The sequence below is a fragment of the Aricia agestis genome, chromosome 1, assembly GCF_905147365.1.
Source record: "Aricia agestis chromosome 1, ilAriAges1.1, whole genome shotgun sequence".
NCBI classification, from domain to species: Eukaryota; Metazoa; Arthropoda; class Insecta; order Lepidoptera; family Lycaenidae; genus Aricia; species Aricia agestis.
Genome location: NC_056406.1, coordinates 14039669 through 14111757, shown reverse-complemented (window position 1 = coordinate 14111757; position 72089 = coordinate 14039669). Strand labels below are relative to the sequence as shown.

At 36.7% G+C, this 72089-nt stretch overlaps 3 protein-coding genes and 1 pseudogene across 3 annotated transcripts in view; 2 read left to right on the top strand and 2 right to left on the bottom strand.

Annotated features, from left to right (window-relative positions):
* Window positions 1-16405: 16405 nt before the first annotated feature.
* On the bottom strand, window positions 16406-34784 carry LOC121734069 (annotated as a pseudogene).
* Window positions 34785-35649: 865 nt separating this feature from the next.
* LOC121731953 (probable G-protein coupled receptor 158) lies at window positions 35650-46700 on the top strand. The gene is made up of 10 exons (XM_042121669.1): window positions 35650-35811; window positions 36339-36857; window positions 36942-37181; window positions 41528-41596; window positions 42221-42388; window positions 42876-43085; window positions 43373-43576; window positions 44358-44555; window positions 45060-45080; window positions 46017-46700. Exons 1-10 carry the CDS (start codon window positions 35650-35652, stop codon window positions 46164-46166), a joined length of 1941 nt encoding a protein of 646 aa, XP_041977603.1. The 3' UTR covers window positions 46167-46700.
* A 2925-nt stretch (window positions 46701-49625) lies between these two features.
* On the bottom strand, window positions 49626-55112 carry LOC121731947 (myrosinase 1-like). Its single transcript, XM_042121658.1, has 6 exons — window positions 55078-55112; window positions 54716-54834; window positions 54002-54633; window positions 53576-53881; window positions 52760-52998; window positions 49626-49838 (listed from the first exon to the last, which is right to left on the bottom strand). Exons 1-6 carry the CDS (start codon window positions 55110-55112, stop codon window positions 49718-49720), a joined length of 1452 nt encoding a protein of 483 aa, XP_041977592.1. The 3' UTR covers window positions 49626-49717.
* A 9895-nt stretch (window positions 55113-65007) lies between these two features.
* The window catches only part of LOC121734079 (cytosolic carboxypeptidase 6), a 7332-nt gene continuing 250 nt past the window's right edge, over window positions 65008-72089 (top strand). The window contains exons 1-11 of the mRNA XM_042124492.1: window positions 65008-65087; window positions 65273-65520; window positions 65782-65849; window positions 66352-66565; window positions 67143-67311; window positions 67396-67463; window positions 67671-67829; window positions 67926-68017; window positions 68505-68716; window positions 68946-69090; window positions 71331-71509. Coding sequence (XP_041980426.1) covers window positions 65039-65087; window positions 65273-65520; window positions 65782-65849; window positions 66352-66565; window positions 67143-67311; window positions 67396-67463; window positions 67671-67829; window positions 67926-68017; window positions 68505-68716; window positions 68946-69090; window positions 71331-71509 — 1603 coding nt within the window. The 5' untranslated portion in view covers window positions 65008-65038. The remainder of the gene's footprint in view (window positions 65088-65272; window positions 65521-65781; window positions 65850-66351; window positions 66566-67142; window positions 67312-67395; window positions 67464-67670; window positions 67830-67925; window positions 68018-68504; window positions 68717-68945; window positions 69091-71330; window positions 71510-72089) is intronic.

Below are 72089 nucleotides of genomic sequence, written 5' to 3'. Positions count from 1 at the left end.
TATATGGGCACTTGACGTCAATTAATAATTGTGGTCTCCGCTTAGGCCGAGTGTCGCTGCGGTTTGTCTATTATTTCGCCAGATACCTATTATGACCACAAAAGAAACAGGGATTGAACTCTACTGATACTTAGCGGTATCATTTGGTCGAAAACATGGACGTTAAAAAGCGTGAATTTATGGTAAGTTATTACTGTATTTTAAAGCCGAATAGAAAATTAAAATAGTATGAAGTATCAATATATTATGTATAAACATATTTATAATTAACGACTCGTTTTGTAGGCTTCACGTGTCATACGTATACGGTATAATGTGTTAAGTTAATATTTAGGTTTATGGTTGATACACATTAAATGGATCACGTGATGTTGTATTGTGATCAATTAAAATACTATTATGATACATTTGATCGTAAACATTTACTTATATGGCCTATAAAATATATTTTTATAGGAAGCTCTTTATTTTATCGAAAGTTTGTGTTTCCTAGCTATCCCCTTGAAACCCTTAACGCTTCACACAAATACAAAATATGTACAGACTACAACGTGCTTCTTAAATCGTGAAACTCGTGTCGGAAACTGCAGGAAAGTCGAAAACAAGACGTGAGCCACCTACAGTCTACACTAACAATATTTGTTTGCATATTTTTAACTCAATTAGGTTTTTATCAACCCTACCTTTTGACAATCTACTGGATCAAATAAAAATTGAAGTATATTTTTTTTAGGTTTTGACCATGGTGCGCTAATCTACGTACCAGCTATAGGGAGTGTAACTAATTACATGCTTGAGCATTAATTATGGCCCACCGAAGCAGCAACAGGTGACCCGTAAGGGTGATAATTACCTTGTCAAATTATGGAATTTATTGTAACATAAAATATATCATTATGGTTTCGGAAAATAGAATAAACGGTATTCTTCGTAAGTAGCACAACACGCCCGCCAAACTGCCTTTTTCAGATCTTCTAGACGATATTATGATGTTTTCTAGTCCAAAGATGAAGAATGATCTATAAAAATATACTTCTTTGCCTTACCTGCTAAGAAGGTACTGAACTCTCGTGTTTTATAAAGTAAGTAAATTAAAACTTAGTAATTAGCTGCCTATCACCTGACAATAGATAATGTCAGCTTGCAAAGTTTCAGATTGTGGCGATATAACTAAAGTTTGTCTGATAGATAAATATAGATTATCGTGTTGGGCGGGTGGCCGGTATCACATCCATAATACCTAATCAATGCGAGCAATAATATATTCAATGTGAACAACAATTAAATATATTTTTTTATTCGTGTCCGTACTTTAACAAACTAAGTAGGTTCTTCTTCGTTTTGTACGCAAATTCAAAATTTCTCTCTAGAGGTTCTTACAGGGAAATTTTGTGTCTTCAGTTCCAATAGTCCGTTTGTTTGTCTTACAGGATAACACAAACAAACGAACTATTGGAACTGATAAAAATAAACATTGTATCAAATGAGTTGTCACCTGTTTGTCTATTGTTATCGTAAGTCGAAACTATACGTGATAGACAATGCAAAGGAAAGGGCATTTCGTACCCACTAATGTAGCACTATGAGACATATACCAAATGAAAGGGCTTGAAAAGTTAAACATTTTATTGTATGACGAAAAATCTCTAAACCATGGGAGAAAAAAGTTAACAAGGTAGAAGGTAAGAAAAAATAGCAAAAACACCCTGTAATATTGCATCAATTTATAGTATTGCTGGTTAGGAATCATTCTGGAAAGTAATTGTATATGGCTTGAGGAAAGTGTTGTATTTTAGTATATTATATTGCTTCATATTTTAAAGAAATGTATTAGAAAACAATAAAACCTTTCCTGGATTTTACCGAATATTATCCTGGAGAAATTGTTTAAATAATTAGCAATACTAGCGAATGGTGCAATAATACAGGGTATGTTGTTTTTCCTAAGAAAAAAAAAACATCCTTTATTATTGCAGCATTCGCTAGTATTGCTAATTATTTAAACAATTTCTCCTAAGTCGAAATAGAAATGAAAATAAATTCAGCATTTTATAGTTTTTTCATACATTTCTTCAAAATATTAAGCAATAAATTAAATATAACACTTTCCTTGGGTTGCCATATATTATTACTTGTCAGAAATAATTCCTTACTAGCAACACTACAAATTAATTCAATAATACAGGCTGGTTTTTGTGATTTTTAACCGACTTCCAAAAAGGAGGAGGTTAAACGTTCGGCTGTGGATATTTTTTTTATGTACGTTCAACGATTACTCCGCCGTTTGTGAACCGATTTTCAAAAATTTTCTTTTGTTGTGTAGGGAATTGTTCCGAATTGGTACCATGTTCTTAAAAGTGGTGGTCTGATGATGGGAACCATGAAGAATCTAGGGGACTCCTTGAAAATCAAATGGCAACATATGGTTATTTTTGTTTTTTGTGATGTATCTTGATCATATGCTACCAAAAAGTAAGATTTTGCACCATGGTATACCTACCATGGTTTCGAAGATGCTGAAGAGAACTCCTGAATCCTTTTATGTTTGGGAGTTTCAGTGTTGATTAAAGGATCAAAAGCATATGCTACTATGCTGACTACATTAATCATCATCATCATCACTACACCATGCATCATCACGTCATTATGACCTTATTATTAGTACTTTTCATAGTCTTATAGATCGAAACTGATGTTTTTGATCATTATTATGGTAGTTTGTCTATTGATTTTAATATTATTTTGGTTTGTTAAAGTATGATACTACCTATTATTCGAATTTGATGTTATGGCTACCAAGGTTGAAATTTGATCGCGGGGTTCATGAGGTATGTAGTGACAATGATGAAAGGGATGTTGATAAAGTAAAAACGCAAAAACTGTGTAGAAAACCTATAGAATAACTAAAAAGAGTAAAATTATTATTTTTAAACAAAACATTTAAACCAACTCTCAAGGTAAAAAAAGTAGTACTTTTCTAAAATTGAAAGTATTAAATAATTCTTATTCTGTACTCAGTATATCTATTCTCAATCCTCATAATTTTGAAGTCGGTATCAGTCCTATAAGTTGCAGTTAAATTCTGTCATAGACCTGGCGATTAGGTTAGCTGGTGCATGGTACCGACTTCAAATTAATGAAGACTGAGAACAGAAATACTGAGTAGGTACAGAATAAGAATTATTATACTTTTTAGTCCATTTTAGAAAATACCTTGGAAGTCGGTTTTAATTTTTTGTTTAAAAATAATAATTTCTTACCTTCTACCGTTATCGTTAACTTTTTTCTCCCATGGCTTGGGGATTTTACGTGATACAATAAAATTTACAACTTTGTAAGGCCTTTCATTGTGTGGATGTGCTGTAGCACATCCTTTCCATCCTATCCATCCCATCCCATCCAACCAAGCAGTACCTAAGCTGTAGCTTAGGTACGGCTTCCATGCAGAAATGCCCCTTGTTCTTTACGTTATTGCGTTGATATTATGTCGCCAATTTTCGATAACGCATCTCCTAGAAAACAATATTTCTGTTACTAAGGTGTACTCGAGGAATCGAGACTTAAATATTCTAAATACAGTGCGAGCATTTTTCATTTAGCGCCTAGACTAAAAAGGTCCGCTAGCGCCATGTTTCGCCGAGTACAGTATAGGTATGTTACACCTGTCTATATCAGGCCGATTTAAAGCTTTGTGGGAAAAGTGCTGATTTTTTGTGATTTCAAAACAGGTTACTAATAATTATATTCTTTACTTTGTAGATGTACTCAGGTATATCACAATATTAAGTATACCTCAAATACACGACGAGTAATGCCTATGATATTATATACAAGGAATACCAATGCGACGTGCGATTGTGAAAATGATTTTTCTGAGATTGAAATGAATATCTTAAGTGAGACTTTGTTATGTGAAGAATGCTCGTATGCTCAATGGAGCGGCACCGGCCCCGGCCTCTATCTCCACTGAATGGTTCACCAGCTATTATAAATAGCCTATATCATGTGTGGCCGTGTACACAATTTGTGTCCAGAGTAGTTCAGCCTTTATAATCATTATTAGGGCTCAAGTGTAAGCAATGGTGCTTTAATTTCAAACCTCGATGGTTATTACTATTTACTACCCCAGTGGCACCATGTAGAGCTAAAATAAATGTGTTCAAAAGTGGACCCTCGTGGTTCTGCAGATTTTTGCTTTTTACGTAGAGTACGTCCGCCGTCTCGTCTCGTGAGTAAAGAATGCTGTATGCACTTTAAAAGTTAAAACAGTATGTCGAACTATGTAAACGCTTCGCCGAGTTTGCATAAATTAAAGACTTTTCCACCGCAGCATGTTGCTCCGATTGCGCAGCTCTGTTTTATTCTTGTCTTTATTCGGTTAATTGTTTTTGGTATCAGATTAGATTTGATATCGTGAAATAGGTAATAGTTAGTGGTAATTCTTTGTTTTATATCCGCAATGTAATTATTATTCACGGCACACAGTACACACGCGATTGTTCACTCAACCGAAATATTAGTTCGCGTAGTCAATTAGCTCCTTTGATATCGTTAGGGGGTTGGTACATTTTAAATGGATGTGCGCCCAAAAACACATTTTTTTAAATATGAATGACATTTGTAATGTTTTGTATTTGTCGTCTGTTTAAGTTTAACAAGTCTCGTGTTAAGCTGTGCTGCTCAAGGTAACATCGCTTGTTTATATGAGCCGCTTCTGAATTTATGCGATGCTTCAAATCCAGTAAACAGAGCGCTCAGTGAACATACATCATAGTTTCTGGCAGGGAGATTGTTTATAATAAATAAATCAGCCGTTATTGATGCGTGCGCTTAAAATCTGAAATTAAAAAAAAAAACGATATCACTTGCGCTATTTGTAAACTGCGGTACCTAACGCGACTCCGCGAATTTCAGCTACATTAGCACTTAGCAGGGACGTGCTCACTAATAATGTTTGACGCTTTGATAAAATTCAATAAACTAATTAACAGGTATCGCTCCGAGCGAGACGCGATGACATCACAAAATAAATCTGGGGGCACGGCAGTGCCCCCGCCAAGTCAAGCAAAAAAGCGGCACGGCCGTACCATACTTTTCTCGAACCAATTCAGGCTCTTTTTGACCCCCTATAGCTTCGTTGTCGATAAACCAACAAGCTTGAATTTTCAGTTGCTAAGCAAGCATTGTATAAACACGGTATATTTAAAATTTTATTCAATTTGAACGAGTAGTTTAAGATCTGTAACTTGTTAAAGTTTCTTAATTTTGTCACTGACTGACTGACTGACTGACTGACCGACCAAAAGTCTAAGGCACTTCTAGCAGACATAGAACCTTCAAACTTAAAATATAATATGTGTTTAGTGTCTAAATCAAGGAAAAATTCAAATATTTCAAAATTTCTGGCCAGTTTTCTAGATACACTAACTTCGTAAATAACTTTGTAATCCCATATTATATCCCGTATAGGATTACAAAGTTACATTTGCGGTTTATGAATTATTGTACCCGTACCATCAATATCTCCGGTTTATCGTCATAATTAAGGGAAAACCTAATAAACATTTCATAATACTGTCCAGTTTTCTTCTTCTTTCTCTAACTTCGTGAATAACTTTGTAATCCCATATACATGTATAAGGTTACAAAGTTACATTAAGGCGCAGACAGCTGCCAATTTGACATCTTTGTGCAGTTTTCTAGACGTATGTATTTCATTGATTGGCACAAAAAAAATATATGTGATTTTTGATTATATTTGGAAAAACTTGTCCGATTTAAATAATAAAATAATGTACTCCTACTGGATGAAAAAAAATACCAAAGTCACATCTTTCGGGAACTTTAAACAGTTCTAACTAAAGTAATAATACAATCTATGCTTTAAAAATTTGTTTATTTGATACCTTTTACAAAAATCCAAAGATTGCCCGATTTAATTTTCGGCTCTGACATCTAGATTTCCCACAATATTTATTTTTCCTCTAACAAACGAAAAATATATCCACGCTTCTGAGTGAACATTTTACATCTCTCTCTCTCGCATGAAAACCGACAGTGTTCGCTGAGGCGCGGTGCTATGTGGACGTGTGACGGATTTCGCTCTGCCGATATTGTGATTTTAGTGTAATTGAAGCGTTTAGTTCTTAAAATTTGTATATAGGTATTTCTCATTGTTTTATAGTATATTAAGTTTATTCTGTAAATATTTTTCTGTAAATATTTGAAATTATATTGCGCGTCTGTAAAAATGGGTGACTAGAAAAAGAAAAGACGTCCAGCAAAAAAGCGACAGCTTCGTGAAAGCCACAAATACATGATGGAAGTAAAAGTAAGTTCAATTTTATCTACTTTCTAGTTGCGTACGTCTTTATTAAAAAAAAAAACGAACAATTACGACCCCGAATCAAAATATGTCGTCACTCTCAATGTGTTTTAGGATAGCCAGGATCGTTGTGTCAAATAAAACATAAAAAAACTGTATTACGATTGATTACGATTTACGAAAATCCTCTAAGATTCGAACCATAGACCTTGGAAATTGACATAATAATGTTATCACAATCGTTGTGATAACATTATATCAATTTCCAATCGGCCTATGGTTCGAATCTTAGAGGATTTTCGTAAATCGTAATACAGTTTTTTATGTTTTATTTTATCACTGATAATAATTTTGCTTTGTATCTGAACATTTATGTTGGAGTTTTGCACTCCAAAATAAATGTTCAAAAAGTTAAAAAATCACCACTCATAAAGTTGATTATTTCGTTCGCCTAAATAAGTTTTAGCGTCGCGCGTCGGGGATCGTTCTGATAAATCAATATTCAATCGGTCTATGGATCGAGTTTCAGAGAATTTTCGTAATACTTTTTATGGTTTTTTTTTATCACTATTAGCACAGAATAAATAATAGTACAAGTACTATAATTAGGTACTATAAGTTCATTTTGCTTTGAATCTGAAGTTTTATTTTTATTTCAGGCGGCGGAAAACCATGGATAGTGCAATTATTGATAACCCAAACGAATCACCAAATGCCAATTCAGATCCAGCGGCAGGTAGTATGTTGGAAAGGTAATATAAGTTTATTTATCTACTTATTATAAGTTGTAACCAAACGTCCTTCACGACTACGAAACACAGCGCAAGGGCTGTTTCACGCCGGTTTTCCTGTGAGTCCGTGGTATTTCTCTGGTCGAGTCGGCCCATTCGTGCCAAAGCATGGCTCATTCATTGTATTTTTTATGATCCAGTTTATCTATTACAAGCTATTTTAGCCTTTTTATGATATTATTATGATTTAATTTTTTTCCAGTCGACCGAAAACGATGGAATTAGATAATAACACAGTGGAAAATGTAGCAAATGCCGATCGCAATATAGCGACGGGTAGTATTTTTAAAAGGCAAGTATATTTTTACAATTACGATAGGCTAGGTAAATATAGATATAATAAGTTTATTACTATTTGAGCGCGATGCGATTGCGCGATTCTTTCAGCTCTATTCAAGGACATGCTCCGTAAGGGCCGGGACACAAAATCACGGCACGACGACGCGACGCGACGTCGCTCGTACGGCGCCGGACCATGTTTTTGTGCCCGGCCCTAATAGGGTGCGGCTTCACTGCGGAGTAGGGGTGAGCGTTATTTCACGTCACTATAGTTACAATAACTAGCTACATACAGTAACCGAATAACTAGTTTCGAGTCGTATTTATATAGTAGAGTAGTGATTTTTGTAACGTTTTTATTGCATTGGGTGGTATGAAGTACCGTCGAGCGATCGTCGCGTTGTTTCGTTTGGAGTCGCAGCTAGCGCCCGCCGCCCACTGCACCGGTCGACCTAGCGAGCGACAGCGAGTTTGCTATAGTCCGCGCGGAACTAGTTGGCCGCGCCGCCGGTATGTGAGCATACCGGCGGCGCGGCCAACTAGTTCCGCGCAGATTACCTAGCAAAAATATTAATTAGTTTATATCAATACTAATATTATAATTGGGAAGAGTTTGTTTGTTTGTTTGAACGCGCTAATCTCAGGAACTACTGGTCCGATTTGAAAAAAGGCTATAGGCTATAGGCCCGCGCGCGCGCCTCATCCCGGCGTCACCCCCTTTCATTCCCCCGCGCCGCGAGTGACCTTTCTGCAACGATTTTAAATGGGATAAAATATTGTCATTTAAAAAAAAATAACACCCATTTTTTTGGTTAAATGGGCTCTCCTAATGATACCTAAGCCCTGCGGGGCTAAAATGGTAATATTTAGCAATTCCTCTCAATCAATTCAGCAAATGAATTGTCAAAACTGACAAATGTCAAATCAGTGCAAAAATACAAAAATGAATTGCAAGCAGAGTTGCATTTTGCGATATTAGAGAAATGAATCATATTATGATTCGTCTCATGATTCAACAAAGCGACCATTTTAGCCCCGCTGGAATAATTGGGCAGGAAGGTTTAATTGAGAATGTTACTAGGTATGCCAAATTGCTTGAAATTTTGTCACAGTAAAGCCTGTATGTATACAAATACACTAGTTTTTGTTGCAGTCAAAAATACCTTGTAGTTTTGATTTTATAGGCATTCAAAGTTTCGAAAAATATCGATTCCCGCTAACAGTCCCGCGACCGCTTGTGACGTCATATCACAATTTTCCCGCGCGGGTCCTATACAATAAACGTGATTTTTTGCTCTATCTCAATAACGGCAACAGGTAGGCACTTGAAATTTTCACCGAGGCCTTAATTATATGTGTACTTTAATAATTAATAATAATATTATATTATGTTACTAATCGGACTCCCTTATGAATACACATACCGTTATAGTGCAAAATAGGCCAAAATTTGTGATTTTTGTATAGGAGCCCCCCTTAATTTTTTATTTTATTATAATATTATTATTGATTATTAAAGTACATATATAATTAAGGCCTTGATGAAAATTTCAAGTGCCTACCTGTTGCAGTTATTGAGATAGAGAAAAAAATCACGTTTATTGTATGGGGCCCGCGCGGCGAAATTGTGATATGACGTCACACCGTTACCGGGCGCCCGCGTCGTACAGTTACAACTTGTTTCGTCGGTTAAAAATCACATAACGACCCACCCCTACTGCGGAGTGCAGCGTATTAACGTAATAAATTTTTTAGTATACCTTTTTAATGAAATTAGAAGGCAAACGAGCAAAAGGCTTTTTTAAATATTGAGTTCTGTATAATTTTATCCTAATTCCCATTTCCCAATAATCGAAAAGTTTAGTAACATAATATAATATTATTATTAATTATTAAAGTACATATATAATTAAGGCCTTGATGAAAATTTCAAGTGCCTACCTGTTGCAGTTATTGAGATAGAGCAAAAAATCACGTTTATTGTATGGGGCCCGCGCGGCGAAATTGTGATATGACGTCACACCGTTACGCCCGGTAACGGTGTGACGTCATATCACAATTTCGACCCACCCCTACTGCGGAGTGCAGCGTATTAGCCTAATAAAATTTTTAGTATACCTTTTTAATGAAATTAGAAGGCAAACGAGCAAAAGGCTTTTTTAAATATTGAGTTCTGTATAATTTTATCCTAATTCCTATTTCCCAATAATCGAAAAGTTAATCATTTTAATTTATGAAATTTTGTGGTGATCCAGTTTTTAAACTGTTGTTAAATGTCGATGTCTCAAAGTATAAACTTACTTACAGGCTGGAAGAAAAAAGTACCCATGACACTGGACTATGTAGTTTGGAGGCTGAATGTGATGCTGAAAAGCTTATTGTTGAAACTGCACTTCCTCAGAAGAAACCTGATGTCGGAAGAAGAATTATAAGTGTTTCATATTTTTATAAGAGGTTGCAAGAAATTTCTCATCATGGTCCTTTTGGATGTGCTTTAACTGACATAGAACTAGTAGGTGAAAAGCAAGATGGCCTCAATTCAAAATTCACATTTCTATGCATACTTTGCAATCTAATGTTGATAATTGACAGTGACTCAAATGAAGACCATTACATGCCTATCAATAATAATAAGGCAATATTCGTAACCTGAAATATGGAGCTGCCCTTGCACCTTATAAAACCAGGAGTGATTTTTGTCTATATTTAATTTGCCCTGTTTATCTATTTTCCAAAATGTAACTTTTTGTTGTGTTATAGCAGCGTCTACTCCAATGTTATATGCTGTGATGGGACATTTAATTTCTAAAATAGTTTTTTCATCGCAAATTCCATCGGGCGTTGCTCCTAAAAATGGCAAGTCTGTATCTATAAATAGCCCGCAAGGCTTTACTTTAATTCCTTCTTGTAATTCTAAATCTGTTATTGCTTGTTTTTAATTTTCTTGGCCATGTTTGATAGAAGAAAGGAAGCTTATTTTTTTTTTAATATAAAATGTCTTTTACTAGGTTAGCACTTGCAGTGTTGGGTCTTCTTTTTATCACCCGGCCAAAGTTTTCTAATAATTTTCTAATAACTTCATCATGATCACGCTTTGGGTCAAATTTGTTCTTTGATGGGATATTTCGTATCAGTTTGTAAATTTTTAGCCTATTACAGAAGTTCCGAAGTAGGTGATTTCGGCATTCAATTTTCTCGACACAGGGTTTGTACGTGTTCCTTGTTGAGAGTTCACTGTAAAAGTAGCAGCGCTGAAAGACCTAATTTTTTTTTCTTTTGTATGGGGAAACTCGTGACACTTGCCCTTGCTCATACAAAAGAAAAAAAAATCGTCTTTCAGAGCTGCTACTTTCACAGTGAACTCTCTACAAGGAACACGTACACACCCTAAAGTAATACATAGCTGGGCATTAACTCGTTAATCCGTTAATCGTTAATTAACGAAGTTAACATTTTGATTAACGGATTAACTTTTAAAAATATTAACGGACTGATTAACTTCCGTTAATATTCAGAAGTCCGTTAATCGTTAATCCAATGCCTACTATTTACCGCATGGCACCGCGGCGCCGCGCAAAAACAGGTTCAGACGAAACAAAAATAATACTAGATATACATTTTCAGGCGCATGCGAGTGAGAAGATATTTGTTTCGTTTTATCATTTCATTATGTTGATAAAGAAGAGTGCAGTATAATTTAGTTACCTAACTAAATTATACTGCACTCTTCTTTATCAACATGCAAATGATTTATAATAACAATAAACTATATCTATAATAATTATTGTATTGTAATTTCTACCTAGAATACAATAATTATAGAAGTATTTGTTTTGTCCCTAACCTGTTAACTTCCAAAACCTTAAACCAACAGGTTTTGTATGTACACTAACGCAATGATATAAGTTACAACAAGGCCATATTACACATATTAACGGATTAACGATTAACGTCAACTTGCGCTAATTCGTCCGCAGTGTAACGCTTTAACGTTTAACGAAGCTAACATTTTTTTTAACGGATTAACGATTAACGAAGTTAACTATTTGATTAACGGTGCCCAGCTATGTATGTATATATATATATATATATATATATATATATATATATATATATATATATATATATATATATATATATATATATATAAAGTGCGTTTGTTGAATAAATAATAGTAAATTATTATAACCTGAGACTGACGGCGACCATTAAGTTTGTGCGACGGGATAGCGATCAACGTTGCCATGGTGACATACCTATTTACGGCCGTTCCCAATATTTGATCTATCTCTGGTTTTGCCCTACTAGAGATAGGAATAGCTCACAATTGACAAAATATGTCTCTAATGTCTAATGTGAGCTATTCATATCTCTAGTAGGGCAAAACCAGAGATAGATCATATATTGGGAACGGCCGTTAGTCACTTAATTAAAATAATAATATTATCGTAACTATAATATTATGGCAAAGCAACGTTTGCCGGGACAATAAAAAACGATTCCTGAATTTTGTTTTATTTCTTGCTGTACTTATGTAATTGTAATTTTAATGTAAATTGTAATGTTACAGAAAAAATGTTTATGAAAAAAATTGAATGTTTTTACGCAGTTGGGTTTTGTCATTATTTTATAATATAATAGGTATATTATAAAAGAATAACTGTGTTTTATTTACCATAAGTAAGCCTTACACGCTACGGTCTACCGGGGACGGGAGAGATCCACCTGTACAGCACGCAGGTATTCCTGCACAGGTATACTGGTATGTGTGTGGGACCTGGTCGCCTGCGCAGGTCCAAAAAACTGCACAGGTATATTCCCAAACACATTCCGGTCTACCTGCGTAACGTGTATGGCTTACATTACTACCACAATAGACATAACGAATCAGTATAATATCGACTTCAAACTTTTAAAGATTCCCGCGTATCCTCGAGGACAAACGTGCATTTTTTGTAAGGTTCAAGCATTTATGCACTTTAGTTTAATGATTATAAAGTTTATTTTCAAGTGCGTTAATATTACCTCTCCGCTGTGCTCCGTTCTATCTGCATTCTGCACTAATCTTCCGCACTCTTATAGTTCGCTCACGGAAGTATAGTACATAGTATTTATTTATTACGCGCCATCTATTGAAATCTCTATGCGACAGCTCAATATTAATCAAACCTATCTTTTAGAAGTTCCCGGTTTAGCCGCTAGCAAAGCTGGCGCTGTCTTATCGGACAATTAGGGGGCGTGGCTTAGAAATGCGAATCCTCAAGGTCATTGGCAGTTGTCAGCGTCTTAATGGCAATTTATGAATCATTGTACCGGTACCATCAATATTTTCGTACATATATTCGAAGGAGTAATAGTTGTAGATAGGTATCTATATATATGAAGCACTAGCTTTTGCCCGCGGCTTCGCTCGCGTGGAATTCAAAAATCGCGTAAAATACGAATATTCTTGTAAATCTCCTTTGGAAACCTGACGTTTTTCCAAGACCAAAAGTAGCCTATGTTCAATTCATTCTTTCAACTAAGTCTACATCAAAAATCAAATCATGAAAACACAATGTATCTTACAATTTATACATAATTATTATATTATTAGATTGTTTAGTCTATTGCGCTCCATGCGATTGATGTAGTGCTGTGTGATACTGTATAGTATAATTATACTAAACATTAAACAATCTAATCATGCGATGTCCAAGTCGATTTATTTATTTAAAATGTAAAAGATTTTTAATATTGATATGATAATAACTTACGTCCTAACTTGAGACAGAAGGCCCCTTAGGTAGGGACTGAATAAATTAACCGACTTGGTATAGCATGGATCTCATAAATTTTTATGGTATAAAAACTGAGTTGCGAGACTTGGTTTTTTTTACAGGATGTTTTTGATGGGATAGACTTGTCCTGAACAATGCTCCCAATAACAAAACGATTTAAATGTTTAAAATAGATACGGTTATTGCTATAAATTGACTATCTATAGTATGTCAAGAAAGTGAAGAAATTAAAAAGTGGCAATATCGTAGTGTCATCCCTTTCAAATCAATCTAAGATTATTATTTTTAACAAAAAATTAAAACCGACTTCCAAGGTAAAAACAATAATAACATCCTTATAATATGAACTAAAAAGTATTAAATAATTTTTCCTATCTAATAGTGCCTTTTTCCGAATTCGGCTAAACCTCAACCATTTCTGTACTCAATCTTCATTATTTTGAAGTCGGTACCAGATAGCTGAATCCTTAGTTCTCTGACAGAATATTTGAAACTTTTGGAACTGGCACCGACTTCAAAATTATGAAGATTGAGTACAGAAATATCAACTATTTCTGTACTCAATCCGAATTCGGTTTAGCCGAATTCGAAAAAAGGCACTATTAGATAGGAAAAATTATTTAATACTTTTTAGTTCATATTATAAGGATGTTACTATTGTTTTTACCTTGAAGTCGGTTTTAATTTTTTGTTAAAAATAATAATTTCACTTTTTTTAGTTACCTACTAACCATCGCGTAAGTATATTTAATATTCTACGTATCTTAATTCTTATTACAATTTGTTAAGAGTCAGACGTCGTGCTCACAAATATCAGGTAGATAATTTTAAACAATACATTTGAAAAAATTGATGTGAACAGTAAACACGTGCTAGCCGCTAGGCAATTATTGTACCTATAAACTTGCATAGGAATTTTATACTAATTGCGATTGTGCTTCTTATTCCTATTACGATGTAGATTAGCTATGTATGTCCACACTAAGTCGGTTAAAACAAGGGATGGCACTACGATGTTGCCACTTTTTAATTTCTTCACTTTCTTGACGGACTATAGGTTTCTTTCTACTGTCGTGAATCGTGATATATACAGATTTCATTAACGCACCTAGAACAGGTTAAACTTGCTACGACGTATTAAAATGACGTGAAAGCGGTAGAGTGGAAGTGTCAAGGTGTCATTCTTCTGGTGCGGTCTGAAGTGGTCCGAAACGCGTGCGATCATTTTCTACGTACAGTCGTAACGATACATGCCAATCTGTTATCGCGGTAATAACTTTTGGCTAGCCGCCAAGGACACGCCTCGCTGTGGATAACCAAATATTGTAAGCAGACGTAATAAAATAAATCCCTGGAATCCTTATTTTATATTGTTGAACAGATTCGGATATTCGGAGTATCTCTAGTGATTGTAGCTTTATTTAATGTGAAAGTTCTTACATCAGCCCCCGTAGACAAGTGGCAAAACGCTAACGCTAACGCTAGCGCTACAAAATGTATGGATTTGACATTAGTATTCGCTAGCAAAGCGGTGACTTATGTCAAATCGCATACATTTTGTAGCGCTAGCGTTAGCGTTAGCGCTTTGCCACTTGTCTACAGGCCCAGGAAATTTTTGAGCGTTACGTAGAGTTTGCAAAAGGTCATGATAGAGCAAGTTTAAACATTAATTAAAATTAATGTTACAAGCTTATAGTAGTAATAATTTTATTGTTTTTTATGTTTCAAATTCTATAGGGCCCTGCCAACAACTTTTAGTAAATTTGGTTAAGGCTGAGCTGTGAACTACGGTCGGCTAGGTTTGAAATTATATACGTTGAAACGCCATCGGCTCATGAATCAATTTTCACTGACAGAATAATGTGTGTAAGGCAAATGGGAGAAATGCAAATGAGCTTGATATTCAGGTTTGAACTTTGAATATAAAAACTATTGTACCGAAATAGCATACTGGAGCCCGAAGCTTCAACCCACACGCGGGGAAAACATTTAACACAACCATGACCTTATGATTACTTATTATTGTTACTAAGTTTACCACAACAAAATATGAACAAACTAGATGACGCCCGACATTTTACGCAACGAAGTTTCGTTGCGTCAAAATTCGTTTTATCGTGCGGAAACCGTACATTTTCCGGAATAAAAAGCATGTTTACATACCGGGGCTCAAAGTATCTCCATACCAAATTTCAGAAAAATCGACTCAGCAGTTTGGACGTGAAGAGGTTACAGACAGTCAAACAGTTATGAGTTATTTTGATTAATTATTATTATCATAATGTTGTTAAGGCGAATCAACAAAAAGTTTTAGAACAGACTTTTGTTAATCAAATAAAAGAAAACGGGATGCCCAATTGTTTTATCTATTATCTATTTCAATACTTACACGACGGCAACAATATTGACCAAAGTGTGTTCGGTTCGGCAGTAAAGCCGCTTGTAAAAAACTAAAAATAAAATACACGATGAAATTGTAACGCGGAATGTACACAATCGTCCATTCTACCGTGTCGTAAATCACACTGTATTGATTTATGTCTGTCCGACGAGATATCTGCTGAAGAATTTATGCAAACTAAAAAATTAGGTCGGAAGATCGTCTAAATTATACTAAACTCATTACTTTCATTGAATAAACTACGCAGCTCGTTCAAAGTTGCTTTGCCTCGGATATTCCATGATACCTTCATGTTGGTGTAAGTGTCTTAACTCTTATCCCACCAAAAAGATACCTGTTAAAATACCTACAAAGCTGTGATTCGGCATGAATGCAGATATTAATTAATGATGCCGACAAAATCGTATATAAAATCTTTAGCGGGGATGATATTTTTTTTTCGCGTCCACACCACCGTGTGGGGTATCGTTGGATAGGCTTTTTAAAAATATTACGAGTATTCATAGATCATTTTTCGATTTAGGGAAACAATAGTTTTTTTTAATGAAATAAGGGGGCAAACAAGCAAACGGGTCACCTGATGGAAAGCAACTTCCGTCGCCCATGGACACTTGCAGCATCAGAAGAGCTGCAAGTGCGTTGTCAGCCTTTTAAGAATAGGTTAATAAGGGAGGGTAGGGATGGGAAGGGAAGGATATAGGGGAGGGTAGGGATGGGAAGAGAAGGGAATAGGGGAGGGTAGGGAAGGCAATAGGGTAGGGGATTGGGCCTCCGGTAAAAATAGATAAGTATATATAGCTTAAAAAAAACAATATTTTAGTCTGTCGAGATATCGTTTATTTATTGTAATTTTCCGCAAGACCAATTTTCATACTTCTTATAATCCATCATCTATCGTGATCGGTTTAGTCATATCGGGCTCGTAATTGAAGTCGAGGGTGCGCGTACGCAACATCTCCTTGTACATATAGGCGGACTTGCGCGGCGTGCGCGTCTTCTCCAGGCTCTCGAAGTCCACCTCGTATAGCCCGAAACGCTCTCTGTGAAATAACAATTGATAAAGGCACTGATTTAAAGAGACAGTTGTAAATAGCAGTTTTTAATGTAACATTGCAAACGCAGGCTGAACCCTACGAGATTTATCAAAATAATATACCAAGTACATATTGTACACATTGATAAGTTCTACAGAAAACTCCGCGATGGTATATGTCTATCTCTTATAATGGATATCCCACAATAACATTTTTGTCATTTACTTTTTACGACAGATAATGGCTAATTTTCGAAGCGATTTTAACCAATACAACATAATCATTATCCAATTAAATACCATAAATACATTGTTGATTTAATATAGATCTATATGGCCATTTACAGCATATTATTTAAATGAATATTTTTGAAGAAATTGCGGGACGTAGCTTTTGCGGCGGTACCGACTACCGACCAATGCGGGTCACGAGTAGTAATTAAATTAATACTAGAGATCGCCCAATGGTCGAAAATCGACCTTAGTTTCAACGACATTAGGACTACTACCTAAATTTTGTAAAAAATATTGACTTTATCATATTTTTTTCAACTCTTCTTTGGGATTCAGCTGATCTCAGACTGGCCGTGTAAGCATTGTCTAATAGTATCTAAGATTTAATAAAAAAAACTATTATCCATTTTCAATTTGTCAACTTGTTGACATCAACAGACTTCAACCATAAATAAAAGAGTATAATTCGTATGTATAGGCTTGTCACTCAAAAATCTGTCATCTTTCCTATGTAAACCATTACACACTGCAACACGTGTGTGTTGCAGTGTGTAATTTCTATAAAATAATTCTTTCTTATAAATTATATCTAACCGTAATAGTCAATAAGGTACCAATTATACTGTACCATACTGTAAAAACACTACCTGATTTTATCGCGTACCATGGAAGCGTTAACACTTACTACTTACTAAATAATACTTAACACGGTCAGCCCATGAAACATAAAGGACGCATTTACTCACGAGTATCCTTGCGACCATTCAAAGTTGTCCATTAGGCTCCATGCCGTGTACGCTCTAACGTCACAACCTTCTTCCATCGCGTCGAGCATGGCATCGAGATAGCTTCTGTAGTAGTCGATACGGTCGTCGTCGCTTAAGCCACCGTAAGACGAGAAACCGTTCTCAGTAATCATCACTGGAGGATTGTCGAAGTCGTCCTTAATTTTGATCAAGAGTTTATAGAAACCCCATGGAACCACCTGCAAAAATATCATTTCATAAGTAGATTTGAAGTACTTACATATTTTATAATATACTAGCTATTTGACCGATAAAACACGAATAAAATGTTATTTTCTAAAAATGATTCCTAGCTAGATCGATTTATCGCCCTCGAAACTATTATATACTAAATTTCATGAAAAATAAATCGTTGGAGCCGATCTATTTTCATGAAATTAGATTCGTGTGTGTGTATATATATACACGAATTGCTCGTTTAAAGATATAAGATAATAATATAATATTGTTACGTGCTAGGGTTCGAGGATTTGGAGAGAAAGGCCTGGTCACTCTGTTGAACAATCTCAATCACACTCTGTTGAATTAACACTGCACTAAACACTAGGTCACAACACTTAGCACTAAGTCCAAACACTAATCACTAAGTCCAATCACTAAGCACTATCACTGTCCTAGGTCGTAGCCAAGTCGCAGGTTTCACTGGTTCACTCACTATTGATCACTTGTTGTCGCCTCGAAGATCGGACAGATTGAACTGAACTCGCCGGGCCTGCCTGCGGCTTTTTATATGGCGAGACGAATTCCAGAAAGTTCCCGATTCACGTAAACAAGTAAACAACCGTGGGAACTTTCTCGGAGGCTCGAGCATGTACCACAATAAAACTGCCGTCCTTACGATAAGTGCAGTAAGTGGAATTTTTTGGCAAATTTAATTTAGACCTTATGGACTCAGTCATAAGGTCTAAATTAAAACACGTAAACACGCAAACAAATAAACGGTAAACACGTAAACAAACATTGGACCTTTCTAGAAGGTTCGAGTATGAACTTGCGCACTTCCTGCCATCCAGTATTGAGTAGCGGATTTATGTTGCCTGTGCTCCCTCGGTAAGTTTCGCTGGTTTGTCGCTAGATGGCACCACGTGTCCGTATACCATGTACCGTAACACTATCTATGGACGCTTCACACCACGTGAGTCTGGCCCCGTGGTAAGTACCTGAAGGACTTGTGTTACGGGTACCAGACAACGGAAATATATTTAATACAAATACTATACATATATTTAAGATTTTTATTATATGATACTGATCACATATTTAATACACACCCATGACCCAGGAACTTTGAAAACTTTTTTGTTCCGTCGGAGGATTCGAACCCGCGACCCCCGGCTGGAGCTACCAATAGCCCACCAACTGAGCCACAGAGGTCGTCGAGTATATAATATGACGCTTTAAAATGTAATTACGTAGAACTTGATCATACATTCTCCAAAGTCTTTTTCTTCTTGTGCCTGGCTGATATTACATTATGCATATGAAGCTTTTAAAATAGCATTATAATCAACATTTTAAAAATATTTACCTACATGTAACCAAGAAGATGCTCCTTTCGGCCAGTCACTTTGGGCATATCCCATGACGCTCATGTCATCTCTAAATGAGGGTGAATCGTATACGCCCTCCACGGATTCGTTTCTGTATACAATAATAGAAGAATAGTGATTAATTCCGAGGAAGTCGGAGCTTCCCCTCACTAATTTTATCTCATCGGTGGTAAATTCTGGAAGCCTTGATCTGAAGAAACCCTGTTTTTCACTCTTTTCTGCAATCCTTTTTTTCATCGATGGCGGAAAATCGCCGGTCTTGGAGAAGATTGGATAGGCGTATTGTCCCCACTAAAAATAAATATTACATTAACATAATATCAATAAACATTTGAAGCCAGCTTGTGAGCCAGAGCAAATATTCTCTGTGAGTGAAAAAAAATCAAAAGTTTTATAAAAGGGAAAAGAAATAAAAAATAGAATAGGTAATATTATAAGATCTTTCAACTATTTTATATTTCTGATACCTTTTACTTACTTCAAATTCATATTGATCTTCGCTAGCTTCCCAATGTTCATCAGTGTCAGGCTCGTACCACGATGCACTCAGCGTAATACCGATAGTACCACCCTGAGTCGGTCTGAACTCATTGTTATATATATTATAGGTTTTAGCATGGGCTACTAGTAAGTTCTTAGCGCATAAGTATTCAGCGTAGCCAGTGATATTTAACATAGGTGCCAAGCCAGCATCAGAATATCCTTGCAAGCAAACTTCTCGGGGCTCATTGATAGTAATCCAATAGTTCACTCGATCACCGAACAGTTCAAAAACGATTCGGGAGTAATCACTGAACCAATCAACCATATGCGGATTCGTCCAGCCACCCAAATCTTGAAGCTTTTGAGGTAAATCCCAGTGGTAAATAGTCACCATGGGTTCGATGTTGTACTTCTTCAATTCGTCAATTAAGTTGTTGTAGTAGTCTACTCCCGCTTGATTTATCACATCGGGGAAGCTGGTCGGCAGAATCCTCGACCAGGATAAGGAGAATCGGTAATAGTCTAGCCCAAGCTCCCGGACCATCTCCACGTCCCTCTTGTACAATCGATATGATTCATTAGCATCGTCCCCGGTGTCGCAGTTTTTTATAAGACACGGCACTTGATGAGATATACGATCCCAAATGTTTTCAGATTTACCTGGAACGTCGCTCATATTAAAAACCGTTTTAACTTCTTGACTTTCTTCCAGACTTTTGTTAAAAGTTCAATTGCACTTACCATCTTCATTCCATGCCCCTTCTACTTGGTAGGATGCTGTGGCAGTCCCGAATAATAAGTGTTCCGGGAATTTACGAGGTTCCTTCTGAACATCGCATGTAATAGTAACGAAGCACAGTGTTAAAACTACACTGTAAAACAGGAAGTAGACATAGAGTATATTGCTATTTAAAGTACTTTAATTATTGCAAGAAAATAATAAGAGTTACTTTTAGATTAATAATAATAAAAACATATCTATAATGAAAAAGTGAATATACTCACAACTTTAATGTTACCATATTGTTGCTTTCGTTTAGACCCCCTTGCTAGTATGTTATTGGCATACTGTCAGCGCTATATATATTACCTAATACGGTCTCTATCTCTGTGATTAACAGTTTTATCTCAATATTATTTTCTCGTGACATATCGGAAGGAAAAGTTTTATCATGATCGCTGCAGTTGTCAAAATAGGAGGATCAATATAGATAACATTTAAGTGTTTTATAAAACAGGCTGCGTGCAGGCCTCAGCTTTAACCCATGTCGTTCTCATAGGCACATCACTAACCCTGATATTAGTCAAAGTCAAACATTTTTATTCAGAATAGGTTTTTTTCAAACACTTTCCGAACGTAGATGCTACTGGGGCCTACCACCGGTTCGGGAACCGGCGTAAGAAACTCGCACGGGGCCATCTTTTACCAAAAAGATGGAAAATTACAATGTCATTAAGATTGAATAAAAATAAAAAAACTAAATACAACAAGTGTACAATATTACAATAAAATAATATACAGAAACAGCTCTGCAGGGGCGACCTTATTCCTACGGTGTACTATCAATCATGAAATCAGTAACTTTATAGTATGCTTTGGTACACAAGCGTTCTTTAACAACTTTTTTAAATTTATTAATTAAAAGATTTTGAACGTTTTCTGGGATCTTATTATTAAGGCGTATACATTGACCTTAAAAAGAATTTTTGACTTTAGTAAGTCTAGTTACCTGTATTTCAAGCTTATGTTTATTACGAGTATTTCTCCCATGGGTATCACATTTTTTCTTGAATTCATATATATATTCTTTTTAACATATAATACATTTGATAGGACATATTGAGAAGCAACAGTTAAGATTCCAGTTACCAGTTTTAATTAGTTAATCAGTCAGAGTGCAAAAATACGGGTGGACCGATTTTGATCTAAGTTTTTTTGTTTGAAAGCTGACTGTTCTTAGCTATAGTTCATTATCATCAGCCTCACCCTCACCCGTTTGGATGGTACGATGCCACAGACAGACACACACACAGACAGACAGACACGTCAAACTTATAACACCCCTCTTTTTTGGTGGGGGTTAAAAAGTAACTCTTTAAGCTTGGCTATACCACAGAATTACAATATTCCATAGGATAAATATTGTAACACTGTGGCTATACTTTGACAGTAAACTCTTTAGTGCCTTTACACTAGTAAACAAGTGCCAGTTTCCTCGAAACCTGATCTCATGCACCGAAAATTATGATTTTGGCCTCATTCGATTCGAAATGCCATTTAAAACATTCTATCAAAATTCCAAGAGGGGCTGAAAAAAATTGCAAAAGTTGTAAACAATAATATAAAACAAAAAAGAAGGGTTTGTTTTTTTTTTTTTAATATTTCATAAACTATTTGAGATAGTCAAAATTTGAAAATAGATCCTTAAAGAGCAAGAAATTTCCTAAAACAAATTCTAACTTTTGGAACTTTATCAATATTCCTTATAACTTTAATTGAGCGGCGAAAGTAACGGGAAAAACGCTAAGTTCGCGTTTCGCGTGATTTGCCGCAATCTGCCACGTGAACTAAAAACATATTTTAACTACAACTACATATTAATATTAAGGAATAAAAAAAAATTGGTACTTAGTAGACATATCAATAAACAAGAATCCGACAACAAAAATAAATTATCATCATTTGTTTAATTGTTATGCTTTTCTTAATTTGTTAATAGTCACCATTTTAATGTTAACATAAAAATGCAGATTTTTTTCAAAACCAGAAATTTAAATTTTTTTTTATTATTTTGAGCTAATCTCAAAAAGGCTGAGAAGAGATCTCCGTCGAAAAAATTCAAGAATTTTGAGTTTTCACTTTTTTATTAACATTCAAAGGCATTTAAAAATTATTCATGTAAATAAAGCCATTACGGTATTTATATGTCCAATTATTGTTTCTATTTTGTTTTGTTATTATTAGAAGCCAGATAACAATATTAATACTTTTATTTATAACTAATAAAATTTAAATAATAATTTTTATTGATGAAAAAACCCTTATTACTTTATTTACATGAAAAATTCTTGAATGCCTTTTATTGTTCATAAAAAAGTAAAAAATCAAAGTTTTTAAATTTTTCCAACGGGGATCCCTTCTAAGCCCTTTTAAGATTAGCTCGAAAGAATAAAAAAAAATACATTTCTTGTTATGAAAAAAATCTGCGTTTTTATGTTCACATAAAAACATAAAATGGTGACTATTAACAAATTAAGAAAAGCATAACAATTGAACAAATGGTGATAATTTATTTTTGTTGACAGATTCTGGTTTATTGATATGTCTACTTAGTACCAAATTTTTTTTATTCCTTAATATAAATATTTAATCAGTTAAAATATGTTTTTAGTTCACGTGGCAGATTGCAGCAAATCACGCGAAACGCGAACTATGCGGTTTTACCGTTACTTTCGCCGCTCAATTAAAGTTATAAGGATTATTGATAAAGTTCCAAAAGTTAGGATTTGTTTTAGGAAATTTCCTGATCTTTAACGATCTATTTTCAAATTTTGACTATCTCAAATAGTTTATGAAATATTAAAAAAAAAAAAACAAACCCTTCTTTTTTGTTTTATATTATTGTTTACAACTTTTGCAATTTTTTTCAGCCCCTGTTGGAATTTTGATAGAATGTTCTAAATGATGTTCCGAATCGAATGAGACCAAAATCATAATTTTCGGTGCATGAGATCAGGTTTCGAGGAAAATGGCACTTGTTAACTAGAGTACTTATCACACTGGCAATTAGCGAGCGATTTGAAAGCGACGCGATTGCGCAGGGCACACGGCGTGGCGTAAACGCCATTTTGTACACTCGTCTACACAGATTATTATTATATATAGTAGACTCGTCTAGGGAGTGATGTCAGAATCCATTTTGCTTCTGAGTGTCCAAAACGCCGAAGGCAAGCTGCGTGCACGCCGCGCAGTCGCGGCGTCATCGTGGCGTGTGCGCTGCGCAGTCGCGTCGCTTTCAAATCGCTCGCTAATCGCCAGTGTGATAAGGCCATAACTCTATTAAATATGGGAGTCCGTAATGGTTAATAGGTATAATTGACTAGCTGTTGCCCGCGACTTCGTCCGCGTGGACTTTAGTTTATAGTTGTTCCCGTAATCCCGTATAGGGTTGCCAGGCGTCTGGATAAAGCCGGATACAGTCAGGCTTTTCGCTTGCGTGTCCGGCCAAAATTAAAGGGAGTCCGGCTTTTGTAGAGCCTAGAATTTATAACTTTATACAAAAGTCCTCCTTTAGACAATTGACGAACACCTAATAGATGTGAAATTGTAGAGCTGTTAAATTGATTTAAGAAAACAGAAAATCTGTACACGCTACCGAATGTATTGCTATAAGTACTAAAAGTTTAGATTTTAAGTACTCCTTTCCTTGTCCCAGATTCAAATTAGTATTTCCAATATCCATACCCATCAAAATATATTGAATAGTTTAGGCGATAATCATAAAAGTTTATTGTACGGAAACCGTGAATTTTCCGGGACAAAATTAGTATTCCTTGTACTTTCCCAAAACTCAAAGTATCTCCATACCAAATTCCATCAAAATAGATTGTATAGTTTACACGCAAATCATAAAAGTATATTGTGCAGTAACCTTACATTTTTCCGGGACAAAATGTATCCTATGTTCTTTTTCAGGACTCAAAAAATCCTTATACCAAACAGCGAAATGGATCCAGCCGTTTACGCGTGATGTCGTGACCACGCGAAATATAACGTTCCGCGCAGCTTCGCCCGCGTAAATTAAATATTTCACAGACAAATTAGTCCACAAAAATTAGCTTATTATCCTTCACGTGGTCTTCTTCTTATCTGTGCCAAATATCAGAAAAATTGCTCCAGTAGTTCGTGAGATAAGCCCTTTCTAATAATTTTCCCGCGTGATGAGCTGAGTGCTGAGCGTAATGAAATATAGCCTTTCACAATAAATAGACTATCTAACACTGAAATAATTTTTCAAATCGGACCAGTAGTTCCAGAGATTAGCGCGTTCAAATAAGCCATTTCAAATAGGGTTGCCATCCGTCCGGATTTCCCCGGATTTGTCCTAGTTTGAGGGGCGTCCGGGGTGCGCCCGGCCGGGTTTTTGAAAAGTGTCCGGTTAAAATCCGGACACTTTTGCTGAAAGTAATCCAACTTTTTAACCAGGCAGTAATTAACGAAAGAAAAACTCGCTGAGTATACACACGGTTTCTTGCACGGACTAGAGTTAGTCAGATTTTTACAAAATATTCTTGTTGGAAAAGCAAAAATCGGCAAGACGTTATCGTAAATACTGTTTAAGAGATGTCCGGGAAATAACCACATTTCGGCCAAATGTCCGGGAATTTTGTCGTGCCTGACCGGCGAAGGGAATTTGGGTGATGGCAACCCTAATTTCCAATAATTTCTCCCGTTTTTTCCACACTTTCCTCTATTTCCTCGATTTTATATATAATGCATAGACCAACAAAGAGTGCGAGAGGAAATACTGAATAGGTACAGAATAAGGATTATTTAATACTTTTTAGTTCATTTGAGTATAATATTACTATTGTCTTTACCTTCAAATCGGTTCACAAACGTCGGAGTAATCGTTGAACATACATAAAAAATATTATATCCACAGCCGAACGTCTAACCTCCTCCTTAAAGTCGGTTAAAAATGATTGTAATAAAAAGTATTAGGGAGTGCCTCCGCTGCCGGCGCCGGTGGCCAAAATGGCTGCCGGCGCCGTTTTCCGAACTCCGAAGTTTGCCGAAGTCACGCGATGTTTGCCGAATAGGCTGCCGGCGCCTATTCGGCAAACATCGCTTGTCAAACAGAATAATGATCACAAACATCAGACTTGAGCTAAATGACTATGAAAAGTACAAATAATAAGGTCATAATAATTGTAAGGATGCATAATTATTTGAATCCTTCGATCGGGGATTCTCGGAAATGCTATTGTATTCTATTGATGTCGCGATCACCGGTGCTCGTATGGGGCTTGAATCTTGGATGGGTGGTGGTGATGATTAAGATGCTGATAAATGTGATCTGCATAGTAGCATTTAAAGACAATATCTTTGCTTCTTTAAACAACGGTGAAACTCTCTAACATGTATAAGGAATCTGAAGTTCTGTTCAGTACCTTCGGAAGTATACCACGGAGTTTATAACTGTAGCTGTGGTGCAAAATCTTACTTTTTGGTAGCTGAAAAAAGATAGCTAAGGTAAAGCTAAGCTAAGAAAATGCATCACAAAAAACTAAAATATCCACAGCCGAACAAATAGGTACCAAACCTTCACCTTTACAAGTCGAATTTGTGTATCGGCACTGGAACCTAGCGCTTTACGCATTATCACCGGCTCCCATTTTGAGTGCCAGCGCCAGCAGTCGTTGTTTTATATCTCGGCTGCCGGCAGTATACTTACCGTAGTTCCCATTACTGATATTTTTGGGAGCCGGCGCCGGCAGCGGAGGCACTCCCAAAAGTATTATGATATTTAATGATATGTATTTAATTTAAGAATAAAATATAATATACTATGTGTGTTGTTTACTTTCAACGTTTACTTTCAATGCAGCAATGTAAGGGCTGATTTACCAGATAGATTTTACCTGAGTAATAAATAAGTAACTTTATAATATGTTATGTGTATATTATTTACCCCTATAAGAACCTCATGTCATAAGTCATAACATATCCGACGAATGACGATTGAAAAATCATTCCAAACGAAAATGTGTATCTTACTTTTCAATCGTCACCTTTTTTGCCAATTAAAATTTATGATACGTAATTTGAAATACAAAATCCGTCAAAGTTGCATATTATTTATTTCTTATAGAAACTCAGGTAAAATAACTCGAACGGACTAAACTATCGATAGCAAAATAGTATACTATCGATAGTAAAATATACATCACTAGCACACGCACACATTGACAGATCAAAAAATGGTCACGCATTTTCGGGTTGTCAGGTGGTCTATACGACAGTATATTATAAGTGTATGGACAAGCCTATACATACGAATTATACTCTTTTATTAATTATGGTTGAAGTCTGTTGACAACAAGGTGACAAATTCAAAATGGATTAGGTAAATATTTTTTTATTGAATCTTAGATACTATTAGACAATGCTTACACGGCCAGTCTGAGATCAGCTGAGTCTCAGAAACAAGAGTTGAAAAAAATATGATAAAGTCAATATTTTTTTACAAATCAATATGTAATGTCGTTGAAAGTAAGGTCGAATTTCGACCATTGGGCGATCTCTAGTTAGTATATAAATATATATATATATATATATATATATATATATATATATATATATATATATATATATATATATATATATATATATATATATATATATATATATATATATATATATATATATATATATATATATATATATATATATATATATATATATAATATATATATATGTATATATACATATATATAATTTGAATCTCGGAACCGGCTCCAACGAATTCAGTATTCAGTATAAAGGGGGTTTCAGGGGCGATAAATCGATATTGCTATAATAGGAATCAATTTTAGAAAATGTCATTTTATTTGTGTTTTATCCAATACCGAGCGAAACTCGGTCAAATAGCTAGTAGTATATTATATCAAATATGGTTCATATGTGCAATTCAAAGGCTTGAATGGCTTTAGATGTTGTTTAAAATAAAAATCGGCCAAGTGCGAGTCAAACTTGCGCACGAAGGGTTCCGTACCGTTATAGAGCGGAAATTGGCAAAAAAATGTGTTTTTTGTAAGGGAATTTTATGAATATAATTAGGTATTTATAATATGACCCCTTCTAAATACTGGCGCAAAAAAATCGGACTATAATAATTAATTTCAGAAAAAATCTAACGCGTTACGCGACTGTGGTAATATCGGTGATGAACGCTATAATCATAATATGGTACATATTATTATTTATTGATTTCATATAGGTTTTATAGAGTTTTAGTATAAATAATTAGTTTGATTTTGTTGTAAGTATTTATAATTTATTTAGTTTAATTAGTTAATGACTATTTATTGTGCCCGTCCTATCTGCTATCTTTTACACTGTATCTCTTCGTAGGGCTGCTGTAAGAGATTTCTTTTAGAAATAAGCAGTTCCTTTGTGTCGTCTTTCCATGTTAATTGTATGTTTATGTTTTTCTTGTGTACAATAAAGAGTTAAATAAAAATAAATAAAATAAATGATGCTCCCACACCGCCGTTAGAAAATGTTTAGTAACGTTAACTTTTTTCCTTCTTCTTCTTGTCTTCATGCCGCTCCATACGAACAACCTACATAGAACGAATGATTTATAACTTGCAGAGTAACGATCATGCATACGGTAAATTGCTGCGTATGCAGCGTTCCCACTGCTTCGTAAAGGCCCCCCCCAAAGTCCCCCAATGCTCTCGATCTAACGCAGCCGCAGGCCAGCCTGACTCGTATTAGTCTAGCACATCGCGCCATCTTTTTCGAGGCCTGCCTTTGACCAGACTTTGGACTTCCCAAATAGAAAATCGATGTTAAAAATTGTTGGAACATTGTTTTTCGTTAGTATGCAAGCTAACTAGGTAAAGTGCAAATATAAGCTTTTTTTATTTAAATTCACACTTTGACGGATGGTCTCAGGTAATCTGCAGGTTACATACTTAATGAGCACGTTAAAGTTTTCTGCATTCTAACGGTAACATCATTAATATTACTTTGTAAATAATATAATTATTATGTTGTCGTTATGCATTTCTAAGTAGGTACCTGTTCGCTACTGTTACTTTTTTACAATAATAAAAAATAATGTTTTATTATTAAATGATTAAAATAATCGGCCAAGTGCGAGTTGGACTCGCGCACGAAGGGTTCCGTACCGTTATAGAGCAAAAATACGCCAAAAATTGTGTTTTTTGTATGGGAGCCTCCTTAAAATTTCAGAAGTATGTGTAGCGGTTCTTGAGATACAGCTTGGTGACATACAGACAGACAGACATACAGACAGACGGACAGACAACGAAGTCTTAGCAATAGGGTCCCGTTTTTACCCTTTGGGTACGGAACCCTAAAAATATAATGTTCCGTACCCAAAGGGTAAAAACGGGACCCTATTAACCCGTCGAATGATTTATGAGACTTCGATGTCTATCCGTCTGTCTGTCTGTCTGTCTCCAGGTTGTATCTCAACAACCGCTGCAGCTAATATTTAAGGGAGGCTTCTATACAACAAACGTGTTTTTTGCCTTTTTTGCTCGATATTAATAATGGCAACAGGTAGGCACTTGAAATTTTCACAAAATCCTTAATTATACGTGCATTTTAATAATTAATAGTAAAATAAAATTAAAATTAATAAGTACCATACAAGAAAAACATTTTAGCCTATTTTTGCTCTATAACGGTACAGTGGTACAGGATCCTTCGTGCGCGAGTCTGATTTGCACTTGGCCGATTTTTTAACAATTATCGGTAACGGTAGCTAAGCATATTTTAGGTTCATAGTTGATATCCAATGTTCTCGTCTTCAAGGTGTGTTTGTAGAAATATGCTGATTTCCGTGGTCTGCGCGTTCTGTGTGGACTCGTGTAGTCCACCTCGTACAGCCCAAATCGTTCTCTATGGAGATATAAAAATATATTACAGCATGAAACTAATAAACTAAAATAAATAAATCTATACACATAAATCATAATATTATAAATGCAAGTGTGTCTGTCTGTAACCTTTTAATGCGTAAGCCGATGAACTGATTTTGATAAAATTTTACCTTATGTCCGGAGAAATGACAAAAGATTTTTTATCCCGGAAAAATTAAGGTACCCACACAATAAAGTAATTTTAGTTCAATTAAGTTGCGGCGACATTATAGTTTCTAGTTAAATAAATAAAAAAAAATGCATAAAGAAATAAAAGTGAATAAATCAGAAAAAACATTATAACTCCATCAACGATAAGAAAAATAGTAGAAATAGTTTATAACAATTTAGACTATTTTAATTAATGTAATCTATTTAAATAAGTATTCTAAATTACCATAAAATAATCATTTAAGATTTATGACGTCTTGTATATGATATTGAATGTAAATTCATGTTTCACAGTAAAGATATACTACTATTCATGCACTTATTCCACTTTTATTAATTTATTTAATTACAATTAATTATGTTTCACACGACCGGTTTCGATACATACGGTTACACCTGATGATGATTTTATCGAAACCGGTCGTGCGAAACATAATAATTGTAATGAAATAATTACTACAAATGGAATATATATATATATATATATATATATATATATATTTTTTTTTTTTTTTTTTTTTTTTTCAAAGACGTACTATGGACAAAGACGACGAAGAACTTAAAGCAAAATATCTCACGCGTCTTGTAAATGCATAACTACACTTCGTCTGTCATTGCGGTCAATTAACTTTGAAGTAGAGAAGATAGTTATTGTAATTGCATCAAGTCACAACGCATCACGCCTGTAGATGATGCGTTATATCAAACACATGCATTTATAATATCTAACTTTCTTGTCGAAAATATCGATTGTATTTTAACTAAATACCCGATTGAACTTTGTCGCCATTTTACCTGTAGCCGTGCAGCCACTCGAAATTGTCCATGAGGCTCCATGCCGTGTACGCCCTGATGGTCGACCCCTCCTCCACGGCGTCCAACAGCGCCGACAGATACGTCTTGTAATATATCACCCGGTCGGTGTCGTTCAGCCCGCCGAGGCTCGCGAAACCGTTCTCCGATATGAACACCGGGGGATTATTGTAATTTTCTCGAATTCTTGTGAGAAGCTTGTAAAATCCCCATGGGACTACCTGGAGAATAGAAGATATGATTTGCTACCTTTTTCTTAAAGTAAAATTAGTAACCGAGTTGATTGGTCACGTTTCGACAAGATATATAGGATAAACATGATTGCAATCATGATGGCAATCAGAGTGCAGCTGTTTTCAGTAAGCACAATCAACGTCGACCATAAGCAGTCATCGAGTAATATCCCTCTACAGATTTGTTGCTGCTTGTATTTTTACATTATAGGAACATTATAATGCACCCTGCATTATAATGTTACGACACATTACATAGCTATGAACTGTTCCAAACAGTGAATAGCTGAAATAAACAGAACTAAGCACGAACTTAAGAAAAACTTAAATTTACGATTCACCCTAAAGGGCTCTACGCAATTTCTGTAGCTTACTACGCCGTAGCCCGTAGCCCGTAGCCCACGTAGCCCGCGTTGCCCGCGTAGCCCGTAGTATTGTCGTAGCAGGGCTTATGTTCAACTTGATACGCCACTGGACTATGCGACAAAACGTTTGATGGCAAAATAATTATTATACCTACTTCAGTTATATATATTTTAACCTACAAATAATACATATTTTACTCATTTTTTTGTTCGTAAATAGTTTAGTACCAAGAAATTGCAATTATTATTGAACTTAATCTAGTTTTGTCTATCGCGACTCTGGATTTTGTTACTATAATATAATATTAACGGGCGAAATACTTTATAAGGCAAAACAACGTTGGCCGGGACAGCTAGTTTTATCATATAAATAAAGTTTTTGCTATGAGCAAAAAGTGAGAGTAAAAATGGGTCGTTTATAGACATAAAATTGAAATGAAAAGATAAGCGGTTAGAATAAACGGGTCTCATTAATACCCGACTGTGCCAAAAGGAATAGTTAAGTTTTTGGAGTGTATGTTTATGTTTGTAGCTTTTATGATTTGAGCTTGAGAGGTAAAGTTATGTTTTATTCATTTCGATATCAGCATTCGCAGTTATGTCTATTGTGTCGATATGTTGATGTTGATGCTACGCTTCGGCGACACAGGTGCATCAAATGCAAACACATCGGTCTTGTCGTCTATACTTCCTATACTATATGAGGTAAACACAAACAAGCGCCCGCAATTTCATTACTTATAGGAAAAAAAATCATATTTTTTAAAATAGATAGCCTATCACTAAACGCAAGATACTGGTCTTAAATGTATGGACATTATTATAGTGAGCTGGCCTGAGCACAGTACAAAAAAAAATTGAAATATAAATATTATAATAAAGTAGGCAGGATTTTGAACTCACCATAGTAAATTTGGACTCCCCGATTTGCCATTCGGGAAGTTGATACAATTTCACTCCCAAGTCGTCCATGAATGATGGAGATTCATACTCGTCGTCCACAGATTCGTTTCTATATACAAAAAATGTGGAGTAATGGTTTATCCCGATATAATCGGCGCTCCCTCTCACGAGCTCGACCTCTTCAGGGGTGAACTGAGGTAGCCTCGACTTTGAAAATCCCTGAGCGGCACTTTTGGCGGCTATTCTCTCTTTGATGATTGCCGGGAAATCGCCTTCTTTAGAATATATCGCATGTGCATATATTTCCCACTAAAACAAAGTAATAAAATTGAGTATTGAATGTTAAGAACGGTATTACTAAGCATTTCAAGATCGGGTTTCGTTTGCTGTTATGATTGTGATTTCGTGATTTTTTATTTAAATTTTGGCTGAATTACAACCTAATGGGTGGTTCACTAAATGTTTTTGTTAATGTTTTCTTTAAAATAAACGCAGACTTTTCATGACAATAGTGTCCAAACCGACCTTAAACCTGCGTAGTTCGTGCGTTTTGAACATTGAAAACGATTAAAAACGACTTTTTTTCGTGTTTATCAGATATTAACAGCAACTGTTAACATCGCACAAATTTCGTCCACAACTATAAATAGGTTACAATTACTTACCCTTATTTATTTTAAGTATCATTTGTTTTAAGTAAGTACCCAAAAATAAATATTTTTGTAGCATCATAATAAAAATGTAATTACGAAACATTTTAATTATTAATTAATGCATATATAATATCTTTTCAACCAAATTATATGAGCTCAAATTGCTAAATGCAATGTGAAGTGCTAAAGTCACGTGTGACGAGACTTTAGCAAAAGTTCATAAATTATCATGATTCACAAAAATGCAGTATAGGAAAATAATAAATCCAGGTTATAATGATTTAGTATTTTCATAATAGAATGTCCATGGTCTGTGAATAATACATGCAATTGACTAAAGCGAGTAGGTAATTAGGTATATGAATTATGACAAAATGTGGACAATATAATATATTATTATAAAACGTTAAAAAGAACTGTCCATGAGACGTATACCAGGTTTTTTCTATAAATAACTAAATGTTCATAATTTAAATGAACGACAAATTGCAATAGGATGGAATGGAGGTGCTAGGAAAGCGGTTAAAAATCCAATTAAAAAACAAACCGCGTACATAAAATAAATTGGCGTCCCGCGCGGCGTCCGCGTCGCCGGCGGTGGCGGGCTCGTACCACTGGGCGCTGAGCGAAATAAAAATGTTGCCCTTTTGTGTCGGCCGAAACTCCCGGTCGTAAATGTGGAAAGCGGTGGCGTGCGCCAGCAAAACGTTTTTCATACACAAATACTCCCCGATCCCTTTAATATCTAAAGCGGGGGCCTGCAGGCGCGAGCCGTAGCCGTTGTAACATATGTGGTGCGGCTGATTCAACGTAATCCAGTATTTAACTCGATCCCCGAAAAGGCTAAACGCCATACGCGCGTACTCAGAATACCAATCTATAATGTATGGATTCGTCCAACCTCCCAAATCCTGCAGCTTTTGCGGCAAATCCCAGTGGTAGACCGTGATTACGGGCTGGATATTGTTTTCCAACAGGCCGTCAATTATTTTACTGTAGTGATCCACCGCCGCTTCGTTTATCTCGTTCGACAATCCGTTGGGTAAAATTCTCGGCCACGAGAGCGAGAACCGGTAGAAGTCGAGGCCGAGCTCGCTCACCATCTCCAGATCCCTCTCGTAGAGGCGGTAGGAGTCGGCCGCGACGTCGCCGTTCGAGCCGTCGGCGACCAGGTGCGGCCTGGTGTGCGTTAGATGGTCCCATATGCTCTCAGATTTTCCTTAAAAATTACACAAAATAATGACATGGACAAAACGAGCGGATGTTTTAGGAGATACAAAGATGCGAGTATCGAGATTGGTAACGCCGATAAAATAGATATTATATATAAGATAGAGATATATTTTTCACATGATCTTGCACTTGTACTATAAGGTGTGGTGTGTGTACAAAGCAAAGGGAATGCCAATTGCCAACCAAGATAAAAGAAACCTGAATTGTCATGAACGTTACCGCGTGAGATAAGTGATAATTGTATGCTCGTCGTATCTTTCGCAAACGCTTGCGAACAGCGATACTTTAATATCGAATACAACATTGAGATAATGTTTATCTGTAGAGTTTAGAATGCTCGTGTATATTATTGTAATCAGAAAAATAATAATAATAATATCTATGCACGCTTCACACCACGTCAGTCTGGCCCCGTGGTAAGTACCTGATGGACTTGTGTTACAGGTACCAGACAAAGGAAATATATTTAATAATTTTATACTACACATATATTTAAGATTTTTATTATATGATACACATATTTAATACACATCCATGACCCAGGAACTTTGAAAACTTTTTGTTCCGTCGGCGGGATTCGAACCCGCAACCCCCGACTTGAGCTACCAACGCGCTCACCGCTGAGCCACAGAGGTCGTCTAAAAAAATAAAAATATATCATAGTAAGAGAATCTATACGAAAAGGGTATCAGTTGATCCTAGTTTTAAATAGTTGTACCTACGAATAATAAAAACTAAGGAAAAGTAACTTCGTCAGAAAAATGCTCCATTTGCAATATTTAGGTGGCCTTGAGCGGTATTAGGCTGACGTTACATGACAGTTCGAAAGGAACCAAATTTAAAACGAAGTAAGTAATAGTATGGGAGTTACGTTTCCTTAGTTTTTATTATTCGTAGAGTTGTACTGAGAAATATACCGTCAACGTTCCATGCGCCCTCGACCTGATAAGACGCCGTCGCGGTGCCAAACAGCAAATCTTCCGGGAATCTCCTGGCGTACTCTCCAAACGTCATGTGACAGACACTCGGTAGCACCACAAATAATAGAAAATAACTGCGACAAAAATAATTCAAAGTCAAATAACTATTAGTTTAGTGAGTGTAACCTCGCAAAGAGAACAATGGAACTACATTAGATGAAATACTTTATATATATGCTGGGTAGGTACCAAGTATAGTATAGTCTAGTAATATATATTACCCATGTTTATGAGCCAGTATAAAATATTGACCATGTTAAGAAAAAATATTTCTAATTGTTTAAAATATTTTTAAATTAATGAATAAAAAAAATTCAACACCTAAAAAACGAATAAAAAATAAACCCACCTAAACATAATTATCCTTTTTCGATTTTTGGTATGTTTTTGTACCTCTACATTTAATTAACAAATACTAATTAAAGTCGTTAATATGGACTACAAAAAATTTTTTTATAAGAGAATTGAGATACTTTAAATGTTAAGGCTCTTCCGTCTCGTTTAGTAGCTTCGACACAACTGAAACAACCGATGCGTCGCTCGGCGCGCGTCTAGACAACGCGGGACAACGTCAAGGGCGCGGGCGTCGGTAATCATCATTGCTGTACAATTACCTGCTACATACTTACATAAATTACAAACCCAGTAATTAATTTTGTTTTAAACTACTTTAGAATTTATATTACATACTTACTCAAATGTATAAAGCTCACTAGTAATTTCAATAAAAACATCCACAGCGGAACTCCTCCTCTTTTGTTTGGAAGTCGGTTAAAAAGATTTGGTGTGATCCCCTCAAAGATTATTTTTTTTAATTAAACAAAAATAGTTTTTTTATTTGTTTGTTTAATATTTTTAAATAGCGATAATTAACTGAGGCTTAAAATTTTACATGTCATCAGGGGATGCGGCGTCGCTGGTGCGGGCGGTGAGGCATGGTGGTTCGGTGGGCGCGCTGGGCGGCGCTGGCGCTGGCGCTGTGCGCGGGCGCCGCCGCACCCCCCGGCCCGCCGCCGCAACCCTCCGCGTCCTCCGCGTCCGCCGCGCCCGCCGTCTGCGAACCCATTCTGTTACGCAAACCGCCGCCTCTGCCGACGGTGCGTCTTTTATTCTATTATATTATAAACTAGATGACGCTCGCCGCGGGAACCGTACATTTTTCCGGGATAAAAAGTATCCTATGTCCTTTCCCGGGACTTCAAGTATCTCCATGCCAAATTTCAGTAAAATTGGTTCTGCGGTTTGAGCGTGAAGAGGTAACAGACAGACAGACACATTTATAGTATAGTATAGTATAGTATAGTATAGTATAGTATAGTATAGTATAGTATAGTATAGTATAGTATAGTATAGTATAGTATAGTATAGTATAGTATAGTATAGTATAGTATAGTATAGTATAGTATAGTATAGTATAGTATAGTATAGTATAGTATAGTATATAGTATATAGTAGTATGGATAATTGTTTGTCTTCATATCTCGTAATTGTGTAAAATTTGCGTGCGCTATGCACCCCGCGGATGAATGCGCCATGCGATAAACAAGAACATACTGTTCGAACGATGAATGTATTTTTATATTTGTAAAATGTGGGGTTAACAACAATTATTGTGCAACTTCAGAACGTGCGGGAGTATGAGGCGGCGGTGGTGCAGGCGGCTCGCGCCCTGTCGGAGATGGTGGAGCAGGGGTCGGCGGACGAGGTGCGCGCCGCCGCGCTGGCCCGCGCCGCCGCTCGAACGTTGCTGCGCCCTCCGCCGGCGGCGGTGGCCCTCGGTGCGCCCCAGCTCCACCTGGGCGTGCTCTACATAGCGGAGCCGCCCCGCCTCGTCGTCTTTCAGCAGAACAACTCCGCCACCCTGCAACAGTTCTGGCGCACTCTCGCGTCGGCGTGGAACGCCAGCGCCGTCGTATGGTCGAACGCGTGGTACGCGTGCGAGGGGCCACCGAGCTGGTGGGGCGGGACGGCCGCGGCCCGGGGCGCCGGCCCCGCGCGAGCCGCGGCCGCCATATTCAGGAAGATGCCGACCCTGCCGTGCGAGGAGAGCATGTACGACTACTTCGGAGGGCCCCCGCTGTGCGACGCTCGAACGACCGAATGCGAAGCTACGCCGGCGCTAGTCTCGGACAGAAGACTGGAGGTGCGTAAATTTAAAAAGAGATTCACATTTTATATATTTTATCCGAGAATTTGAAATAACACTGTCGTATTTTGTGTTCGGCAGTACCGATGCCGATGCAACGCGGGGCACTGGCACGCGGGTGGCGGCGGCTGGATCGGCGGGTCGCGGCTGGAGCAGGGCGGACAGGGAGGCCGGCTGAACTGCTCGGCGTGCGAGGTGGGCAGCAGCGCCGCCGCCTGCCTCGCCGACATGTACCGCGCCTCGCTGCTCGCCGCCAACCTCACCGGCATCCTCCTATGTTTCGTCATCGCATTCATCATTTTCAAGAAGCGAAAGTGTAAAGTGAGTAATCTAAGTAATAGCTTCTAACTAATTAGGGTATCCAACGGTAGCCAAATATGCTCCTACCGTATTGTTTATATTATACTAGCGACCGGCTTCGCACGGGTATAAAATATATATTTTATAGCCTGTATCACTCACTGAAGAAATTATTAAAATCTATATCGATTCAGTAGTTTTTAATTACAGTGGGTGGCCAAATTAATATGTACTCGCTGTGAGATTTTTTCGTAGATTCTTATTGGTTGATTGTTTAGCCATTTTGTGTTGTTAGTTTTAGTTTTTTCATTTATTTTTTGTTACTTTAGGCTGTCTTCCACATTTTGTGAGACAGTAACATTTATTATTCAATAAAAATCTTGTTATAATAACACCATTTAGTACGACAGTCACTTAAGCCATATTTTCCTGTTTAGCGCGTGCAATAGGGAGTTAGACACAGGCGCTAAAATTATTTTTTTGTAAAAAGCAATATACTTACCTAAGTCTTATCTGTTTTATTATAATTTATAAATTATAGGTATTAACACATATTTCTAGTGTTTCTTGGTTATTTTTTGTGATGATGTAATTTTAAGTTAAAATAATGAAAGATTTAGCCATGGGATAGAATTCAGACATTCAAGCTAGAAATAAATCTAAAATTTAGACACCTTAGAGTTATATCCATCATACTCAGAGAGAAATTGCGAGATTAGCAGGCGTATCCCAGTCTACACTTTGAAATATAAAAAAGTGATGAACCTAAAAAATCTTTGTCACCATAGCGAGCTGATAAAAGTGGCAGAAAACGTCTTTCGACTGCTTGAACAGAAGAGGAAACAACAAACTATTGTTGAGAACAGAAAAAATCCCCTAAAAGTCATAAACATTTTGTTAGATGATGCTGGCCTAGATTTATCTAACAGAAAGGCGAAACTGAATTTCAGTTGTTTCCGTCCTTCGAAAAACCTAAGTTTACCACATATTATGCATGCATGCTTAGCGATTCGCGTTTGCTAAAATATAAAAATACTGGTCTGAGGAATACTGGAAGAAGGAAAACAAGCTATTTTAATTGCAATTTTTAAATTATGAAGATAAAGGCGTGACCTTAATATGACCCAATTGATTCAGATCCTCCAAGATAATGCCTAGTTTGTTCACCGAAGGCGACATGAAAATTTAAAAAAAAGCTGTGTTATATTGAACGAGTGAAACTTCCTTCGTCGGTTACGACCAGCTTTTTTTAGGGTTCCGTAGCCAAATGGCAAAAACGGAACCCTTATAGATTCGTCATGTGTGTCTGTCTGTCCGTCCGTATGTCACAGCCACTCTTGTCCGAAACTATAAGAGCTATACTATTGAAACTTGGTAAGTAGATGTAGTCTGTGAACCGCATTAAGATTTTGATACAAAAATGGAAAAATTAAAAAAAAATTTAGGGGTCTCCATAGGTACTATCAGAGAAGTTGATTACTATGCAAATCGGGGACCTAAGTAGTTTGGTTGCGTTACGTCAAACCCAGCTGACAGATCACAATTAACATTGAATTGACATATTCGACCAAATAACGTTGTCTGTCAATTGCATAGGAATCAACTTCCTCGATGGTACATCTGAAACAAATAATTTTTTTTTCGTCTAACCTATGCGTGTAAGGTATCTATGGATAGGTCTTCAAAAATCATATAGAGGTTCCTAATATCATTTTTTCTAACTTGAATAGTTTGCGAGAGAGACTCTTCCAAAGTGGTAAAATGTGTGTCCCCCCTCCCCTCTAACTTCTAAAGTATGATAAAAAGTTTAAGTCATGATAAAAAAAATATGATGTACCATCGACGAAGTTGATTCGTATGCAATTGACAGACCAGCGTTATTTGGTCGAATATGTCAATTCAATGTTAATTGTGATCTGTCAGCTGGGTTTGACGTAACGCAACCAAACTACTTAGGTCCCCGATTTGCATAGGAATCAACTTCTCTGATAGTACATTACTATAAAAACTACCAACGAAAATTGGTTTGAACGAGATCTAGCAAGTAGTTTTTTTATACGTCATAAATGGTAAACCTTAAATTAACTTTCAGTAAATCAACTGAAATATAAAAATAAATCAAAAACCTTTTTAATTTCATAAAAATAAAACTTATTGCTGCTACGGAACCCTTCATGGGCGAGTCCAACTCGCACTTGGCCGGTTTTTTCCCCTCATGTCCCTTTGTTCCCTTCTTTAAAACTATAACGCAACGGATTTTGATGATTCTTTCAGTGTTAGATATCGAGGAAGGCTATAGACTATTTTTTATCATGCTAAGACTAATAAGAGCGAAGAAATAGAGGAAAATGTGGAATAAACGGAGAAAATTACTTATTTGAAAGGGCTAACATGAACGCGCTAATCTCAGGAACTACTTACTGGTCCGATTTGAAAAATTCTTTCAGTGTTAGATAGCCCATTTATACTAAGACTAACAGGAGAATGTGGAAAAAACGGGGGTAATTATTTGAAAGGGCTTATCTCGCGAACTACTGGAGCAATTTATATGTTATTTGGCACAGATAAGAAGTAGACCATGTGAAGGATCATAGGCTATCGATTTTAACCATTTTTTCAGTGGCTATATATTTTATACCCGTGCGACACCGGGGCGGGTCGCTAGTAAAGTTAATATATTAACTTTATGATTACGACATGGGGCGAGATTAGCTCAAAGGTGAGGTCGACTACACTTGGTTGAAGGAACCAAGCGTTAAGATCTGTCTGTATCTGCTAGATTTACCACCTCTCATCTCCATCCCCAGATGGCTAAATATCAGCCAGACGGGACCTGCATATGTATGCAGGACTCTGCACCTTACCATAAAGCTAAAAAAAATATTAACTTTTTTAAAGATATTTTTTTCCTTATAAGACACGAAAACGTATTGTTTTTCAAGTGAGTATAATAATTTGGCCACCGACGTGACAGTATATTCATTACTACCCGTGGGCCGTGACCCGCAATAGTCGGTACCGCCGCAAAAGCTACGTCCCGCAATTTTTAAATCTGTAATATGTTCGAAAATATTCATTTAAATCATATGCTGTAATATATGATATCTATATTAAATCAACAATGTATTTAAAGTACTCTACGAATAAGAAAGTACTTATTTAATTGAATAAGGATTATTGCCGTATACTTACTAATAATGGCTAATTTTCGAAGCGATTTTAACCAATCGGCAATAATCCTTATTGAATTAAATGCTTTAGATATGTCGCAGTCAACTGGTTAAAAAAGCCATTCAATCAAACAGCTAGCTTCTGTAATAATGGCACTAAACTAATGGTAATCTTAGTTGATTTAACATTTAACCAGTTAACTAAGCGTCATCTAGCTGTAGTGTAGAACGTTGCAGTCAACAAGTCGGCTCAACGACGTATAGAAGTGTGATTGAATGGCGTTGTTCAGTCAAAGGGCTAGTTGTTTGATTGAACGGCTATTTAAACCAGTTGGCTGCGACATCTAGATAACATCACACGATTCCAACGATACCGTAATTATTTGGAATCAGTAATGAACTTGTTGATTACAAATAATTATGTGGATACAATTTTTGGGTCAGCCTGTTTAAAGTCCACCTTTTAAGTAATATTAAAAATAATTTAATACCTTGATATTCCTATTTAAAGTGATTATCAAATATCATTAATTATTCTTTTGTTTTTAAGAATAACATGATAACAACTGATGTTAATGATTGTTATTTAAATAACTTAGAGCGCACGAAAAAAATCCGTGAGAAACATAACAGCTATATTATATATTTTCCTGTGGCAAAAAAAGCCTGTGTCCTGGCATCAACAAGTTCATTGATTCCAAATAATTACGGTATCGTTGGAATCGGGTGATGTTATTAATTTTTTTCATAAAACAATAAAATACGCAAAGTGCATCAGAAAATTTAAAGATTTCTGCTTTCTTAAAAAAATTTGGATTTCTTTACAAGAGTAGTTTTAGGGCCATTTTTCAACCTTTTATCATTTTTCAACCATTTTTCAACCAAAAATCAAAATGTACACTTTCACGGTGCATCCACCTGGAAATTATATCGATTTGAATGAAACTATGATTTAAATAGGCCCTAGCCATAGGACGTTATCTGTACTAAAATAATATCTGTCTTGACGAAATGAATAAACATACAAGTGGAGTATCGGTTTATCCATTTCGTCACGACAGTTATATTAGTACAGATAACGTCCTATGGCCTATTAAAATCTTAGTTTCATTCAAATCCATATAATTCCCAGATGGATGCACCGAGAAAGTGTACATTTTGATTTTTGGTAAAAAAATCTCGACTTCTATGTTACAGGCGGTCGCGATGGGTATGTGGACAGTGCTGGAAGTGGTTCTACTTGGTGCGGCTTTAATATACGCGTCCGTAAGTAACACGTCAATATAGAGCTACAATGTAGTAAGTTACTGTAGCAGTTATAAGAGTGGTTATGAATAAAGGTATGAATTTAAAATTATTTAAAATAATCGGTTTAATATAATATTTAAGGTTGGTGTCACGTAAACATTATTTCCTCTGACTTATCTTGCAGCCTAAAACATTAAATTCAAATTCAACTGTCGATTTGAATACATAAAGTAAGAACGAGATTAATTAACTACTACCAGATAAATTATTTCATATGTAGTCTTACGCAGATGGCGGACCTACGTAATTTGTTCGAGCTAAGAATGTTAGGCATTTTTTTTAAGGAGGGGAAATGCATTACGCATCCCCCGCCCCCTCGGGGGAAGGGGCAGGGGTATATCGGACTCCCTCCGCAGAGGTTTACCGACTAAACCCCACATGCCAAAGGCCAAAGAATGTTAGGCCCTGCCGAGTGCCGACAGATCACAACTAACATTGACTTCACTTATCCCGACTAATTAACGTAATTCCGTCTTCTACCTCCGAAGAAATTTCCCTGATGTGCCATCAGGTGAACAAACGTCGTCTTTTACAATCATTTAAACGTGACAAAGATTTGACGTCTTTTTTCGTGTTTTCCAGGCGGCGTCGCAGTACATATCGGTGTCGCGGTGGCGGTGCGTGGCGGGCGCGTGGCTGCGCGAGCTCGGCTTCGTCGCCTGCTACGGCTCCGTCGTGCTGCGGTTATGGGTGCTGCTAGCTGAATTCCGCACCAGGAAGGCGCATAGATGGACGCCAAGGGATTCTGAGGTATTCTAGAGATATTCTAGAATTTCATCAGTGCTTTTTTTCAAGGATGTGAAATTATGTTTATACAGGATCTACAGTGTGTAACAAAAATAAATGATAATACTTTCACTGAGAGTAGAGAGTTCACTGAGAAAGTAGCAGTGCTGAAAGACGAATTTTTTTTTTACTTTTGTATGGGCAAGGGCCCGAGTGTCACGAGTTTCCCCATACAAAAGTGAAAAAAAAATTCGTCTTTCAGCGCTGCTATTTTCACAGTGAACTCTCTACAAGTAACACGTACACATACTAAAGTATTATTACTTATTTTTGTTATACCCTGTATATAGACATATCGGTTTGAAGCTTGAGGAGCATCATTAGATTCGCCTTGATGGGAACACAGGCCAGTCGGGTTTGTTTTTTAACTCTGATTTTAAACAAACGGCTAGGTTACAACATAATATATTCTGTCTGTTATGCTTCTTATTAAAATCAATACAATTTGCAGGTCCTTCGTATAGTAGCGGCGATGCTGCTGGGCGCGGTGTGCTACCTGTGCGCGTTCACGGCGACGACGGCATGCGAGGACGAGGCGGGGGCGGGGGCGGGGTGCGCGCGCGCCGCCTGGCACCACGTGACCGCCGCCGCCGAGCTGCTGCTGCTCGTGGCCGGCCTCCGCCTCGCGTATGCGGCTAGAAATGCTAATGTGCCGTTTCAGGTAAAAATTAGGGAATGCAAATTTCGCGAGATTGGGGCTCAAGCGGGATCCCGCGAGTTTATGAATACAATACCGCGAGATCGCGCCAATTTCGAGATCTCGCGAGATTAGCAGTTTGGTGGTTTTTTTCTCAGTCAATTTCTCTGATAGCACTAAATCACTCGTATGAGCACCAAGTCTTTATTTCGCATGAAGATTGAAGGTCCTATAAAATATAAAATAACATTATGTCTTCAAGCTATTTAATTTGTATTGTAAATAACGTCTGTCCCATACCTCCTCACCAGGAGCGGGGCTGGCTGTCCTCGTGCCTGTGGGTGGAGGGTGCGTGCGGCGCGGCGTGGCGTGTGGCGGCGCTGATGGGGGCGGCGCCGGAGCGGTCCCCGCTGGCGGCGGCGGCGCGCGCGCACCTGTCCGCGGGCGCGGCGCTGGCGTGCGTACTCGCGCCCCGCCTATGGCACGGCTACCGGGCGAGATCGCTCGCCCAGGAGGTTATTCGCTTTGTATCACTATTTTAGGACTTGTCATATTATTTAGGTGTTTATTTTAGGATAAACTAGATGTCCCGGCAAACGTTGTTTTTCCATATAAATATTTTTTGGTACGAAAAATAGATGTTGGCCGATTCTCAGACGGCAGACCTACTCACATCTTATATTTGTGAGCATATTGCTCACAAATATAAGAATCGGTCAAGCCGTTTCGGAGGAATAGGGGAACGAAAATTGTGACACGAGAATTTTATATACTTATAAGATTTACTTACTTTATTTTTTGTCGAGTACTTTGTTTTTAAATAATTGTTAAATATCCAGAGTCTTAAATAAAAGGATCTGGCTTAGGGCCGGGACACAAAAACACGATGCGATGTCGTGTCGTAGAAACTCACGACAGTTGTTATTCAAAATTTAAAGAAGACGCATTGTGAGTTTCTACGACGCGACGTCCTCCCGTGTATCGTAGTACGTTACGATGTCGTAACGTAGTTTTTTACGATGCTCGTCGTAGATTCCCACGACGCGACGTCGCATGTTGTAACAACGCCGCGTCGTGGTACGACACGACGTCGTGTGGTGTTTTTGTGTCCTGGCCCTAAGAGTTTCATAAGTTCGTATAAATGCTTCACTATCTTTACAATTTTATTTGAATTAGGACGATTATATGCGAGATTTTCAGTTACGTCGATAGGTAATTTCCATACATGAACGGAGATTGTTGATTGAGCCTTATTAGCAAATAGTGAGATTCACTTGCTCATTATTGTCAAATCAGGTCTCTCGAAGAGGGCCAGCAGAAGGGTTCGGTGTGGAAGGTGAAGAGGAGCCTACCCAGGAGGAAGTGAGAGCGGAGTTGAAGCGGCTGTACGTGCAGCTGGAGATATTGCGGAATAAGACGCTACGCCGCGACAACCCGCACATCAGCAAAAGGAGGGGAGGACGCAAACCGCCGCATAGACGGTTTTCCCTACAGGTATTTTACCTTTGAATTAACTTGTATAACTAATACGTACAATCTCCCCGACCGAGGCATGGAAGCCAATAAAACATCCGACCCAAACCTTTAGATCGGTGGTAACACTCCAAAACTTATCTGTTATATAAATAGGTATCCATTTAAGTCAAGTTTACACAGATTGTATTATAATTATGAACGAATCCTTACGGAGTACTTACATTGTAATAACTAGCCATTAACATAGTTAATATTTTGATATTATCAACCGCTGTAAATTTTACACAACATTAAGTTTTAACTTTAACGCTTGGAATTATTTTAACACAACAGTGACTTTGCATTTACCATCCCATACCACATCGGCCACTTTTTATTTTTTAAAGCGTTGCCCAACGTTATGCGATACCAAAGCATAGCGAGCATCGCTAAATTCAACTAGTCGCTTGGGCCAAACATGACTAGTCTGTGATCATCCTCATTAATGAACTGTTTCAAATTCCATCACACCTCCGACTTTAGAAAAAGGGCAGCCGGGAGAAGGTAAGACGCAATGTATATCGCATGCCCCGAGCACCCGCATGCCCAGCCCGACCGGCCGGCCTCCGCACGCGGGACTAGAATGTACCCGACACCAAAAACGAACCATACTTTTAAAGTGAACTCACCTCCAGTGTTGAGGGTGTCCATGTGTGGTGTTTCTTTTATCACCAAATTACAAATGGTCTCGGAAACATTCTAGCCCTGCCACGTCACCTCTCACGATCACTCCTCTGTAACTGACCGATATGTCCGCTTTCAGTGTCTAGGTAAACTGAGCACTAAACAATCAAATTAAAATCAGTACTAACAATTTAAATATCAACTAAACTTAAATAAAATATGATTACATTAAAATATTTTTATTTACTTATTTGTAAATTTAAAATTCTTTAATAAATCTGAGTAGCACTGCGATTCCACTCGCCTATTGAATTTTAAAGTTAGTAATTCGACTTATTAATATTATTACATAATAGTTATTTAGTTTACTAAATAAAAAAAATTAAAAAGTTAGAACATTACCATTTACACCAAGTATTTTAGAGATTTAACTAATTAATTTCACTTCACCTATGGGCTGTGAAGTATTATGTTATTTCATAGTCAACATTATTATTATTTTAACCTTCTAAAATTATTTCATAATATGTTAATTATTTGTCACAGTAGTGGGTAGTTATGTTACCAAAACGATAAATACAAAAAAATTAGTGTGACGAGTTCTAAATTAAGCAATTAAATCACAACAGTTAAACTTAATATTATTTTATTGATACTCTATATTCGTTTCTCCAGCTTTAAATCGGCTGTTTGTGACGTCTATATCGCTACAGAGCACCCGCTTTTAATTTTATTTTGGCATCTTACGGGCAGAATATATAATGCACAACACGATTAATGTAAAAATTCATATATTTAATCTGACGTACTTTGCAGGCTCTACAAGCTCGACGCGGGGGTAAAAACAAAGCGAGCAACAGCGCCATAGAAGCCAGCGAGGCCGGCGACGCGTCCCGGACTCCAGAGGACTCCATATGTTCCGCCGAGGGCCCCTCACACTTCACCGAAGGGGAAACTGTCGCGTGATCCCAAATGTAAGTCTGCCATGGACTGGCAAATTTAAATATCACGCTAGACCGCTCCAACAGTAGGAGCCTAAAACATGTCTGTGTAGTTTGTAACTGGCGAGTTTTGGTCTGGGATGATCGATGTGTTTACTGTTTATATCTCATATTTTATTACTCAATCCATCCTCTGTTTTTAAATGCCATTATTGATGATTAGTTGTATTATATGATGTTTGATTAAGTTGATTGCTAAATCTAAATGGATCCAAGTCTCGTTTTTGTGTCCATATTTTAGGGAATTTGAAACGAAGGGAAATCGCTATGAGGTGGAAAAGTTTATAAAAACCGACTTAACTGCGCATTTAAGACTTAAAAGTACAAAGGAACTAGTCAGATAAATCACGTTACCAAAGCGTATAGTTATACGACCAATAAAGAAATTTGCTTACCTACATAATATATACCAAAGCGTATAGTTATACTGCCAATAAATAAGTTTGCTTACCTACATAATATTAAATATATATATTATATAGTACGTTACTCAGTAGTCGCTCAGTAGTCAGTTCCGCTTATCACTATCATAAAAAATATGAATATCACAATATTATCATCTCTCTTTACTGCAAGCTGTAGATAGGTTTTATCTATGCTGTATATCAGTGTTACTACATAAAAATTTAATATATCTAGTATCTAAGGTCTACAGTCTACACTCTACCAGAATCTGATTGGAATTGGATCGGAATCTGATGACAAATATTGATGGCAATTGGCAGATTTAAAAAAAATATTCATTATTGATCATTGAATTTTTATATTTGCATGTTTGAAAAAAAGGATGAAAATGTTTAATTCCTATTACCCCGGTATTGCTAGTCAATTTATTTTATTACTTTTTGCCATCAGATTCTGGTCTTAGATTATGTACTTCTGGTAAACCTATACCAACTATCTTATACGTATATTATTTTTATTTTGAGATTGTAACATTAATTTAAAAACCTGTTTTGACGCCGTCCAAAATAATTTCATTATTTTTCGGTTGCTGGCCAACTCTAATCAAAATCTGATACTGTTGTTATAATTACTATTATATTCATATTTTATACTAACTGACGAGGTATAACAATCGCGTTGTAGGTAAATGTTTTCATAGATATAATTTATCTTCTAAAATATACTTTTGTGAGTCCTAATTCCAATCTTATTTGAAAATCTTCTCTTTTTAGCTGTGTAGATTAAGGAGTTTAAAAAAATTGTAAGTACCTAATATTTGTATGATATTCGAAAGGTGTTACCATGTTAAGATAATAAATGGTTAACCCTGTAAGGGCACAAGTATAATTTAGGATATTTAAATTTAGCTTAAGCGTTAAGTGTTATTTTATGATGTAAGTCATTGTTGTCAGTATTATGTATTGCTGCTACGACCACGTACCTCGAGACGAGTAAGGACTTGTATTCTCATACTTCAAAGCGTCATTGGTGTCATACATAAACCTTTCTTCAGTGCTCCCAAAGTGATAATGCGCATAGAAATTTTCGGAATTTTTCGACAACGATCGTATTCCCCGAGCGTCGGAAGACTTCGCTGCAAGCGCTGTTTTAAACTTAACTATAAGAAAAACAGCGCTATGCAGCGACGTAGAGGCGCCTGACGTTGCTTGGACGTTACCATGGTAACGCCGCGATGGCTTCCCGGTGAGTGAGGCTACGTTTCCACCAGCCTACCTAGCATACGCCAACGAGATATCTCACTCTCGAGATGATTAAATTTTGACATTATGAGACGAGTAGTTACTCGCCTCATAATGTCAAAATCTCGACATTATCTCGACCAAACTCTATAAAAATATGTTATTTCGATTATAGATCTACGCGAGAAAAAATGTTTGTCATTCTAGGGTGAATAGAGATGAAGAGACAAACCATTAAACACCGAGAAAACATGTAGAGTGAGATATCTCGTTGGCGTATGCTAGGTAGGCAGAGCTGAGCGGAGCTGTGTTGCGAGGAATGTGTTTTTGAGAACCAATAGCATTGCCACGCTTAGCAATGTCATGGCAAAGTCATGCCAATGAAGCGATTCTATTGGTTTTCGAAAACACATTCCTCGCAACACAGCTCCGCTCAACTCTGGTGGAAACGCAGCCTACCACTTTGTCGGACCGGCGACAGCGGACAGCCACCGGCTGTATGATATTTACTTCCTGTGAACAAGGTGCAAAATGCAAGTGCATTGTTTGAGGCTCTTACGTTTCATAGATTCGGGTGTTTCCGTGATTACGACAATTAGCGAAGATATCTGCGCATTATTAATTTGGGAGTACTGTACTTATTTAGATAGATACCTTCTCAGATAGATTTTTATAATATTTGCTAACTATATATTTCTAGGAATTGATGTTGTATCTAGAGTTTGAATTTCATTCATTAGGTAGTACAAAATATGCAATAAGTACCTACTACTTAGTCGAAGATATTAGGTAATCTGGATTCTGCTGGAGTGCCAAGCAGATATCAGTGGAAGACAGGTGAGTGGTGACAGGCAGGACCGAAGTCCGTACGCTCTGTCAGCAGCTAACAAAAGCTTAACGAGCAACTTTTCGATTGTACCTTACTTTTCTATGAATACATTTTCCATTTTATTACTATCTTAAAATAATGTAATTCTATGTATCTATGTATTTTGGAAAACTATATCAATAGCCACTTAAGTCCACAAACTCCTAGGGAATATAATATTTTGTAGAAATATTTTATAAGTATCTACAATAAACCCTGTACATATAAAATATTATGTTAATGTTTTCAATAAGTTAATGTTAAGACATAGTGTGTAATACACGGAGCTTTGTTGAATGTTTGCAATCATTGTGATGAATATTAAAAAGATGTCTAAAGGTGAAAGTATTTAATAAAAAACAAATTGAACATGACGTGACTGTTGTTATTATTTTCTCCGGGACATCCATTATAATCTATACACAATCTATACTAATATTATAATTGGGAAGAGTTTGTTTGTTTGAACGCGCTAATCTCTAAGCTAAATAGCCCATTTATCGAGGAATGCTATAGGCACGCTAAGACTAATAAGAGCGAAGAAATAGATGAAGATGTTAAAAAAACGGGGGAAATTATATGGGATTGCTTATTATCTGATGAACTACTGGAGCAATTTTTATGTTATTTGGCAAACATGAAAAATAGACCACGTGAAGGGACATAGGCTATTTTTTGTCGCAAAATGTACGGTTGCGTGAAATTCCTAAATTACGCAAGCGAAGCCGCGCGTTCCGCGCATCTATATATAATAAAATCGTAGGAAAGTCAATTCTGTATGTTGAATATTTTTGTACAATAAATAATACTTGGGATGTGATCTACTATGCTAACGCGGACGAAGTCGCGGGCAACAGCTAGTATTTTATAAGCTTGCAAATTTCAACAAATTAAATAAATAAAACCAAACTCTATGCGTAAACTTTTAATCCTTGACAGAGTACCTTTTTGGAAGAACCGAAAATTACATTTTTAATATGGTAATGTTTAGCACAATGTGTTTTACGTACCACAGATAATACTACGCGTACGCAACACGTTTTGGTACATGAAGGCAGAGGCGCGCGGGGTGCGGGTGAGCTCTTCGCTTTCATAGTCCACTTCGTACAGCCCAAACCGATCTCTGTTCAAACAGAATGGGCGAATTTAATTAAACTTCGTTGTACAGGGGCATAGGATATACTTCCATACTTACTTAATATTATAAATTCGAAAGTGTGTCTGTCAGTCTGTCCGCCTGTCTGTTACCTCTTCAGGCTTAAACCGCTGAAGCGATTATGCTGAAATTTGGCATGGAGATACTTTGAGTCCCGGGAAAGAGCAAAGGATAGTTTTTATTCCGGAAAAAGGTACGGACCCGGCGCGATAAACAAATTTTGGCCCAACGGAGTTACGGGCGTCCTCTAGTAAATTATAATGTTGGCTGCTGGCTCTACTTTTTAACGTTGCGCTATCTAGCAACACCTCGAGCACCAACCAGCACCAACGGAATGATAATAATTAATTAGTAAATGTTGCTGTAACTTCGTTACGCTGATATTTATTTTTTAAAGCTAACCGCACGTTTCCTGGGATAAGAACTATCGCAAAGGGACTAAAAGTATATTAAAATACAATTTTACATTAGGTTGGGGAAAAAGTTTCTTCGCATTTTATATAAAAATTAAAAAGGTTTTTTTTTTTAAGTTTATTTACAATTGACATATGTATGTAGGTGCCATTTTGTTTGATAACTTTTTGCCATCTTGTTGGTAGGGACATGATCCCATTGCTATAAAAAATTTGGGGCTTCTGATGAAAAAACTGCGACAAGTGGTTTTGGCAGTCATCTTGTGATGTCAACCTGACACTGCCTAAGGAATTCTGCAGCGACCGAAACAGGTGGAAATCTGAAGGTGCAAGGTCAGGACTATACGGCGGATGCATTAACATCTCCCAGCCAAACTCTCGTAATTTTTGCTGAGTGGCTAAAGGTCTGAGAGGTCTAGCGTCATCATAGTGAAAAACCACACCCCTTCTGTTGATTTATCTCAAATTCTTTCTCTTTCTCTCAACTTTTTCCTTTAATAGTACAGTTCAGAATCGATGGGCCTGCCTAGCGGTAACAGCTCATAATGAATAATGCCCTTCCAATCCCACCACACACACAGCATCACCTTGTTGCGAGTTAACCCGGGTTTGGCCACAGTCAGTGAAGCCTGACCGGCCTTTGAGCACGATCTTTTTCGCACGTTCTTGTCGTACGTGATCCACTTTTCATCACCAGTTATCAGCTTTTTCAAAAATGGTTCGGTTTCTTTACGTCGTAATAAAGAATCACAAATGAATACACGGTTCATTAGGTTTCTTTCAGTGAGCTCATGATGAGGCACCTAAATTTCGAGCTTTTTTGTGTACCCAGCTTTTTTCAAATGCGCCACTGACTACATCGTAACTATAGGTCTACCAATCTGATGGCAATTTGCAGAAATATCCTTGATCATTGGATACATTTTTATACTTGCATGTTGCACACACAAAATAAGCCGCTTAAGGAATAAAAAAGGATGAAAATGTTTTATTCCTATCACCCCGGTATTGCTAGAGTCAATTGACTTGTCATCAGATTCTGGTAGACCTATATATTATATATCTTGCTCCATTTTTTCAAAAATGGCATCAGTTTTGTCCGTAACAGGGCGACCAGAGCGACGTGCATCTTTGATATCAAAATTTCCGAATTGTAAACGCTAAAACCAAATTTGTGCTACTCTCACAGATATACTGCATTAGATCCATAAACATAACAAATTTTTTTCGCGGCTTGTGTCGCATTTTTACCTTTTTTGTAATACAATTTTAAAATGTATCGAATTTCTTCATTGGAATCACTCATTTTAACAATACAATTATGTTAAAATCCTGAGTTAAAATCTCACATTTACCTCATTTGAATTTGGAATTGTCTTCTGTAAAATTAAAACTTTGGTACCAAAATCAGCCAGATACAATTGGTAATGGTATAATTCTGTCTACTCTGGTAATGGTATAGCCCAATCAATGATATTCTACTTATACAGATACGTTACGTCCATACTATTTTCCGGCTTAAATCTCTTCCGAACAATTTTCAAATTCAAAATTGCAAACATTGACAAATTTGACAGATAAGTGAAACAAAAGAGACGAAAAACCATTTACATAAAAGAGACAGTTCTATTTTTAAACGTCGAATCGTATCGTTGTCTCTTTCTTCGCCTGAGCTATGACGAAAATTCGATTTTTTGCAGATTGTTCAAAAAAATGATTGAAAATGTAAATAATCGAGGTAATTATTGCATACAAGACAATGTGGTAAGAGATTCCATGTGTTTTGTTTACTTTCGAGTCATAATTGGTACATTTTCGAAACACACATGACGGCATTTTCCATTTATTTAGGTAAGACAAGACGTACTATATCTTTTGTTTCACTTATCTGTCAAATTTGTCAATGTTTGCAATTTTGAATTTGAAAATTGTTCAGAAGAGATTTAAGCCGGAAAATAGTATGGACGTAACATATCTGTATAAGTAGAATATCATTGGTATAGCCCAAGAGATTTTATGACAAGTTCTGAATACATACTATAATGCGAAAAGACTTTTCCCCAACCTATTCAAAAAATCTGTTCAGACTTCAGAGGTTCACAGCTGTTAAATAAGCGTGAAGACGTAACAGACAGGAAGACAAACAGTCATTTTTTCACTTTTATAATATTGGTAAGTATGGATTATTGTTTATCAAATATTATTAAGCTATTGCATAGCGGGCTTCGAGCGCGGCGATCGAAACAAGAAATTCCGTAACGAAAAAACCTAACACACCCGACACACTCCGACCGACACAGCGGTGCAGCGTTGCCAGACTTCGGCACGATGTTTGTGTGCGTGCGACTAGACGTATGCTAACTTGCGACTTGCATAAGTTGGTAAAAATGCTGTGCAATAGCTTTACCGCGGCAGTCCCCGAGTACCATACGCATTTATTTTTATTTTTGAGAGGTTACAAAATAGAGAACTCACATGTATCCACGTGCCCATTCAAAGTTGTCCATCAGGCTCCAGGCGGTGTAGGCGCGGACGTCGGAGCCCTCGTCGATGGCGTCCAGCATGGCACAAAGGTAAGTCTTGTAATACTCGATCCGATCCTGATCGTCCAGCCCGCCGTGCGTTGAAAACCCGTTCTCGGTGATAAATATAGGTGGATTATCAAATTCTTCGCGAATTTTTGTCAGCAGTTTGTAGAAACCCCATGGTACCGACTGGAAATAACGTTTTGATTCGTTTTAGTGTGACTTTACCCTAACATACCGGCAAGATTCTGTAAACCGTTAGATATAAACCTTTTTATTACTTTTTAGGGTTCCGTACCCAAAGGGTAAAAACGGGGTCCTATTACTAAGACTTCGTTGTCTGTCCGTCTGTCTATCTCCAGGCTATATCTCAAGAACCGCAATCTTCATAGATTGTGTATACTCGTATCGTTGCCGCTATAACAACAAATACTGAAAACAAAATAAAATAAATGTTTAAGGGACCATACGACAAACGTGATTTTTTGGCCTTTTTGCTCTATATCAATAATGGCAAGAGGCACTTGAATTTTTCACACATTCTTTTGTTACATATTATGTACCTACCTACTTTAATATTTAATAATAATATTAAAATAAAATAAAAATTTAAGGGGGCTCCCATACAAAAAACACAAATTTTAGCCTATATTTTAGCCTATTTTTCTCTGTATCGGTACGGAACCCTTCGTGCGCGAGGCCGAATTTCATATTATTTATATTAGGTACTTTTATATTTTTGTAACTTTACAATTAAAATACTCACGCATACTAAGTACGAGTATCCAATTTGACAAGAATCCGGTTGATACATTTGTACTCCCAAATCGTCATAGAAGGATGGAACCTCGTAATCATTTTCCGATTCATTTCTATAAACGTATTTTGTAGTGTAGTGATTAATTCCGAAAAAGTCTGAGGTGCCTTTGATAAAGTCAATCTCTTCGGGACTCATGTCGGGAAGCTTCGATGACGACAAACCCTGTTTGGCACTTTTAGCCGCTAGCTTCTCTTTCATAGATGCAGGAAAATCTCCGTCTTTTGAAAATATCGGATTAGTAAATACGCCCCACTGGAAAAAATTCACAAAATAATTTACGATTTGGTATTTTATTTTAAAAGAAGCGGTATAGTCCCTCAACACTACTACATATTATTACACATTGGCCACATAATATTATCTGAAACATACATGATAATTTGTAGCGTCTTCTGCCGCCTCGGCATCCTGAGAATTTACTGGCTCATAAAATTCAGTACTCAACGAGATGAAAATCGCTCCATTGTGAGTCGGGCGAAATTCTTCATCGTAAATATGATAGGCCTTCGCGTGCGCCAGAAGGCTGTTCTTCATACACTTGTATATATCATCACCAGGGTGCCGGTAGTAGCAGAAAACTTGGGGCTCGTTTAAGGTGATCCAGTATTTGACTCGGTCACCGAACAACTCGAAGGCGGTACGCGCAAAGTCAGAGAACCAGTCGACTATCTGCGGGTTGGTCCAGCCGCCCTGCTGCGCCAGCTCGAGCGGCAGGTCCCAGTGGTACAGCGTCACCACCGGCTCTATGCCGTACTTCAGCATCTCGTCCATGAGATTATTGTAGTAGTTCACGCCCGCCGGGTTGATTCTCTCCGAGTAGTTGTACGGCAGGAGTCTCGGCCAGGAGAGCGAGAATCTATAGAAATCGAGGCCGAGCTCCCGCATCATTTCCACGTCCCTCTCGTATAAGTAGTAGGAGTTCGTCGCCACGTTGCCATTGGAACCGTCTGTGATTTGTTCTAGAGAGTTTTGATACAGATAATCCAGAATGCTTTGCGTTTTACCTAAAAAAACATTTATGTTTTAACTAAAATTATTGAACATAAAATATTATTTTTAAATCAGTGAATGAATATTAAAAATTACCATCAGCATCCCAAGCACCTTCGACCTGGTAGGATGAGGTGGCCGCTCCAAATATTAGTCCTTTCGGAATTTTCCTCGGCAAGTCTTGGGCACTCGCATAGACAAAACTCAGTATACATCTTAAAAACACAAAATTGTAGATACAATATTCATTTTCATAAAATAGTAGATATCTTTAACTACTTGACACGGTAATAATACATAATATATTATTACATATTATATATGCATTTTGAATATCCAAAATATAGTACAGTTAGGTAACGAATAGCTATTCGTTACCTAACTGTACTATATTCTGTTAAAACTGCCTTTAAATGTTTCGAATAAAATAATAATTAATCAGTAGACTTATTACTTACATTGATATTAAATATTTATTATAATTTTTTTCCATTTTATAATATTCAGGTACGTGAATCGACTGAAATGATAGGTTAAAGAACACTTCACAAGACAATCAAACTTATCGTACAGCGTACTATATTTATATTTTACCAACAATGTATCATTTTTGTCATTAAGGGAGGCTAGGCCTTTTTTATATAGATCTAATCCTATCTATATATAACAAAATTTTATTTTCTTTTATTATTATTAATTATCATAAACTTATTCTACTTTGAATATAATATACTAGCTGTTGCCCGCGACTTCGTCCGCGTGGACTTCAGTTTATAGCGCGCGATGTCAACAAAATTGGTGTCAAAAGCTTTTATAAAAAAAAACCCTAGTACCCCTTAAATCAAAACAGCTGTGCAGTGTGCACATAATATTTCATTTTTTTAAGTTAAACTTTATATATTATGTCATATTTTAAAGCTTATTTAGCCCCCCAATTACACAACTTTACCCATAAACTATTTATCATTGATAGGTTTAAGGTTACGTCACTATACAGGGTGTAACAAAAACAAGTGATAATACTTTAGGGTGTGTACGTATTCCCTGTAGAGATTTCACTGTGAAAGTAGCAGCGCTGAAAGACCAAAATTTTTTTTCACTTTTGTATGGGCAAGGGCCCGAGCGTCACGAGTTTCCCCATACAAAAGTGAAAAAAATGTTTGGTCATTCAATTTAGGTTCGGTAGTTTTGGCGTGAAAGCGAGACAGACAGACAGACAGACAGAGATACTTTCGCATTTATAATATTAGTATAGATTGAGACTGCTCAAGTACTGACTATAGAAACAAATAAAACCTTCAAAATTGTTAAATGGTCAGAAAAAACACACGATTTTAGTAAAGAAAATATTTTAAAAAATCGGCCAACTGCGAGTCGGCCTCGCGCATAACAAAATAATGTTTGAAAAATTCAAAAGCCTACCTCTTGCTTTGATATAGAGCAAAAAAGGCCGGAAAATACAAGTTTGTTGTATGGGAGCCTCCCTTAAAAATATTTTTATTTTGTTTTCAGTATTTGTTGTTATAGCGACAACAGATATACACAATCTGTAAAAATTTCAGAAGTCTAGCTATAGCGGTTCTTGAGATACAGCCTGGAGACAGACAGACGGACAGACAACGAAGCTTTGCCGAAGTAGGTATATGAGCATACTAATTTAAATGATGCCTTTTGGACATGCCAAAGCATTCGACTTCGTGAATCACAAACTGTTTCTTTACAAGCTTGAAAGTTACGGTATACGAGGTAAGGCAAATTGTACAGTGTTGCCGTGCGAGAATTTACTCGAGAACGGCTTCTGTACTGGGTGGTCGAAAGAAAACACTTCGTCACTATTGTACTATTAGCAGGGGTCGAGGTAGACGCGATTTCCGGCCAGCCTTTCTTCTATTTCCGATGTAGCGATGACCCAATAATTCCCCAATATTTCCCCAATTCTTCTTGTCTTGCTGTTTCTTCAAGGCGATATTTGCGGTAGGCTGGCTCGGAGCGGTCTGGTTGGCGGCCGGCCCGACCCTTTATTTATACTAGGTTTAAAACAATGGGCCTGACCTGCGGTCCCGTTATCGGTCCCGTTATCACCTCGCCCCCGCCAAACTTTCTTTATTTTCTCTAAATATTTACACGATTTTATACAAACTTAATATGCTATGTTACTAATTCTAAACACTATTATACAATATTATTTCTATTACAATATTAAACGTAAACTATTAAAAACTACGGAAAATTGGTATAACAAAGTGACTAATCTAGTTATATCTCTATCTATTACATGCTACTTTGTATATGTCTATCCTACTCTAACACGAAATTTACAAAGAACGATATAATTATGCTATTTTTACTATGTATTTAAATTTAACAAAGTTATATAAAATCATACAAATTAACTATTAAAATGTAACTATTAACTATTGACTATTAAACTATTTGGTTTTGGGAATAAAAAACACATTATGAGATGGTTTATTTCCGTCTCACTCTTACATGAAACCTATGAATTAAGTTAAAGTATTTTAAACCTATTACTATTATGAACAAACTAAACTATAAATGTTCTTGTATATAACTAAACTATAAAATCTATATTTTCGTCGTCTGGTACACAAATAGTTGGCTTAAAAATTATTTATCCAATCGTCTATAATGTGTAGAAATATCCAGATTAAAAATGGTTTCAAAATTTTTAATTAATGCGTTTGGCGTTCCTCAGGGAAGTATCTTAGGCTCTTTTCTGTTTTTATTTTATATCAATGACCTTCCCAATACTATTTGCAGATGTCACAACTTTGGCCATTACATGTAAAAATTATTAATTATTCCAAAACTTAATAAAAAACACTTCGACGGGTGCAAAGTAAAAAGAGTCATCTACAAAACAGCAACTTTTCAGGAGAGCGCATAATAGGAAAAAATGCTCCCATTTTGTCAATTTCCGATAAAATTTATTGAAATTTTCATCATTGTTTCATTATTTATTAATGAATCCACATGTATATTTAATTTCTTCTAATTATGTTTAATTTACGAGATATTGTAGTTGTCTGCATCTACATTGCGCTTGAAAATATGACAACTGAGTTAACTACCACTTGGTCGTTTCTACGTGGGAATTAAAAATTATATTTATTAAAGTATTTTTACCGATTACTAGTACGATTATCAGTAACTACGTAAAGTGTAACACTTTATATTATTAAAATTATTATTAAAAGTAAGTTATATTATTAAAATATGTAGTTAAACGTTTTACATCTTAAACACACCAAGTTCAGAACATAATTGCGTAGATATCTTTTTCTACGTTGTCGATTCGGTGCAAGGTACACGATTTAGAAGGAAGTTAAAATATGAAATACTAGCTTTTGCTCGCGGCTTCACTCGCGTGGAATTTGAAAATCGCGTAAATTGCAAATATTCCCGTAAGCTCCCTTAGAAACATGATGTTTTTCCAAGACCAAAAGTAGCCTATGTTACTTTTCATCCTTTCAATTAAGTTTATGCCAAAAACAATACGATTTGTTTCTTCGTTAGAGCGTGAAGGAAGGACAAACAAACAAATAAATAAATAAACATACTTTCCCATTTATAATATTAGTATGGATATACTTAGGAATCATTCATTTACTTTCGTAAAAATCGTATTTTCTCACAACAGAAATGAAATTCTGTGTCAATACTTTAATTATTTTAAACTAATTTAAAAATTATTCAGTATCATTATCAGTACAGGAACTATGTTGTAAATTATTATAATTTAGGCAGAGGCTTATTAAGTCTTTGTACTTGGCACTTGTAAGCATGATGGGTTCATTATAACATCATAAGCATCGCCGGACGTTTTACACCATCGGAGGGGTGCATACGATTCTTCAGAACACAAAACAACGATTTCTCAATTGCTTCTCGTGATCACAGAGATCCCAAAACCGGTCAAAGATAAGTTAATAGAAAAACTTCGCGAGAACTTGCAAATGCCGGGATATGATGTTACGCAGGTTGCAATTTACCATTTCTGGACTGATGTAATTGTTTACCTAAATTTTGTCGTAATTTACGTCTCGTATCAATACACGTGTCTTTATTTCTCAATCGCCTTTTCTTTAGATCAATATTTAACTGACGTCTTTTTCTACCGTTTAACGAGGAAGGCGTAGAACATTCACTTGATGCCTCCACTGCCGAAGAAGCATCAATGGTGTTGTCTATAGAAGATTTAAAGTTTGAGAGGGACAATATACTCGATGGCCTGTTTGAGTTAATAAACTCAAGCAGGTCATAGATTATATGAGATCAAAGTATCTGTTTAATAAAAAAGAATATATAATATTTTGATCTAATACTGATAATGGACGCGGCGGACTTGAAGTGATGAACTGTATTCTGAGGGTGTTGGCGTATTTGTTAATTTGCTGAGATCGACAAATTTTCAAAATCATTTTATATTTCAGACTGAGAGTGAACTGGTGTGACTGGCCTAGAGTATTCAGATCATGGGGACTTATCTTACAAAGTTAACTTATATTCATTTGTCTTCATCGGTGACACATCAAGGTTTTCTATAAGATGTTCAATAATTTCATCGGGCAACACAGTATTTTGCTCGATAAATCTATCACTTATGTTCTGGAAACTTTCAACTTCTTTAAAAAGTCGTTTTGGACTTTCTGAACATGAAAAAACAGTAAAAAATAACAGTAACAAATTAGAAGTCAATTAATATAGCTAACAATAAGAATTAACATAAATAGGTACTCATAAACATAATAAACAATACTAATTTGCAAAAGTAAATTGAGACATCTAAATCACAATCACAACGTAGAAAAAGCTATATGGCAGATAGCCGCTTATGCCGCATAACATGACCCCCGCGCGTCCCGCGTATAGACGACCAGCAGTAGTTATCCGCATTTACATCGTGCAATTTCACAAAACAAGAGTAGATGTCTTCTTTTACGTGACAAAAGTACCAAAAATAAGGTGATATTTGAATTTTTGTTTTTGGTATGTTGTAGAACATGATATTTTAAGCTAGTTTCTACAAAAAAACGAAAAACTCAAAATTGCAGATGACTTTTTTTACTTTGCACCCGTCGACTTGCTTACTTGACAAAATATTAAAATGTCTTGAAAACAATAAATGAAGAGTTAATCTAAATAAGACAAAAATACACACCTGCCCTTTATTACTTAAATGGAAAAATAATTTTATATTTGTGTCTGAAAAATCAACTTATTTTACTTTAATATAATTTACATAGTTAGAATCTACCCGGGCTCCCCTATTGATACTTATCTCGTTATCCGATCTTCAATGCTCTTGTTATCTTCGATTCAAGCAATAGTGCATTGCTGTAAATATAGATAATTTATTTATTTCAACCTTTACCATATATTGCATATACGAGTACAAGGACAAATACTTATATAAGTAATTATATTGTATTTAAATAACTAGCAAAGATGGCAGTATGGTAGGTTAAAAATACCTTCTGTTCCCTAGAACATTCCAAAAACCATAAAGTTAATATACCTAGCGGAATAGAGAAACAAAGGCCTGAGCGATAGAGATGTCACTATCAGTAACACTGCGTGGTAAAAAGAGACGTGTGCGGTGTGATACATGACAGCAGTACTCTTTTTTTGACGTCCAGTCGGAACGTGCCGCACGTTGACAATTTAATCTCATAGAATTCATGTTCAATCATGCTTGTTTTAAGTGTACACGTATTACGTACACATATTTTACACACAGATGAAAACCAATTTCGGTTTCGTTTGACAGCTCGAGATTGTTGTTCTATTCCGCTAGGCAGGCGCGGTCTGAAGGGGGGGGGGTCACAGGGGACATGACCCCCCCCCCAAAATCTAAGGTCAAATTGAAAAATCTCAAATTCTTGCCAAATAATAAAAGGACATTTCTATCTATCCCCTAACCACCACTGCGTCCGACCTTGGCAACCCAGAACCGTCCGAGGGCGCAGATAAAAAAATAGTGTAGTGACTATTGTGACCCCCCCCCCCCAAAATTTCAGGTTGTGACCGCGCCTGCCTCTAGGTATAAAAACGCAATATCGTTCTAACTCATGAGATTTCGATAATAACTCCCACACCGCTTTGGTGACGGTGGCCGGTTTTATTGAAACCAGGCCAGTTACGCAAGAGTAATTTTATAGTGTCCAAGTGTGTGCGCAGACACTCTCTATTCCTTTGCTCTCATAACACAGTGGGACGGAAGACCGACCAGACTGGCATGAAATCAGGCGCAAGACCACGCAGGACCGACTTTTTCCCCATCCGAAGCATGGATCATCTTACTTGTCAGACATTGATCAGCCTGCGTTGTCCTACTCAAACTTGGAAATAACATGTTTCCAATGCGAGAATCGAACCCACGACCTCCGAGACAAGAGCCGCGCTCAAAATGACTATACTGTATTCGGCGAAACATGGCGATAGCGGTCATTGACTCCCTGTCAAAAACTTGTCATCTTCTATATAAACCGCGATTGACAATCAAGTGTCAGATGTTGTCAATCGCGGCTTTGTATAGAAAATGACAAGTTTTTGACAGGGAGTCAATGACCGCTACCGCCATGTTTCGCCGAGTACAGTATAGACCACGGAGGCGTTATTTGTTAAGGCGATTTCGATGAAGTCTATTTGGTAAGCAATAATTATAATTATATATTAAGCATTATAGCGACCTCTACGCCGTCAAAGACTTTTCCTTAAGAGGGCGACTAACCCCAAAAATCAAACATCGTCCTTCTCTCTTCACACTCACGCCCGTCTTTCATCAGTCAAACACTGTTATTATATTGTATTTTAAGTTCGTGAATAAAGATTTTTTGTATTTTTTGTATTTCATATGCCAGGTGAAAAAGAACGACGCGGATTCATCGCCAAATTAGTTTTTTCACAATGACTAGATAAATATGCAACATTTTAAAAATTCGCTAGGTCGATCTCTCAATGATAGAATTTTATATCTTAACTCAATGTGTTAAAATATTAAAAAATTAATATTTTAACACATTGGTGTTAAAATATTAATTTAGTTCAATGCACGGTTACGGCACCAAATGAAAAATTCGTGAAAATTAGATGCATCTTTGTGATTTTTTTCTATCGAGAAAATTTTAAGATATCGCGTTTTTGCTTTAATCGAATTTTCAAATCAAATTTTCGGAAATATAATGTAGTATATAATTTTAGAAAATGAAACAATTCGGGGCTTATTTTCAAGTATAAAAATGAATTATAAAATCGACACTTTAGGGTTAGTCGCCCCCTTAACCTTATACCACTTCAATCTTTATATCTAGACAGCTCTACTTTACCTTCCTATTTAAGTTCACGAGATAAAACTAAGTGGGATAAAGACAGATTAGATAAAATACTTATAATATTTGTCTTTGAAACAGGCTTGTTACGTAAGTGTATTAAGAATTACTATTATCGAGACACAAGTCGCATAACAACGACTAAACGAATACAGGTGAAGGTATCATAGCAACACCGCTTTGACCGCGGAAAATAAACATTAGGTAGTTCACAAACAAAATTAAAATAAGGAGAAAAATATGTCGCATTGGAGCGTTACGTGGCAACGTATAACACTACCGCAATAATATGCCCCATCACAGTATTTGTCACCAAATAAACCTTTGGTATCTAAGTACAGTAAACATTCTCTGCAGTGGTTCTTGCTTCATAAATGGTCCTACAAAATGTTTGTTTAATAAAGCACGGAGTATTACAATAAATGAAGTCTTAATAATATGTCAGGTAAGTGATAATACTATTAGTTAATTTATTTCAGAGTGCAGATTACCGTTGCACAAATTGGTGAGGTTACTACACGTACGTGTACCTAATACAATACTAGACGTTATGTATTGTATTAGGTACGAGTATACATATAGGGACGACTAAAGCAAAATTAATGATCTTATAATTCATTTTTATTTATATACTTGATAATAATATTAAGTTACGAATTGTTTCATTTTTGGAACGAAGTTCCTTATCGCGCGTTGCGAAAGGGACTAGACGGCTAGACGGAAAAAGTTGTAAAGTACCTGCGAAGTAAGGGCAGACGTCAACTGGCGGGGAATTTAAAATTCTACCATTCCTCTATGGCGATTGGAGGGAAATCTAATTTTTTTTCTGGATACCGTACTCTTTATTATTTTTTTTTGTTTTTTTTATAACTTCGTTCCATCCGGGTGTACCTTTACACCTCCCAAGTTTTTTAAATCTAGATACGAAATTAATTTGCGATGCATTTGCGAGGGTCTGTATCTACTAGTGCGCCATCGAGAAAATTTTAAACTTAGAATTTTCTCGATGGAATAAAATCACAAAGATGCATCTTATTTTCAATTTTTTTGCAATTTATTTCCAAATCGGTGCATTCAACTGAGTCAATATTTTAATACATTTATGTAAAATTCTATTACCGATGAACTGGGCTAGCGGATTTTTTAAATTTTGTATTTATCATATTATTACGAACTAGCGGTTTCCCACATCTATATGTGGGAAACCGCTAGTTAAATGTAATCTAAGTGCGTAAACCTCTTACCACGGTACAACATAGCATGTGAAGCTCGCGTGACTTTCATATAAGATCCGTCACTTCACCCTCCCTGTGAAATAACGAACATGTGAAGAGGAAATGCGATACAAATTAAAACTTAACCCGGACTTAGCCACACACACAGTGCACAGTACACGTAATCAGTCACTCAGTACTTAATAGGCAATAGGCATATCATTTTTACGTCAGATTTAGTTCTCTTCCCCCGCATTGGGGGCGCTGATTCCGCTTCAAATAGGCACAAAAAGCAGGTGGGTATCATAAGTCGAGCGTACTTATATATTTAATTTAGGTCAGTGATGTGGGGCATTTATAGATAGGTCTTCAAAAATCATAATATTGAGGTTTCTAATTTTTTTTTCTAATCTGAATAGTTTGCAAGAGTGACTCTTCCAAAGTGGTAAAATCTGTGTGTCCCCCCCTAACTTCTAAAGTAGGGGCATGATAAATCTAAAAAAATATATGATGTAAGTACATTACTATAAAAACTACCAAGAAAATCTAGCGAGTAGATTTTTTTTTACGTCATAAATGGTAAATCTTAATTTAACTTTCATTAAATCAACTGAAATATTAAAATAAATCAAAAACTTGAATTTCATAAAAATCAACCTTTTTGCTGCTGCGGAACCCTTTATGGGCGAGTCCAACTCGCATTTGGCCGATTATTTCTACATGAAAATACCGATATCTTGTTGTGAAATATATGTAAGTAAAACTTGTGGCTGCAATCACTACCCTTACCCAAATTGGTAACTATACCTAACTAGCTATCTGTTAGGTCTCATGTGATCAGTTGCAAAAACCTATTCCAATTCGTGCAATCCTCAAATGGATTTCAATTTTAGATTGTGATGGAGCTTGTACTATCACATTCACATTCGAAATCTATTTCGTTCACGCGAAACCATTTTTTATCGAATATCTTTTTAATATTTTCCTTCATCACTATGAACGAGGTTTTATGCAAGATGTTATACTAATAGTATTACAGCAATAAAAACATTATCAAATTATCTATCTTATATATAAAAATGGATTTTCAAATGTGTTAGTAACGCTGCAGCTCGAAAACGGCTTTACGGATTGGGCTAGGGAAGGTTTTAAAGTGACACGAAGTTCACCGGGACAGCTAGTAATAGATAAATATATTATATACAGTTAAACATAATATTCGTAGTACTGGCCGCGTAGCCTGTAGCCCGTAGCCCGTAGACAGTAGCTCGTAGCTCGTAGCTCGTAGCCCGTAGCCGTGTCGTAGCGAGTCGTAGCGACCTACGAAAGGGCTCCTGACGTCATCGCTTAAAATAGTCTACATAATTATACACCCCATACAATAAATAATAACATATTATTATACAAGAAAAATAAGTATACTTTCTAAGCAGTTATACGTTTGACTTATTAGAAAATCATATTTTGTTGCCAAATAAGCCTTCAGAATAGAATAGATGAATGATTAACTGTGCAATAAAACGAAACACGAATATTATTGCACAGTTTTGTATTAACAAATTACGTATATTTTAATCAGATCCTGGATGATTCGATCCGAACAATTTAAAGTTTGACCTGACTTTTACAAAAATAAGTTTGTAACGGAACTAGTACGAGTATGTAGTCTCGTCATGAACGACATTGCAAAAAGGAAATTGCAACGAATTCAATTTAAACACACCTCGTAAAATATGAAAGTGCCTAGTTTCGTGCATCGCACATGCAACGTGCACGTACGTAGCGTAGTCCTACGTATAGAGCTGTGAACTCTCGTGCGCGGCGGACATCAGAAGCAGAATCGTTCATTTGACATGGAGGCTCTGGTGGACGACCTCGACCACACCTCCATATACTGGGCAGGTGGTGATGGTACTAATTAATAAAATAGACCAGCACGTAATGCTTATTTGATCAGCAGCAACTTCATGCTTATTCGGTTGAGCACGCGGATTGGCACGTCATTTCATGTTTCTTACGTTTTGTAAAACGGACCAATGCGTGGAATCGGCACGACACTAAAACCTCATATAAAACGTAACCCTCAGACAGCGAGGAGAGCGACGGAGAAGGAGGTCTCGGGAACCTGAACCGGCTGATCGTGCGGCCGCCGGGGCACAGCGGGAAGGCGAAGCGCGGCCATCTCTGTTTCGACGCGGCATTCGAGTGCGGCAACCTGGGGCGGGCGGACCACGTGTCGGAGCTGGAGTACGACCTGTACGTCCGACCCGACACCTGCAGGCCGCGCTCCAGGTTCTGGTTCAACTTCACGGTGGAAAACGTCAAGCAGGACCAGGCAAGGCGTAGACGTAACTGGGGTTTTCGTTTTTTGTATGGGAAGTATAAAAATAAATGGAAGGTTGTCGAGCTAGCCATTTATTCAAAATTGGTAAAGTATTTTGTACATAGCTGCGTGTGTTAAATATTGCTGTATACTTACAGCCTACATCTAATTCTACAAACTACTACTGCTACTAAATACGTCGTACCTAAATATAAGTTAACATTAAGTATTCACACATCGAGCTTCCTGGATAAATTTATTTTTCTATTCCAGAGAGTAATCTTCAACATAGTCAATTTAGGTAAAGAGCAAATTCTCTATAACGAGGGAATGACGCCATTAGTTCGATCAACTTCTAGACCAAAATGGTAAGGATGTTAATTGTAATAACTAATAATATAATAATTATATTAATACTAGCTGACCCGGCAAATGTTGTTTTGCCATATAATTTTTTTCTAGTATCAATTTAAAAAGTAGATACTTTCCCCATCAAAATTTTATTAAAATCGCTTGAGTCGTTTTGGAGGAGTTCGCGCACAAACACTGTGACACGAGAATCTTATATATTAGATATACTTATTAAATTATTATACATTAATAGTATTACCGTAGCTTTGTAGGTACTTAGGTGTGATTTTAATCTTACGGAAAAATAACAAATCCTCGGTGCTCCAGAAAGATAATTGTGAAATTGTAATTGTGAAATTCCTACCACAATATCGGTTTTCGCTTGTTATTTTGAATACTTAATGTGTCACTTTTAAATTCCAAAGCAAAACACTAACCGAGGGCAATGAGCAATATTGTACCTCCTGTTACCCTCTTAAACTATTTCAGGCAAAGAATTCCGAAGCGACTCGTCTTCTTTCACCGGTCGTTGGCTCATCACAATCGCAAGATACTGAGCGTGGCTTTTGGGTTCGACCGGGAAGATGACGTGTACCATTTTGCAGCAGCTCCGCCGTACTCTTATTCGCGTCTCCAGAAGTACCTGTCGGCCTGGGAGAAGCGAGCGCAGATGTTTGCAACCAGGGAGTGTATCGCCCAAACTACGGTATGGTGCAAGTACAAACCAACCTTATAGTTAGTATGTACCTAGATTGTAGAAGCAAATGGTTAACGGCCGCACGCAGGGGCATTTAGTAATGATAAAACTTCGATTTAATGAAGAGTTTGACAGATAATGTATGGGGCTTATGTCAAAATCTCAGTTCATCATTCTTCAGTTAATTGCAATTAATTAATAATTTATTCGTCTCTGAGTGCGGCAGTAATACTGTTTTGAACAATATTACAACTTGATATAATATTGGACTGGAATTTAGATTCTATTATCTGTACTAAAGTTCACTCGGCGTAACTTGGCGGTAGCGGTCATTGACTCCCTGTCAAAAACTTGTCATTTCCTATACAAAGCCACGAGTGAACAATAGACATAATTATTTTATACCATCTCTTTTTTGTAAATTTTTAAGTATTTATCTTTAAACTACTAGTTACATACCTAATAATAATATTTCCTTAATTAGCAATTATCTGCATACTAGTAAAAGTGCTCGCCAGACCTCGTTTCTATTGCTGTCTAACTTAAATTTTAAAAGTGTATTAATTAACATTGCAACCTTTATTAGCAAAAAAGAAAAGTAGATCTCATAACAATAGGTGATTTGCATCCGAAAGAGAAGGATCTAAAAGATGATACCACGGCCAAAGGAAAAATTATTGAAAACAAGAAGAGACTGGTCATGGTATTTGCCAGGTCACACGGAGGAGAGTCGCCCGCTTCATTTATTTGCCAAGGTGAAGAATATTTTAAAGATAAGTAATTCTTAAATAAAAAATGATGTGGTTAATTTTATTCTACTCCATTTTTATTAATTTCAGGTTTAATGGATTTTCTTGTCAGTTCGTCTGAAAAGGCGACAGCACTTCGTAATGTAGTGGTTATTCAGGTACGATAATGTTCGAAACTTAACAGTGACATTTATTCCGATAGATCCAAAACCGGGATATTTGTATTAGAAAATCTGTAAAGAGCAAACGTACACCTATCGCCTGATGAACATAAGAGGATGAGGTCGTGTTGTTTACGGATTTTTCCATTCAGAGTGCGAGATGGAGGACCTTCATGCTGTACATAATTTAACAAATATTTTCAGATAGTGCCAATGATAAACCCGGATGGAGTATTTCTTGGCAACCATCGGTCTGACCTCCTGGGCTCGGACCTCAACCGCTGCTGGAGCAGCACCACAGTGTTGGCTCATCCAGCTATAGTAGCCATAAACCAACATGTACAGAAGGTTAAGGCAGAAAAGGTAATTGGATAAAATTATTTTGGAAAACTTATTTGGATTTGATAATTTTGTTACATATGTAAGTACTTATTAATATTAAAGTAATGGTTATTGCAGACTCTACAGTTAGATTTTATAATCGACATTCATGCTGACATAAGCCACGAAGGTGTGTTTGTAAGAGGAAATTCCTATGACGATGTGTACAGGTAATAATTTAAATTGATTATTATATTTTCTATGAAATGTAGACATCAAGACATTATGGGTGAAGCCAAACGAGCGTAAACGTAATTTTGTGAGTCGTGAGTCGCAGAATTTCTGCCGCGTAAATATATTTTCATACAAATCATGACTCACAAAATTACGCTCGTGTGAATCAAACAGGACTTTTGTACTGAATGCAGCAGAATTTCTGACAACTCACAAATTACGCTCGTTTGGCTTCACCCTATGCAGTCTATGCCTATGCATCCTGAATAAATAATACTAATTATTATTATTGTAAAGACGTCGCGCATGAGCTACGAGAAATCGGGAGCTGGAAAGTAGACAGGTGTAGGACTGGGTTTTGAAAACATACCACGAACGTCGAACGCCCGTTTCTCAGAGCTCGCGCTCGAAGTCGGTAAAGCTAATAACAATAGATTACATAGTATTATTCACTGTGTAGTTTAAGTCCATTACTTGAAATAGGTTCGAGCGTCACGCCGTGCTGCCGAAGTTCATGGCGATGCGTGTGGAGGCGTGGCAGGCGGAGCGGTGCCTGTACAACGCGGACGGCAACGTCGCCGGCTCCGCGCGCCGCACGCTGCCCGACGGCACGCTCGACGCGTACACGCTGCTCGCGTCTATGGGCGGACGACGGATAAACGGCGGCCATTACATGCACTATACTGAGGATTCCTGTATCCTTTGCTGAACGCTAAATGGTAGCAATTTTGTGTTATACTATGTTTTTTTCCTTTTAAGAACTCCCGATCAAAGCTTTGTTCATCAGATTACCTATTAAAATATAATAATCCCACGTCACGGTTTTAGAAGCTTCATCTTCGAAATGGTTTTACGAATATCATTATGCTAATAATATACGGATGCACGTGGAATAATAATTTCTGTAAACGACATACTCAACAGATATGAAAATAGGTCGTGCTTTGGGAAAATCATTATGCGATTACTATAGACATGTTGGTGTCATACCACCTCGAGTTTCAAACGTGAAAAAGAGAGAACCGCGCAGGAGGAGACGACATAAAAGAAGAGCATACGAAAGAGAGAGGCCAGTATTACACATATTATTATAATTGTTAAAAAATAGCTACCTAAATTTTAACATCTACCTATGTGATATTACTTTTTTTAAATACCGTTTTTCCTCCTTAAAACCACACCCTTCCTACCTTCCACACTAATTCTCCTCCTTTTCTAATGGGTTTCATCCTACTATTGTTTTTTCACTTTTTATTATTTTTTAAAGGTATCGGCACTGGTCTATGTTGGCACTTCGCTGTACAAAAACGACTATGAATATGATACTTAGTATAATAATATTATGTATCTAGGTATAACTTATCGCTTGATCTATTTCTGTGTTGTCGTTCGATGTTTCGAATAAAAAGTTCGTTATCTTATATATAAAAATGGATTTTCAAATGTGTTAGTCGCGCTCAAACTCGAAAACGGCTGAACGGATTGGGCTGATTTTAGTCTTAAAATATTCGTAGAAGTCCAGGGAAGGTTTTAAAGTGACACGAAGTTCACCGGGACAGCTAGTAAGTTATAACTAACTAATTTATTGCCTACTAAACAATACTTTGCGGTAAAATGTCCATAATATATTATACTAGATGTTCCGCGCGGCTTCGCCCGCGTAATTTAGGAATGTCACGGAAACCGTACATTTTTCTGCAAAAAAGAAACCTATGTCCTTTCACGTGGTCTATTTTTCATGTGTGCCAAATAACATAGAAATAGGGATGATGACAAGGTCAAAGATTAGCGAATTTTGTTAATAAAATAAAGAAATCACGGTGAAAAATAAGTGTTCCCAAAATTACAGCTCGATAGCTTTTTCATTTTTTTTTGTTATGCGCCTTCAAAGTTAGATAATCAAGTCGTTTTTTTTTCAATTAAATTTCTTAATATTTGTATACCAATCGATAACTTATGCAATTAAAAGCAACTTTTGTTTCGAAACCACTTTCATAAACGCAATATTTAATATACCTATCGAACAAAGTTCTCTCCCGATGCATACAAACTACGAAAGAGTGACGTCAGTCTTTCGTAGCACTTTGTATGGAGCGTTTCGGGCAGGTCTATTTTATGAGATGTTTGAATTGTCATATCTTAGTGAATTTTTAAGCTATCAGAGTCATTCTTTCAGCGATGTTTCTATTTTGTAAGGGTCTTTCAATTACCAATAAGAAAAAAAAATAGTCATCAAGCCTATTGCTCCAGTACTTTCAAATAAGCCCTTTCAAATAATTTCCATCGTTTTTTTCACACTTTCCTCTATTTCTTTGCTCCTATTAGTTTTAGCGTGATAAAATATAGCCTTTCTCGATAAATGGGCTATCTAAGACTGAAAGAATTTTTCAAATCGGACCAGTAGTTCCTGAGATTAACGCGTTCAAACAAACAAACAAACTCTTCCCAATTATAATATTAGTACAGATTTGAATTTTGAATGTAAGTATAATGTATTTTCTAATATTGTATCATCTACTTTGAGGCCAGAGTGCGAGCTCCGAGGAATTATAAGCAGTGGCGTCATAACGTAGGCGATGTGTCATGTGGGCGCCGCGTGGGTGGACCACGAGGATTTTTTTAGGATTTACGAGTTTCGATACTCATATTTTTATAAATAATTTGAGTATAATAAAATTCTTTCTCTTACCAAAATCCGTCCTCTTGTGACATCAATGAGGGGGCCTCACAAAACATATCTTCCCCACATCAAATTATGGTCTTCCCCACATAAAAAATGTTCTGTTCTGGAACGCCAAGGCTAGGCAAGGCAAAGGTACACAGATACGAAAATGTTTCCAGAAGATTCTAGAAAAGTTTCGAATATTCTGGAACACATTAGCTAGATATATACGAGAATATGTCCAGAACATTCTAGAAGTATCACGGAATGCTCTGTAACACGTTCGCTAGACAAGGAACGATGGTCAATTCGGCGCAACTAGAACATTCTAGACTTTCCTAGGGCGCATATATAAGTAGAGATTAAGGAGTCGTGTTGGACATTAAGCGACGAAGCGACTTCGAAGCTAATTCCAAGCGATACTGGCGAGTGGCGACTTAAGCGATTCTTTTGGACCTTTGAGTGACCTGCTGATTGGAAGACTGTGACCTTGTGTAGTTGAAGCCTGATTTAGTAGTGCGCATTGAATAAATCCTTGGAACCAGTGATTTTCTAATCCAAATTGTCGAACCCTAGCACGTAACAATATTTACTACTAAATTACTTTATTTTAAATTGAAATTTTATTATTTATCATATTGTGATAGGTCGCCTAGTTCGTCTCCTGAGCGACGGGTGCTAGCAGCGCGCGTGCTGTCGCCGCGTCTGCCCGCCGCGTCCCCGCCCGCGCCGCGCCCGCCCCGCCCCACACGCACAGCGCGGACGAGGCCGCTCGGACACACACACAGCGTACGGATAGACGACACCTTACTACCCGCTATTACCGGTAGGAACTAGGAATACAGAGAAACTCATTTACATAGACATAATAAAATAAATTTAATACTTACTTAATAAAAACATTTTAACAAAAAATTTCATAATGCATTCGATGGTTCCGAAATCGAAATTAGAAATAAGTACTGAAAAATAGTACATTACGCACCTAGGGCAGGAAAATAAGAAATGTCTCCAAATATAAGTATTTTTAGCTTCGTTGTCAAAGCTATCTATGCAATTTGACCAAGTAGTTACCTACCTTCTCCCTCATAGATATAGATCAAGATAGATACCGCATGTCGCTCCATTTCTATGAAAACGAGCGTGCCACTTTTTATAGCTACTGTGAGGTACCGATGATAAGAAAAGTGCCTATTATCTAGTCTAACTGTCCAACGTTTCTATTTGAATGTCTTCAGCTCAATACGGCACTTTAAGGCATTTAGGCATTTTTAAAATTCCGATTGACGTCCGATTCCGATAGCAGACTAAAGAACAGACTTTCGAAAGACGAGCGTTGCTCGTCGTTTGGAAGCGCGATATGACACGCGAAGTACATACACGTGCGGTATCTATCATGATCTATG

What these genes read in the sequence shown, in the direction of transcription:
- LOC121731947 (XM_042121658.1), bottom strand. Translation starts at nt 55,112, where the DNA reads ATGGAAAAAAATTATAATAAATATTTAATATCAAT. An exon ending in AATAAATATTTAATATCAAT is followed by an intron (nt 54,835 to 55,077) that starts GTAAGTAATAAG and finishes TGTGTTTTTAAG; the next exon opens with ATGTATACTGAGTTTTGTCT. An exon ending in GAATGGGCACGTGGATACAT is followed by an intron (nt 49,839 to 52,759) that starts GTGAGTTCTCTA and finishes CTGTTTGAACAG; the next exon opens with AGATCGGTTTGGGCTGTACG.
- LOC121731953 (XM_042121669.1), top strand. Translation starts at nt 35,650, where the DNA reads ATGGTGGTTCGGTGGGCGCGCTGGGCGGCGCTGGCGCTGGCGCTGTGC. An exon ending in AACCGCCGCCTCTGCCGACG is followed by an intron (nt 35,812 to 36,338) that starts GTGCGTCTTTTA and finishes GTGCAACTTCAG; the next exon opens with AACGTGCGGGAGTATGAGGC. An exon ending in GGACGCCAAGGGATTCTGAG is followed by an intron (nt 42,389 to 42,875) that starts GTATTCTAGAGA and finishes TACAATTTGCAG; the next exon opens with GTCCTTCGTATAGTAGCGGC.